This window comes from Myotis myotis, unplaced genomic scaffold (genome assembly GCF_014108235.1).
Source record: "Myotis myotis isolate mMyoMyo1 unplaced genomic scaffold, mMyoMyo1.p scaffold_m19_p_20, whole genome shotgun sequence".
In the NCBI taxonomy this organism is placed as follows: domain Eukaryota; kingdom Metazoa; phylum Chordata; class Mammalia; order Chiroptera; family Vespertilionidae; genus Myotis; species Myotis myotis.
This window is the reverse complement of record NW_023416325.1, coordinates 15117302-15189390: the sequence shown is the minus strand read 5'-3', so window position 1 is coordinate 15189390 and position 72089 is coordinate 15117302. Positions and strand designations below refer to the sequence as shown.

At 39.6% G+C, this 72089-nt stretch overlaps 1 protein-coding gene across 6 annotated transcripts; it reads right to left on the bottom strand.

The window, feature by feature from the left end:
* Positions 1–18898: 18898 nt before the first annotated feature.
* Positions 18899–71455, bottom strand: IFT81 (intraflagellar transport 81). Of its 6 annotated transcripts, none has more exons than XM_036354344.1 (20): positions 71353–71433; positions 70811–70927; positions 68918–69083; positions 68296–68399; positions 67253–67433; positions 65818–65907; positions 64544–64609; positions 64134–64244; positions 63038–63122; positions 56499–56662; positions 55084–55179; positions 53363–53509; positions 43510–43659; positions 41141–41269; positions 39822–39911; positions 31998–32084; positions 30906–30977; positions 30736–30821; positions 22515–22560; positions 18899–19608 (listed from the first exon to the last, which is right to left on the bottom strand). In XM_036354344.1, exons 3-20 carry the CDS (start codon positions 69059–69061, stop codon positions 19426–19428), a joined length of 2031 nt encoding a protein of 676 aa, XP_036210237.1. In that variant the 5' UTR covers positions 69062–69083; positions 70811–70927; positions 71353–71433; the 3' UTR covers positions 18899–19425. The 6 variants fall into 6 exon arrangements, with proteins under 6 accessions (XP_036210237.1, XP_036210238.1, XP_036210236.1 ...); XM_036354345.1 differs by lacking the exon at positions 71353–71433 and adding an exon at positions 71197–71331; XM_036354343.1 differs by lacking the exon at positions 70811–70927 and having other exon boundaries at positions 71353–71455.
* Between the last annotated feature and the right edge of the window lie 634 nt (positions 71456–72089).

Sequence of the window (72089 nt, the reverse complement as noted above, 5' to 3'; positions counted from 1 at the left end):
TTTTCTAGCATCAGTACAAATCTTTTTCTAGCTCCTCTCTCCTTCATCCCTCCTCCTCTCCCTCCCTCCCTCCCCATTCTTCTGAGCAAAACTAACAGAATTCCCAAAACTCCCTGCAAGGGGATGGAGTGCGCTGGTCTCAGCATTGTAACAGTGGAACAGATTCCTAATGGGGTAGCATGTAAAAGCGAATGTGGAAATTAGGCTGATGTTGCTAGGTGCCTTCCCTAAGGGCCCAGAGTGGGCAGAACCACAGCAATGTAGGGCAGAGGGCAGAAAACAGCTGCTGACAAAGGCAAAGTCAATGACTCTCAACATCTGAAAGGAGGAAGGTGATAAAACATCATCACAGGGGTCTGATAAGACAAGATGAAAACTAGGACTGGTGCGACAGGGAACTTGGCAAGCCTGGTCAGCGCTTTTTAACATCTGAGCTACCGGTGGACTCAGGTTTGGGTTTGGTTGACTATCCCTCAGTCTTGTACTAGTCCTAAACTAAAACTAACCCATGACTAGTCCCCTTCCCTTATTGGCAAGGCATGATGGGACAAGTGGGTCTTTCTGGTGAGAAGTGGGAAAAGACTGGGACCCCAGGGTAAAGGAGCAGGTGGCAGAGTGTCTCCGGAACCTCTTTATAAGGTTGATTTCTGAGATGAATCCAAAAATAATAATGACTGTTACTTCAAGGCAGACACACCATGGAAGAGGAATACATGAGGCAACTGTGAATTTCCAGTTACTGGCTAAACTAAGCCCTCGAGGTCTTTTTATACATGACAGCTGGGGGCTCCTCACCATGGATATGTAAAATGGTACAAGGTTGAAAAAGTTTTGCAAATTCCATAAAAAATTAAACAGAGTTGCCATATGACTCAGCGATTTTACTCCAAGGTTTATGCCCAAGAGAGCTGAAAACATATCTACATAGAAACCTGAAGATTAATGTTCATAGTAGCACGATTCAAAATAACCAAAAAATAGAAATAACCCAAATGTCCATCAACTGCTGAGTGGATAAAATGGGAATATCCATATAATGAAATATCAGTCAGTCATAAGAGAGATTGAAGAAGGAAGGATCTCACTCATTCATGGATAATAGAGACCATTATAAACTTTTGAACAATAATAGATACAGAGGCAGAGCTGCCTCAAACAGATTGTCAAACTGCAGCGGGAAGGCCGGGGAGGGTTGGGGGGCAGGAGGTAGGGGGGTAAGAGATCAACTAAAGGACTTGTATGCATGCATATAAGCATAACCAATGGACATAAGACACTGGGGGATAGGGGAGGCTAGGGGACTGTCTAGGGCGGGGGGATAAAATGGACACATATGTAATACCCTTTGTAATACTTTAAGCAATAAATAAAGAAAAATAAAAAAAAAAAGAAGGAAGGAAATGCTGACACGGGCCACAACATGAATGACAAGGTTTTTGAGGATATGACGCTACATGAAACAAAGCAGTCACAAAGGGACAGATGCTGTTATGAGTCCACTGATATGAGATACCTACAGGAGTCCAATTCATGGAGACAAAGTAGGATGATGGATGCCAGAGGCTGAAAGAGGAGAATGGGAAATTGTTGTTTAATGGGAATAGAGTTGAGTTCTACAAGATGGAGAGAGTTCTGGAAATTGGTTGCACAGCAATGGGGATGTAAAATACTGAAATGTACATCTAAAAATGGTAAATTTTGTTATGTATATTTTCCAAAATTAAAAAAGGAATGAAGTAATGATACATACTATGACAGAGATGACCTTGAAAACATTATACCATGGAAGGAAGTCAGACACAAAAAGACCACACAGTGCATAGTTTTATTTATAGAAGGCACATCTATGGAGGTAGAAAGTAGACTAGTGGCTGTCTAAGGCTGGGGGACCTGATGTAAATGAGGAGTGACTGCTAATGGGTGAAGAGCGTCTTTTGAGGGTGGTGAAATGTCCGCAAAGTCAATGTGGTGATAGTGGCACAATTCTGGGAATACACGAAGAACCATTGCATTTTTAAATGGTGAACTGAATTATATGTGAATTATATCTCATTATATAGCTGTTAAAAAGTTAAAGCAGAAAGAATGAAAATGAACTCTGCTTATTTTAAAACATGAGTATTGCCCAGCCAGCATGGCTCAGCGGTTGAGTGTTGACCTATGAACCAGGAGGTCATGTTTCGATTTCTGGTTGGGCACATGTCTGGGTTGTGGGCTCTATCCCCAGTGTGGGTCATGCAAGAGGCAGCCGATAAAGGATTCTCTCTCATCATTGATGCTTCTATCGCTCTCTCCCTGTCCCTTCCTCTCTGAAATCAATAAAAATATATTAAAAAATAAAATAAAAAATGAGTATTGCTAGGTTGTGTGACCACTGCACTCTCTTAATGAACAGTGAGACATGAACAGTGGGACCCCAGCAGGTCCAGGGGTCCCCAAAGGTGTGGACGGAGTCGGCGAAGAAGGAATGACACGGAGACAGCGTTCAGTTGATCAGCAGCCTAGCCAGGATCTCTAGCCAGGATCTCCAGCCAAGTTCTGTTCAGGATCTCCAGCGAAGTTCTGGTTAGGATCTCCAGCCAGGTTCTGTGTCCATGTTCTCTTGCTGGGTTCTCCAGCCAGGTTCCCCAGGTTCCCCAGCGAGGTTCGGTCACCAGGTTCTGTAGCCAGGTTCTTCAGCCAGGTTCTGGCTAGGTTCTCCAACCAAGTTCTGTAGCCAGGTCCTGTCCAGGATCTTTTGCCAGGTTCAGTCACCAGGTTCTAGTCAGGTTCTCTTGCCATGTTCTATCCAGGTTCTGTAGCCAGGTTCTGTCTCTAGGTTCTTCAGCCAGGTTCTGTCTCTAGGTTCTGTGGCCAGTTTCTGTCCAGGATCTTTTGCCATGTTCTGTCTCTAGCGAAGTTCTTCTGTCTCTAGGTTCTGTGTAGGTTCTGTGTCTAGGTTCTGTGTCTAGGTTCTGTGTCCTGTTGTCTTGTTACATCTGTATTTATACCAGTTGATTCCAATCCTATCAATCTCTATTCCAAAAGTTAGGGCATTTCTTATCTCCATTCCAGGGAGTAAAGATTATGTAGCTTAAGCATGATTGTTCGTAGTTAAAGTGATTAATTACCCGCCTGGCACTTAGTTAAGGGGTTTTATTCCCTCCCTAACTTCAGGGGGAAATCCCTACCTGGGGAAACAACCTTTCTCAGAGAGGTGACCTTGGTTAAAACACATAGTGCCAAGAAGGTGAGCAAACATATTAAGAACAGTATGCCATATATGCCAGGTCCCTTGAAACAGCAAGGATGGACCGGCTCCCGGCAATGAGGCTGCTGCTCTGACAGAATAGGGGAAGAATGTTATTCGAAAACAGAAATACAGCGGACTCCATCTGAAGAAGTTAGAAAGACTGCAGGCCTGAAGGAAAAAGGTACCCAGGCAGCAGAGATATATTAGAAAGTTCTTCAAAAAAGTTGTAATGGGTCAAATACATTTCTAGACAAACAACTCAAAACCTTCCATACAAGAGGCTTGCAAAGTCTTTCAGGCCTGACTGCTAATTTAGCATCGAATAGTTTTTCTCATGCTGAGGAAGTCCTACATTGTTTAATGACTTTATCACCTCTTTTGATTTCTTGACAAGAGAATTCGGAAAGTCAAATGTGCATTTCAGCTTGCTTCTCATCATTCTGCATTTGAACACGTTCCTGGGACATTTTAATAGGCAATACCGGCAAGGATGTTTAAGATTAGAATAGATTGTACCATAAAAATGATATTAAAAAAGACTGTTCAGCCATAAAAAAGGAAGGAAATCCTGTCACATGCTACAGCATGGACGAACCTTGAGGACGTTAGGCTAAGTGAAACACACTGATCACAAAAAGATAAATATCGTATGATTCCACTTACACGAGGAACCTGGAGTAGTCAAATTCATACAGACAGAGAGCAGACTGGTTGCCAGGGGCTGAGGGAGGGGGAATGGAAAGTTGTTTAATGGGTAAAGAGTTTCAGTTTTGCAAGATGAAAACGTTCTGGAAATACATTGCACAACAATGTGAATATATTAACACTACTGAACTATGCACTTAAAGATGGTTAAGAAGGTAAATTTTAGATTATAGTTTTCACCACAGTTAAAAATACTGAAAGGGCAGCATTGAATTAAAAGCCTTAATAAAAATTTCATTTTTATTCTATTAAGATATGACTTACATGGGAAGAATTTTCAAATTTGACAAAGAAACTTGCTAGCTGTGTTTAATCCTTATTTTTTTATTCCTGCAGGAGTACTGAAAACAGATCACTTGGTTTAATTGGGTGATTATTTTTACTTCCTGGTTCCTGCCTGATTATGCAATGCTTTTGGTTACAAATAGAAAAAAAAAAAAGCAAGTTTATGTGCTAGTCTATTATTTTTATGGCACTACATTACAAAGGACTAGACTGAGAAATAGTTCTACTTACGTCAAGTTTTTATAAAAACTTACTTCTAAATAAACTGGAGTTTGGGGGACCAGGTCATGAGGTAAGGTATCTTCCCTAAGGTCTAGGAGCTGATACTATATTATATCTCCACGTGTATTCTTATTTTAACTCTTTTATAATATGCACTTGCTTCCTCTTTCAGCAAACTTAAAAGGTCACAGAAACTATTTTGAGTAATACATCAAGTCTTTCATAAATTTTGATTTCATCAGATTCACTCCAAAATGTAACCACTGCTTAAAACGGGCTCTGACAATTAGACGTAATATACCCGCCCCCCCCCCCCCCAAAAAAAAAAACCCACCCAAAACTCACACACACACAAAGCAACAGATGTTCATTATAATCCTGGAAGTCTGAGAATAGCTTCTATTCCATACATATTCCCTGGGCTTTCCTGGGCCATCAGCTCTGTTTTTAAGCAAGTCATACAGATGCATTTGTGTGTTAAAGGCATGATAACACCCATTTTCTATAAACTTTGCCCTAGGCCTGATGGGTGTTCTAGTATTAGATTTATAGGAGATATTCTTGAATACTGAGAATGAGGCTTCAGAATACACTAATTATTCCTCATGATAAAGCTGCATTATATTTACTTTATTCTCTACTTGGTTAACCAAGATGATATTTGGGCAGCTGCTACAGCAGGGCCCCCCCTTGCCTAGAGCCTGGCTCTGTAAAAACCGACCATCAGCTTGGAGAGGGCTCCCGGGCTCACCCACCACCTTTGTACATTACAGCTGTCCCTTGGTGTCCACAGGGGATTGGTCCCAGGACCTTCTTCAGATACCAAAATCTGTGGATGCTCACATACCTTATGTAAAATGGCAGTATTTGCGTAAAACCTATGCACATTTTCCTATGTAATTTAAATGATCTTTAGATTACTTATAATACCAAATACCATGTAAACACTATGCAAATAGTTGTTGTCCTGTATTGCTGAGGGAATATTGACAAGAAATAAAAGTATGTACATGTTCATTACAGATGTAACCATCATAGGCCTAACTACATAGTTACGTCAGCAACTTTTAACATAAAAACATTCAAACCTGTAAAGAATTTTTGTGAGTTTATTTGAGCCAAACTGTTGACAATTGCCAGGAAGCAGACTCCCAATGGATTGGGATAATGCTCCAGAGAATGGCGGTTTTTCATTTATTTTTATACATTGCAATCAAAGGAGGAGATGTAGGTGGGTTACATGGAATCCATTGGTGATAGATTAGGGAGGCTGGAGAAAGCAAAAGAGGCGGGGGACCTCTGGGATTGGATAAAGAGTAAAATGATAGCCCAGCCGGCGTGGCTCAGTGGTTGAGCAGCGACCTAGGAACCAGGAGGTCACGGTTCGATTCCTGGTCAGGGCACATGTCCAGATTGCAGGCTCGATCCCTGGTGTGGGGCATGCAGGAGGCAGCCGATTGATGGTTCCCTCTCATCCCTGATGCTTCTATCTCTCTCTCCCTTCCTCTCTAAAATAAAAAAATATATATATTAAAAAAAGAGTAAACTGATAGACACATACTTCTTTTACTTAAGTGGGTACAGGATAGTTAATAGTCAACAATTAACATGGTAGCAATAACAACGAAGGAATTTGTGGTAATCTGTCCTGGTGCTCAGGGCAGTTGGTTTTGCCCTGAGGGGGTCCAGAAAAAAGGGAAGGTACAAGTTACCTATCTTTCATAGATGCAAAAAGACAGTAAGCTCAGTTAAGGTATAGATTGACCTTGTCAGGGAAGATACTGGCCTAAGAGGTGACTACCCACCATCACTGCTTTTAGTTCAAGTTTAATCTCAGACCATCTTTTGTGGTTACTTTAGATCTTTGAGTTTGCAAGATTGCCACGCAAGCCTCCCCTGAGCTTGTCAGGTTAGCATGTGGCCCCTTCGTCCACACTTTCAATAATGCTTTGAAGCTGTCAGAAAGAAACTGAGGTCCAAAGTGATTCAAGCAATTAAGTGATTTACTCAAGGTCACATTCTTTCACTTTCTCATTCATTCATTCATTCATTCATTCATTCATTCATTCATTCTTCTAGTATTTATGGATCAAAGTTGCCTCTGTGCCTGAGTAGTTAACAGAAACAATCATTCCATGCTTTTAGTCCAAAGTGTGAGTGAGAAAAGGAACCATCTGATTGCCATACAGGACTTGTGTTTTCGAATGGCTGATGGCTGGCCTTCTTTCTATATGAATAACTTGACTGTTCCTAGGTGTCCACCACCATTTCTGCATGTTCCTATCTTGGCTCACTGTTCTGTTCTGTGCATGTGAGAATAATAATTATACATGCGCACACCTACATAAGCATATATAAATATATATGTATATTTAAAGGAAACGTGTTCATTTTTTAAGGCACAGAATTCCTCTGTGTCCATGTGACCAGAAGACCTGCTGACTCCAAGGAAAGCCAGTCCAGTCTGGGCCCTGTGAGTGATGGGACAGTGCCAAGGAAAGAATGCTAATGATTTTTCCACTAGCTGAGCCCATCGAATATTTATATAACACCTTGATCAAAAGAGCTCAGAGCAATATTCTAAGTAGCTGAACTGTAACCTCATTTTGTAAAAAGTATATTTTAAATACAAAAATAAGCTTCTTTACCAGTCTTTATCAATTCTTAAAAATAATCACAGGCTAGATTTCATAGAAAGAAGACTAGAAGTAAAATTGTGAATGGTGATAACCTCTGGGTGCTGGGATTATAGGTAACAAATTATTTCCTGTATTATTTAAAACTTCCACAGTTAACATTATGGACTTTTCCATTAGGAAAAATATCACATAAGACATTTAAAAATAGGCCATAAAACTCAACCTCACTCATAATTTAAAAACTAGAAATTTTAAAAATTCTTTAAACCTATCATATTGACAAGTACCTAGTATAGGCCAGGGAACAGCAAACAAGTCCCTGTCATACATGATGGATGGAATTACAAATTGTCACCAGCTTTTTGGAGGGCAATTTGGCAATATCCATCAAAATTTTAAATGCACACACTTCTGAATCCAATAATTGCACTTCTAAGATTTTTTCTTATACTTGCATAAGGGTGCAAAGATATATGTTGAAGGATGTTCAATAATTAAATTGCACAATTAATTAAATTGTACTATATCCATATAGTGATTCACTTTGTAACTGTTAAGAATTAGCTACCTCTATATATATGATTATAATTTAGTTTAGTGCAAAAATGAGTTGCAGATTGGTGAATATAACCACTTTTGTATATAATTTTAAGAGACTGTAAATACATATATGTGCTTGTGTGTACAATTAACATATCTGAGGGACTAGTCTAAAATCTAACTGTGAAAATATCTCTGAGAAGTTAGAAGACTGAGGTAGGTGAGGATTTTTTATTTTTTGAAACTAATATTCCTTGATTATTATTTGGATTTTGTTACAGTGAGCATGTGTTTTTAGTCTAAACAGCTTTATTCTAACACTAGAGGCCCAGTGCATGAAAATTCATGCACTGGATGGGGGCCCCTCAGCCCGGCCTGCCCCCTCTCACAGTCCGGGAACCCTCAGGGGTGGGAGGCGACCTGGCAATCAGGGGAAGGCGACGCCCCATCACACCTCTGCTGCTGCCACTGCTGGCAGCGCAAGCCTTGGCCAGCCCTTGTTACCTGCACCTCGGGCGGCCCTGGGCAGGCAGCTGGGCAGCTGCCATCCGAAGCTTGCCTGCACCTCGGGCGGTCCTGGTTACCTGAGCCTCGGGCGGCCCTGGGCAGCTGGGGGGCTGAGGGAACAGGGGGACTCCAGAGGCAGGCGTGTGGCCCCAGCGGAGCTGAGGGGACTGGGCGCTGCCATCTTGTGGCTGTGTGCACTGCCATCTTTGAGGGCGTGGCAGTCAATAAGCATATTCCCTCCTTATTGGCTGTGGGTGCCACCATCTTTGAGGGCAGGGCAATTAGCATATTCCCTCCTTATTGGCTGTGGGTGCAGCCATCTTTGTGATGGTGTGTGGGTCAATTAGCATATTCCCTCTTTATTGGATAGGATCACTCTCATACCATAGAATACACCAATTTAAAATGTTTTCCAGTGTATTCACACATTCGGTGTTTTCAGTGTATTCACAGAGTTCCACCACCATCACCACAGCGTGCATTTTTTAAATGGTAACTATTTCTTGAAAGATGCTCCAAGAGTGGCAAGAGAATGTGTATATGCGACATGATCAGAAAAAGTTTGAACAGTAAGAGAATGATCACATAAACAGGGAGGGAAAAAAAAGAAAATGAAAGAAGATGGAGAGGGTCAGAGACAAAAAAAAGAAAGATGTTAAAATGAGTTTTAACAGGGGCATGTTAGATCTGCCTTGCGATGTGGATGAAAGGGGCCACATGCTAACCTGACAAGCTCAGGGAAGGCCTGCATGCAGTCTTGCAAACTCAAAGACCTACAATAACCACAAAGGATGGTCTGAAATGAAAACTTTAACTAAAAGCAGTGATGGTGCGTAAATCATATCCTAGGCCAGTATCTTCCCTGACAAGGTCAATCTATACCTTAACTGAGCCTATCTTTTTGCATCTAAGATAACATACCTATGAAAGAAATGTCAGGGTAACTTGTACCTTCCCTTTTGTCTGGACCCCCTCAGGGCAAAACCAAATGTGCTTGGGCGCCAGGACAGAGACCATAAATTCCTTCACTGTTACTGTTATCATGTTAATTGTTGACTGTTAACTATCCTGTCCCCCCCTAAGTAAAAGAAGAATGTGTCTATCATTTTACTTTTTATCCAATCCCAGAGGTTTCCCCGCCCCCCCCCCCCCCCCCCATCGCTTTGCTTTCTTCGCCTCCCTAATCTGTGGATTTTATGTAACCCATTTACATCTCCTCTTTTGATTGTAATGTATAAAAATAGGTGAAAAACTGCCATTCTCCGGAACATTAACCCAATCTGTTGCGATTCTGCTTCCTGGCAACTGTCAACAGTTTGGCTCAAATAAACACAAAAATTCTTTACAGGTCTGAATGTTTTCACGTTAACAGCTAAATAAGCACATCTGGATTTCATAAAAAATAGATCAAGATACTTGGGCATAATAAGAAAAAAAAAGCAGCTCTTGATTTGATGGTACTGTCAATATTTGGATAAACCACATTCTATGTAAATCTGCAGACAGCTGAATATGAAGTCCATCTCCAGAAGACACAGATAAAAAGAATTTAGAGAAATATATTTACTTTGAAGTTGCTACAAATCTCTCCTGTCTTAGGAAGGTTGATAGAGAGATGCTCATTCTCAAGCAAATATTTCCTGGACATCAACATTTGGTTAAGAATATCTGAGACCACAAGGAGAGCTGGATAGAGAGAAAGGGGCTCCTGAAACATACTGATAAACAAGCACAAACCATGCAGGACTATTTAGACTCTGGCTCGGAATATTGTAGAAGGATGAGAAAACATACATTTGAAAGACAATGTTTCATGAAAATATTCAGCAAAACTCACACTTAATCTGTAAGTAAAGTAAAATTACATTTCCTCTGGGACTTTCCTTTACTAAAATCTTCCTTGAGCAGTATGGATCTTAGTAATGCGTTGTAGAATATCACCTTGTTCCCCTTTACCATCTTTCAAAAGCACAGTTCAGAAGTTGGGCAGCTGGAGGAGTCCCTGGCACCAGGAAATTGATTAGGTTGGGTCCTATGCACTCTTATTTACTTAATTAGGACTGTGTGGTGACTGTGGCAATTGTGCTAGTTCAACATCAATAAAATAATGGAAATGTACACAGGACAGCCACGCCCATGCAAAACCTGTTTTTATATAGGCGTAAATGTCAGATTAAAAATAAAAGTCACCAGTTTTTGAAGTAGAAAACTTTAAAGTAATACTGATACAATGATATGTAACAATTAAAAACTTAAGATCTGTGCTGTTAGGGCAGATTATCTTTAAAAGTATCTTAATTTAATAATAGTTTTAAAATCTGTTGACCACCTGTTCAAAATTGTTCACTTTGTGGCCCAATTCCAAATCAAGGAACAAGGAATCCTCAATAACAAGCGATCCTTTGAAGTATTTTAATATGGTGTGTTTTCTATTTCTCCATGTGCTTGTGTGTGTGTGTGCGCATGTAACACACTATGTAATTGGGAATAAATGTATTGTGCATGCTGGAGACTGTTGCTAACAACATAATTATCTCTATACATTCTCTGATTAACTATAACATCTTAGGAAACAATATGAAAACAAAATATTACTATCCCTGGTAATATGCCATTTAGGACAATGATCAGACTATAATTCTTTGTCATTTATTTGCTTAAAAGTAAAGTCACTTTATCAAAAAGGTTACCTATGTCTTGTCCTGTGACTGTGAAAACAAATTAAAAATGGAGCTGCTTATACCTTCAAAATATGCAAAATGGTAACTGAAAGAATGTCACTGTGATGATAGTTAAAACCATCCATCTCCATGGGCTAAATGTGGACACAACTGGAAGCTAACCTTGGCTTTCAGGCTCGAGGTTAGACTAAGAGGACTTCTATTGTCATCGGGACAGGTGGCAATAACCTTAGATGGGGGTGTCAGAGCCTCCAAAGTCTCCTTTTAGATCTTACATCAAGCTACAATGAACCCTGGCTTAGAAACAAACGATGAATGCCAGAAAGCAAAGGTGAAGGGTTAAGTGCTTGTTATTTTTTATTTCTTAGATGCTAAAATGTTTTAAAAAGCAGGGACAGCTCCATTTAGATTACAAAAAGGCACTCTGATGAAAAGCAAATGTGTTCCTAAATGTATTTTGAAGTAGATGGTTAGAAAGCTAATATAGAGTTTGTGGTCTAAATATATCATTCTTTTAAGCAGCAGAACATATTGCCGAGGGGGGGAAAAACAAAACTTCTACCATAGGACTTATGGCATATAGTAACTAAAATGTTTTTCCATTAGTTGACTTTTCAATGTTGAGGAATATTGTTCAGTAGACCCGAGAGAAGTCCTAAATTGGAAAAGCAGCTGAGTCCAAGGTCATCTCTCTTGTTTCCAAATATATCTTGAAACAAATGCAAGAAGGGCACTTTGCTGAGTGTTATCTGGACATATATAGTTTCAATCAAATTCTTCAAGAAGTGTCAGAATAAAAGTTGAACATTTGTTTGACATTGCCAAGTCCCTAGCAAGTGGGTCTCCTCAACAGCCAGGGCGCGCTAGCCTCGGAGACTTGGCAGTTATTACAACAAAAAGAGGTTCTTTCTCCTACTTTCAAGAAAAAGAAATCAAGAACAGTTAAACACTAGCTGAATCTTTTTCTCACATTTTTTGATATGTAGGAAATCATATAAACTTATAAAAATGTCTCCCGACAAAAATATAAGTTTAAATATTCTGTTTCCCAGCTAAATTCCTTGGAATGATCAGATCTTTTTACTTATCTAAAAATGTTCTATGTAACAAAAAAATTGAGGGTATAGATGACAGAGTTGTAGAACTGAATAAAAGAATTAAATGCTGAGTTTTTGAGTTAGTGTGAAAAACATCCCCCAGCCTGCCCGGCATGGCCCAGTGGTTGAGTATTGACCTATGAACCAGGAGGTCATGGTTCAATTTCCGGTCAGGGCACAGACCCGAGTTGTGGGCTTGATCCCCAGTGTGAGGCGTGCAGGAGGCAGCCAATCAATGATTCTCTCTCATCATTGATGTTTCTCTCTCTCTCTCCCTTCCTCTCTGAAATCAATAAAAAATATATTTTTAAAAAACACATTCCTCTAAATACAATGAAACAACTAACTGGCTGATTGCCTACACTGCTCTCCTCTGTCATAAAAAAAACCAAACCAAACTTAGTCCACGATAGCAGTCTCCTGTGAAGACAACAGTTTGTCATTCTCTGTAATGAAGTGAATCCCTCATTTTGTCAAGAGTCCAAAGGGAAGCAGGAATATTAAGCACAACTGTGATTACTGGATACCAAATAGACAATGATTCATAATCGCACCAACTAAAAACCTTTAGCAATCAAATTTCCCTCCTTTCCCAGCTTCAACTCCTTTATTCCCTCCAGACTGTGGCTCGTACCCCAGGACATTCCCTTCCTCTTCTCCAAGGCACTCTTGCTCCCTCCCTGAGCCAAATGCGACCCCTGCTTCTAGGAGGGTTTCAACTTGTACTGTCCCCTCCTCCGCTGTCCCAGATCCTCCAGCCCAGTGTTGCTGCTGTTTTCCTTTGAATTGTCTCTTAACTCTTGGCCCCATTCCAAAAGGCTGAACTGAAACTCTTAGAGACCCTAAACCTTCAAAAGAATGTAAGGAAGTCTGAGTTCTGATTTTTCCCATGAAAACGTCTTTGATTTTTAATATACCAAATACTTGCATAAAATCTGAGGTGCAGTTGTTTGCCTACTAGGTAATCCAGTGCTCTAAACTGCTTCAACTGTAGGTTACATTTCTCATCCTGATAACTGGACTGAGCTCCCCGGAAGGAGGAGCCATGCCTTTTCTTACTTGTTGCAGGCGAGGCCAGTGAGTGTGTGCTGGTTTCACTCCTGCCGTCTGCCCTCCCATTCACCTATCCACCTCTTCCTCATCTTTCCAGGCCCCATCACTTCTCCCTCTTTGATGAAGATTCCTCTTTAATCCTTTAGTTTTCCCTAGGTCTCTGTCTTGATGGAAATTCAATGGCACCACAACATTTAGCACTTGGCTATTAGGTTTTGATATGTTTACTGTTGTTTAATCCGGTTAAGAAGGACCCTTACACGTTTACTGTACCTTTTCATAGAGTCTAGCACATCCAATTGCTTGGCACACTCCTTTCCCTCCCCTATGCAACTGGGGAACAACTGTGCCACACGAGGCTTCCCGTCACTTCCTGAACATGCATGCCAAGTCCTTAACTACCCTGATGTCTTCCCCTCTCCTAGGCCTATCAAAATCCCACTTCATCCTTATGAATCCAGCTCATAATTCCCTCTACCCTCATCCCTCATGTCAGAATTAACTGCTTCTTTCTCTGAGATCCCTGTTCTTTTCTCTATAACAAGAATTGGAACATTTTTTGCTACATAATATTGGAGTCTTTTAGACAGGGATCTCTTTCAGGGCAAAACCAGGTCGTGTTCATTTTCTGGTTGGCACTTAGCACAGTGTCAGGCACACAGAAGACAATATCTACATATAAGTGAATGAACTTACCATTTCATTCTCAAATTAGTCAGGTAATATCTTACTAATTTCCTTGGTTTACCCTTGGCATTTTCTTTCTTTTAAAAAAAAAAAAATTTTATTGATTTCAGAGAGGAAGGGAGAGGGAGAGAGAAACATCAATGAGAGAGAATCATTGACTGGCTGCCTCCTGCATGCCCCCAACTGGGGATCGAGACTGCAACCTGGGTATGTGCCCTTGACCGGAACTGAACCAGAGACCCTTCAGTCCCCAGGCCGATGCTCTATCCACTGAGCCAAACCGGCTAGAGCTACCTTTGGCATTTTCATAGGGGCAGGCAAGAAATGTCTACAAAACTGTTCAATGGATTCTAGTTTTGACCAAATTAAATTAACTTTGTGGCTTTGCTTAATATTTTATTATATTTCAATCTTTATGTTTTATTGCAGCATTGTCATAATGGAAAAACTAGACTCAATCTAAATGCCTAGCAACAGGAGGCATATATGATTTAAAAACTTTCACAGAGAAAGATTGATTGATTGATTTATTTTTAAATATATTTTATTGATTTATTATAGAGAGGAAGGGAGAGAGATAGAGAGTCAGAAACATTGATGAGAGAGAAACATTGATCAGCTGCCTCCTGCACACCTCCCCCTGGGGATGTGCCCGCAACCAAGGTACATGCCCCTGACCAGAACTGAACCCGGGACCCCTCAGTCCGCAGGCCGATGCTCTATCCATTGAGTCAAACCGGTTACGGCATCACAGAGAAAGATTTAAATGATGACCAATAGAGCTTCCATTTGCTCTGTGTCTAACGCTATTATTCACCCCTCTTATGCATTTACTTGACATTCATTTTCAGTATGATTCCCTCATCTAGTTGGTTGCGTTTATTTTTAATCAGTTAGTATAGTTTGTTCTTTAGGTATAGTGAGTGGACACATTAAAAGAAAAAAATAATTATAAGAAGCATGAAAAATAATTTCACACATATTCTAGTTCATAAATAGACATTGACCTGTCTGCATAGATGCAACCAGATGCACATGGGTCACGCTGCAGTACAGCTTAGCAGGTGGGAGTACAGGTCTTAGACCTCCCGTTCTGCTGATGTCAGCTGTGTAACACTGTGGACGCCTCTCTGTGCGTCAGTCTACTCATTATAAAATGAAGATAATAGTACATACCTCGTAGACTGAGTGCGAGAGTCACATTAGTCTTTATAGGTAAAGCACTCAGGACACTATTTGGCGCATTCTAAGTGCTCAACAATGGGTTGGCTGCTACCATCATCATCATCACGATTGTGATTAGGACTATCATGATTACAGAGCTACTGGAGGTCAAATTTGTTCGATCTCGGTTTGTCTAACTGCTTTCTGAAATTTTTTTCTTCCTCTACGAGTGTGCTGCACTTTCAGGACCAAGAAACGAACCGGACTGGGCTCTTTAACAATGGAACAGGGTCCCTCGTGAGGAGTGAGCCGCACTGCGGTCACAACCGAGGCGGGGAAGAGATCTGCTACAAGCCTTGCAGTGCTGATCCCTGCACCGTGGAGAGGTTGAAAGAGGCCCTTCGAAGTCCCCAATCTAATAAATGATTACGTGAATCATCCAGGGGTTCCTTTCAAGCTCTGGATCCTGTGACTGTTTACCAGGTTTCACGTGCAGTGTTAGCAAGCGGCCATGCCAGGAACCTGCAGTTACACTCTGAACTGGGTGGGAACTAATGCTTTCACTGAAAAACAGGAATCTTTCATTTCCTCCTGTGTTCTGAAGAGTGAATTTCCACAGAAGTAAACCAAGTTTGGTGACTCAAGTCTCTGAGCAATTCGAGAGAGGAAATTGCGAAATTGTTGAGAAAGTACTCACAATTTGCCAAAAGGGGGAGCACGGGAGCAGAAAGCATAGGTGTCCAAGTCTTTTTAAAAAATACTTGTTTGGATTCTGTGTTTCAGTTTTTTATTTCTTTTGCAAGGATGGGATGAAACTAAACGACAGACATGGCCAACTTTCTCTTCGTAAAATTGTATTAAGACAGGAGAGACAAATATTGAAAACATACCGTTAACTTTGAATGACCTTCTCTATCCTCCTCAGGTAAAAACACTCACCTCATGCCCGGCTGCCACACAGCCCATAGCTCTCACTACACTGCTCTCATTAAAAGCGAAAGGAGAAGGAGAAACAGTTACATATTCAACAAAAATGTAACTTTTATTTCTCTCCTGGCTGCCACGGATTGTTTAAAAACAAGACTCGTTGCATATATAATCTAGAGCTCACCTTGGCTACAACAATGGAGAAGTTATTGATATAACTGAGTTGAATAAAAGTTACCCACTCCCTAAGGCTAAACACTCCTTCCTGCCAAGCAAGAGGAATGATGTAAGCGCCTAGAACCCTTTGTAGAAACAAGTCTTTGATTCACACTCATTAGTCACTAACGTTGGGTGAATAAAATGCTTGTCTTATTGGGGTTTCTATAAAACACACATCTCCATACGAACTCATTTTCCAATACATACTTGATCTTTGTAAAGGCAGCTTTGGCAAGCTACCCATTTTGCATAGTTTCAAGTTCAGAAGAAATTGGCAAATTTATATATTTTTAGTTTGAGCAACATATTCAGTCTCTTATTTTACTCCAATTGCCCTTTTATCATGTTAGCTTAAAAAGGTAAGAAACAAACATACTTGGAAAATGCAGAATGGAAAATTTTCCAGAAGTTTTATATATGTTATATAAATGAATTAGGTAGAATAATACATTTAGATTTATTTGACAGGTTACTGAAATGACTTCTTTTATTATTGCTGCCCGCTGAATTAAAGCAAAATGATAGAAAGTATTAATCTAAAGAAGAAAGTTAAGGGCTCTGCAATTTCCTGAGATCTGGTTGGACTTCCATCTGCCTTTTTTTTTTTTTTAATATTTTATTGATTTTTTTTTTACAGAGAGGAAGGGATAGGGATAGAGAGGTAGAAACATGATGAGAGAGCAACATCGATCAGCTGCCTCCTGCACACCCCCTATTGGGGATGTGCCCGCAACCAAGGTACATGCCCTTGACTGGAATCGAACCTGGGACCTTTCAGTCCGCAGGCCGACGCTCTATCCACTGAGCCAAACCGGTCAGGGCATGCCTTTTTTTTTTAAAGTATAATTTTTATTGATTTCAGAAAGGAAGAGAGAGAGAGAGAGAGAGAGAGAGAGAGAGAGAGAGAGAGAGAGAAACATTAATGAAGAGAGAGAATCATTGATTGGCTGCTTCCTGCATGCCCCACACTGGGGATCGAGCTAGCAACCCAGGCATGTGCTCTGACTGGGAATCAAACTGTGACCTTCTGGTTCATAGGTTGATGCTGGCTGGGCTCCACTGGTCCACTGCTAAGACCCTGCTGGTATATTCTCTGGACTTGGAAAATCCATAATCTTGGATTTGGTTGGTAACAGATTTAGAACAGACAAGATACTATCCTATTATAAAATTCTTCTTAAAGGACAATCTTTAAAATTGGATCATTTCCTGAACCGATGCAGAAAGCAAGATAAGCAATGGCCTTTGGAATTTACAGTTTATATAGTGAGTCCCATGCAATGGTTGGCAACACTAAGTCCCAGGACAAGGAAATGTGAACATAGAAACAGGTTTTGCAGGCTACATTTTTCTCCTTTATTTGGGCCATCATGTAGAAGACAGATTATTTTCCAAAACTATTAAGTACTTTCATCAACTAGCCAGCTAGAGCATCCGTCCTGAAGGAAAAATGTAATAGGCTCTTCTTCTGTTAGTGCCAGCTGTCCAAAACAGTTAGAGTTAGTCAACGCTGTTTAATGTTACAATCAAATCTGGACATGAGTGGGAAAGTCACTGTACCAAACCCATTAAGCTGCATTACTAAATGTCCAATGTTACATAAAAACTATAAATAACTTTGTACTGTTAGGGTTTTTTTTCCCAACTTGCTTTTCTTGAAGCAATAATGATGTTCTGCTTCAGTTAAAGTAATTTTGAGGCTGCCTTAGTGTTTAATCCAGATACTCTTTCGGTGTGGAATAAAATGGCAAGCAATAATCAAGTCAGAATTAAAAGCATTCCTTGGAGTATCTGTTGTTAACAATGTTAAAAATGAAGAGAAGAGCACCAAAAGATAGTAAAGGCTAAAAAATTAAACACAAGGCTTAATCATTTTATAAGTGGACTTTCCTTTGGGAAATAAAATGCCGTTTCTGTAAAGGGTATCTAGTCTTTTTTCTAATATATGCAAAGGAATTCATGCTCTCGTTCAAGGAACATCAATCACTTACTACTTAACAATAACAAGCCAGCAGCTAACACTGAACAAACATGTCTACCTCAATGTTCAAAACCTGACCAGTGAATTAAGAAGGGTTTGTTTCCACACACTAAAGCCCAGCCTTGACTCTCATAGAGCGTGGCTGATCTAACAGCTGAGCTAAAGGCACAAAGGAGGGGGCTGGTGGTTGATATCTGCCCAACTAGGAGGCTCCAGTAAGCTGAAGACTGGATCAAACCACTTAGTAACATAGAAATGCTTTGTTTCTTAAAACTTGTTAGAAGTTTCCTTCTACACTTACCTGGTAAATGATTCTTGGGATAGCTTCTATAATTACCAATAATCTCCATGCTAGTAAGTTTCTCTGATTACCAAGAAAGAAACTTTCAAATAAAAATTACAAGTAGGACACATTTGGGAACAAAGATGCAAAGCTATAATCAATGGGTGTATATTCTGAGCAGGAGTAGAAACAATTTTTTTCTTCATTAATCCCTCCTCCCCGCACTCCTTAAGATAGCTAAAAAGAACTAATTAACCTACGATGGACATGCTAACAATTTCATATCTGAGTGTCCAAACCTAAAGGAAAAACATTTTGAAATGTATCTGAAAGTTGAAATGAAACAAATGGTGGCATATAAATTTAATATCTTTCTTTAAGCAAAAATCAAAGGAATCTTCAAATACCTTGTCTAGATGAAGCAGAGACTAGAAGCACTTTGAAGTCTTGAATTTCACTTGGAATCCTGTGCTAACTTTTTAGCACATGATAACATCTGTATTCTGTGACATTTTTTATATTTAAAATAACAGTTCCCAAGACCTAAGTACTATTTTAGATTTTTGATGAAAATAAGTGATAATCCTTAAACTTAATACATACTATAACTGTTACTTAACAAATAAATTTTGACACAACTATATTAATTTTTAAATAAATAGCCATGATATGTACACCAAGTTTTATTGCCTTTAAAGTAATACGAATGTTATTCAAAATATTAAATTTTCTTGAATTTGACAGAAGGAAAAGAAACTGAAGTGAAACTGTAGGAATTGCTGAACTTCAGATAAATGTTTCTTCAAAACAAGAGATATTAGTTCCTAAAAGATTCTTCTAAAGTTAAAAAAAGATTAAGAAAAACATTAAGCCATTGGGTTACTACATTTAAAAAAAACTACATGTTTCTTAATGGACATATGTTTACATTTACATATAGTAAATTTCATCTCCCATCTCATAAAACTCAGAAGACTCCCCTGATGTCTAAACTAAGCAAAAATAAAAGCCTTTTTTTCATATTAAAAACTTTAAAACCTAAATCTGTTATTGTCTTAACATTATTTTCCAAAAAAGCTTAATAGGGAATGGCTAATCCGAAAGCAAAATGTTGCACAAACCACTTTCAAGAAAAGAAATACACCACGGGAGTATGCTTATAGAAGTCGTGTCAGCTAAAACCCCGAATGGCGACACATGAATTCAGAGTATCAGCCGGTCCTCTCCTCCCTCCTGAATTACCTGACCGATGGAAGTTTGGTTTTGTTGTTTCAGAAAGCACTGTTTCTTACATTCCATCAATTGTTCAAAATCACGCCACATTTTCACTTGTTTCATATTTGGACCGTGACTTTCTCGTACAGCTTTTTGTTTCTCCCGAAGTTTCTATTGTAAAAAAAAAAAAAATCAAGAATAATTAAGTCTCAGTTACAGGGATTTACTTCTATTGCCATAATCAGAAGAATATGCTATGCCTTGTACAATTTATAATAATAAAAGCATATTATGCTAACTAGACCAGACGTCCTTCCAGACAACCTTCTGGATGAAGCCAGGGCTGGAGGGAAGCCTGGGTTCCGGGTGCCAGAGGGAAGCTGGTGCCAACAGTTGGGAGAAGAAAGGCCTACTCTTGCACGAATTTCGTGCATTGGGCCTCTAGTTCATGAATAATAGTCAACTGAATCAGGTTCTTCTATGAAGTATGAAAACTAAGGTTATACAAGTTAAATAAAGTTACCATTGACATATGACAACCTGCAGTTAAAGAAACCAACACAAAAACATAAAAGAAAGGGGAGGGGGAATAAAGGGAGTCAGAAAACTGGAACTGAAAGAACGACGCAGATTTGGGAATTGGAAGACTTGAGTTTCAGCCTTGGTTTTGCCATAAGCTCTAAGTAAGGCACTGAATGCCTATAAACTCCCGTTTTCTAAATGGTCAGTTAAGGCCAATAAGAGGGGATACTTATGAAAGTACTAGAGGCTCGGTGCACGAATTCATGCACGGGTTGGGTCCAGCCGGCCTGCTGGCCGGGGGGAGGAACCACGGGTGGTTGGCCAGCTGGCCCTGCCCCCTGGTCAAACTCCTGGTCAAGGGGACAATTTGCATATTAGCCTTTTATTATATAGGATTTACTTTATAAGGTTGTTTTTTCATATGACGTAATAGATATAAAAAATACATGATAAACTATCATGTGTTATGTTATTATTAAATAGTGTATTCTTTCCTGACTCAGTATATGCTCTATGTATGCATATATTTCTAAAGGAGAATGTTTAGTGATTTTTTTTTTAAAAAGTACACTATTAAATTGGCCCAAATCCTAATTAGAATTATCTTTGTTACTAATAACTGATATGGTTCCACCTACTAAAACTTCTACTCACTGACTCTAAAATTATAAACGGGAATAAGAACATTTTTCAGTAAATTGCAAAAATGTACTTCAGGTCTATATTGTGACCAATTGAGGAAGAATGACTGAAAGAAGGGGTAGCACAGAGTCAGAGACGAAGAGAGGCAAGAAAGGAAGGAAGGAGAGCAGAGGAAACAGAGCAGATGACAGCGCACATAAGGGAGCAGTGACAGAAATACACTCACACCGAGCATGGGACATCATTAAGAAAAACAGAAAAGCAAGCAAAGACACAAACAGACTACACAGAGGCATCCCCATCTTTCCCTCTTTTAGGATATAACTGAGCTACTACTGGTTGACCTAAGGACACCAATGAGAACACTGGTAGTTGATATTTGCCCAAATAAGAGGCTAAACTAAGCTGAGGACCAGATTCAAACCACTTACTAAAAACTGCCCTCTCAGCTATGGCTAATGAAAGCAAAGGTAATAGCAATCAGCAATAGGAAACAAAACAGAATTAAGAAAATATAATTTAAATATAGCCAGCAAATTTTTGACATAATACCTGGCATGCAAATACACCTATTTAAGTCTATGTTACAAAGAAAGTATCTTACAAAAAATATTTTTATCCTCATAAACTAAAACAAAGAGTCCGATCAAGAATTTTAAAAGTTCTGAGCATGATTTTAAGATTAAGTTGCTACTTAAACTGTAACTTTTCTTATATTATTGGAATAATTTCCTTGTCAAAATCCTAACAATCTATAAAAGTTATTTAAAGAACCAAAGACAGGATGTGGGTACTGTATCAGAAATATTAAGTTTAATTTGCCTCACACCCACATGTATTTGAAACCTTTAACTTATGAATGCAACTGACTTTCATATATAATTAATTAATTATTTTTTGGTTAATCCTCACCTGAGGATATTTTTTCCATTGATTTCTAGAGAGTGGAAGAGAGGGAGAGTGAGAGGGAGGGAGGAAAGAGGGAGGGAGAGGGAGAGGGAGAGGGAGAGGAAGGTAGGGAGGTAGGGAGAGGGAGAGAGAGAGAGAGAGAGAGAGAGAGAGAGAGAGAGAGAGAGAGAGAGAGAGAGACTGACTGATATGAGAGAGACACATTGATTGGTTGCCTTCCACACATTCCTGACCGGGGATCGAACCCACAACCTGGGTATGTGCCCTGACCAGGAAATGAACCCACAGCCTTTCAGTCTACAGATGATGCTCTAAGCAACTGAGCCACAATAGCCAGGGCTGTGCCTTCACTTTTATAAAACTAAATTCCCAAGAAAGTATCTATGTCTTTAAAAAGGCTTAAGAAGGATCCTATTTCCCTTTGAAAACTGTACTAAAGCCCTGGCTGGTTTGGCTCAGTGGATGGAGCTTCGGCCTGCGGACTGAGGGGTCCCTGGTTCGAGTCCGGTCAAAGGCATGTGGCTCGGTTGTGGGTTGGGTCCTCGGCCTTGACCAGGGCTTGTGCGGGAGACGACCAAATTGATATGTATCTATCACACTGATGTGTCTCTCCCCCTTCTTCCCACTCTCTCTAGAAATCAATGGAAGAATATCCTCCAGTGAGGATGAACAAAAGGAAAACTGTACTAAATCTTTTAAAAATTAATGACAATGTCATAACCATGTATTGAAAACCTGAATTAGACATATTAAAAAAAAATAGCCCAACTGTTTTGGCTCAGTGGATAGAGCATCGACGGACTGAAGGGTCCCGGTTCTATTCCGGTGAAGGGCATATACCCGGGTTACAGGCTCTATCCCCAGTGTAGGGCATGCAACAGGTAGCTGATGAATGATTCTCTCTTATCATTGATGTTTCTATCGCTCTCTCCCCCTTCCTCTCTGAAATCAATAAAAATATATTAAAAGTAAATAAGTAACTAAAATAAATAATAAATTCTTACCTTTCCAAGATTTTCTTGTTCAGCAATATTTTTGGTATACTGTTCCCTAGAGAATCAACATAATAATTTAACTTCAATTGATTTGAACATAAAACATTAACATATCTACCTAAATATATTAAACAATGAAATTTAGAGTACTGGAGTCAGAAGAAAACCCATTATCAAATATTTTCTTTCCTCATCCTTAGTCAGTTTTTAGAAGTACACTAGACTAAACAGTAATTTAAGGGGAAAAAAGACAAAACATTGCAAAAAATTAAGAGAATTAAAATGTTAAGTACTATTTCTTGTTAATCTACCCTTAAAACAATGGCAAGCCATTTGCTTAAATTACTTTGTTTTTGAGGAGGTTTGCAAAAGGGAGAAAGGATATATATTAAAATAAACACTAGATAGCATCTAACCCTGAAATTCCAGTTCTAGGAAGTCATTCTACAGAAAAACTCTCATAAAATAAAGATAAAAACAAAAACCATTTACTTCACCATTGTTTATAACAGTGAATATCTGCAAACAAACTAAAGCTGATAGATGGGGAAATGTTTAAATAAATTATAGTACTCTGTTTAAAGGAATAATAGAGAGCTATAAAAAAGAATGAGGTAGCTCTATAAATACCGAAGTGGAAAGAATTCTAGATAAACTATGAAGAGAAAAACTGTATGTGTAGTTTAATTTTATTTTTGTATACACATAAAAAAATTTCCCATGCACTTGCTAGCATGCCCACACGCGCGCGCGCGCACACACACACACATACACATTAGCAAATGCATGGGAAAAGAATATGGAATAATGTACATCAAAATATTAACATTAGACATTTCTGAGGCATGGCAATGTGGACAACATTCCAATTTTGTGTACTATATTTCATAATGGTTACTTTTTGTATTTCTTTTGTAATCTAACAAAAACTGCAACATTTTAATGTAAAAATACAAATAACTTTGTATTACATTTTTAAAAAAATATATTTTATTGATTTTCTTTTACAGAGAGGAAGGGAGAGGGATAGAGAGTTAGAAACATCGATGGGAGAGAAACATCGATCAGCTGCCTCCTGCACACCCCCTATTGGGGATGTGCCCGCAACCAAGGTACATGCCCTTGACTGGAATCGAACCTGGGACACTTCAGTCCAAAGGCCGACGCTCTATCCACTGAGCGAAACTGGTCAGGGCTGTATTACATTTTTTAGCAAAAGTATAATTATATCTTAATACTACATAAGACAAAAAGTGAGATTTAAACTCTTAAGGACAAAGATTAAAGGATGAAGAGAGACTTTAGACGTCAAATTTGGATGGAAAAAATACTAGGTTTCTGTGTAAACTACACTATAGTAGGTATTTACAAAGAAATTAGACAACACAAAACTGAGAATCTAAGAAATCACAGATCACAAGAGAAACCCTAGCAGTCTAAGTGAAGGAAGATTTGCATTTCTGCAAAAAGGAAGGTGAATGTGATTAGAATAGAAACAATGTCAGTCAAAAGTACCCCATGTGCTTATAGAGCTGAAGTGAAGGTAGAATTTGTGCACAGAAGTGAGGGGATAAACACAATCTTGATGGACCTTCATTTTGCTCTTAGAATTTATGAGACACTACGTCAAACTGTTTGCCTTTCCAGCTCTCCAGTGAAAAAATAGCCAGGAAGATGTAAATGACATACTAGCTTAAGAAGAATACACGGTTATAATCCAAATTGCTTTAAGTATTTCATTTATTACCCTAGGCCTGAGAAATGTCCACATTGTTTTAGAATTTCTATTGATATTTTATCAAGAAATCAACAGGCTCGCCCTCACTGATTTGGCTCAGTGGATAGTGCATTGACCTGTGTGGACTGGGGGTCCCAGGTTTGATTCCGGTCAAGGGCACATGCCCAGGTTGCGGGCTCGATCCCCAGAGGGGAGTGTGCAAGAGGCAGCCGATCAATGATTTTCTCTCATAATTGATGTTTCTATCTCCCTCTCCCTCTTCCTTCCTCTCTGAAATATATAGATATATATATATTTTTTAAAGAAAAGAAATCAACAGGCTCATACTCTTTTCCCATGACATTAATCCATAATTTTAATTTATTTGAGAGATAATTATGCAGCACCTGTTATGTACCAAGCATGCCCTGGGGTTTCAAGAAGCAAACAGGCCAGGTAGGTGTGGCTCAGTGGTTGAGTATCTGTGGGGAATCATAGGACTTGGTTGGAAAGTCTGTAAGGAGGAGTCTCCAAGAGGTCAGGGGGCCTCTTGGTGGACCTTGCCAAAGGTGGCAGCCCCTGCCTTGACTTTTCCAAAGAAGTCTGAGCCCCCAGGTGTTTTATTGGAATCTTTATGTTAAGTCTTTAGAAGTCCTTGCTTAAAGGACACTACAGATGCATGTGTCTTCTCAAGGATGCTTAGCCTACTGATAGTGTCTGATAGTTAGTTTTAGATCAAGCTATTGTTACAATAAAGGCCTAAGGAGGCAGGCGAATGGGGCTGTTTGGTTTCTCAAGCCAAGCAGTCCCTTAGCCCTCTGTTTTATAGAAACATGTGTCAGAGTAATCATTCACCCATCACTCACAGTCTGCTGGTCAGCCCCAGCAACTGTCGACCTATGGACCAGGAGGTCAGGATTCGATTCCTGGTCAGGGCACATACCCAGGTTGCAGGCTCAATCCCCAGTAGGGGGCATGCAGGAGGCAGCTGATCGATGTGTTTTTAACATCAATGTTTCTATCTCTCTCCCTCTCCCTTCTTCTTTCTCTAAAAAAAAATCAATAAAAACATATTTTAAAAAAAGAAGCAAATAGGACAGATAGTGGTCCTTATGCTGCAAGAACTCATACTATGCTATTTCCAAGCACTGCTGCACACACATTCAACTTGATCTTCTGTGGTATACATTGTTTACCTTATCTTACATAATGAGGAAATGATGTGCTCAAGGTAACAAAACTAGGGACTGGGGAAATTAGGTTAGAAACCAATTTTATAGTCCCTCTCTAGTACTTTGAAATAAACCATGTTATCTCTTTAAATAAATTCAAATTCGCAATCTTTCAAAACCAAAAAGTATCACAAAAGTAGAAAATGAAATAATAAAAATATTTTGTCTATAATAGTAATAATATTTTAAACATGTATCAGTGAGTTTAAGAGTATAGTAACTCTATTAAATTAATAATATTCTTATAATGTATGACTCTAGTCAGGGCCTAATATTTTTCTATAGGGAAACTAAGGAATGATAAAGGTTATAATAATTTTTAAAATGATGATGAGGAGGAAAAAACCAAGATGGCAGCATAGGAAAGAACCTGAAATTGCTGCCTCACACAACCACTTCAAAAATACAACTAAAAGACAAAACGGACATCATCCAGAACCACAGGAAGGCTGGCTGAGTGGAATTTCTAGAACTAGAAGGAAAGAGAAAAGCACACTGAGACTCAGAGGAGGTGCGGAAGTAAAGTGCAGAGGTACAGAGGCGCACGCAGAAAGAGCTGGCAACTGAGGACGTGGTTGTCTTTTTCAATCGGGAGGGAGACACAAGCTCCCAACTGCTCTGAACTCCAGTTCCGGGCAAGACTCTGGGGACCCAGACTCATACGGGGAGAAACTGGACTGTCTGGCATCGGGCGGAACTTGAGGGCGGCTTTCTCTCAGAGGTGCTTGCAGAGATTACCACGGGACACTGAAACCCGGGGCCTCCTAGGGCAGGGCTGAGGATCAGCCATAGCTGTTTGCTCCACCCTGTTGATTCCCTGAGACCCCGCCCCATCCAAGCTGTGCACAGAAGCTTTTGCATATGAATGGCCTGGCCCTTTGCAATCTAAAATTACCTTAACAAACTGCAGCTGGGTCAGAGAGACTCAGAACATCCAAAAGAAGGCCCAAAGCCCCTCAGCAGCTTGCATTGCTTCACAGCTGGGCCTCATCTGGGCACCTCCAAACCCCAAACAAAGAAGAGGAATCTGCAGATCTCTCCATAGCTCTTGCTGGGTAGCCTCAGGCAGAGGCTAAATTAGCACCTCCTTAGAGATCCAAGAGCCAGTGTACCCAGTGGTCAGAGTGGGACCATCCAGATTACAACTCCTCAGATCCATAAGGGACACACTCAGGGGGCAGACTCAGTGAGCACCAAAGCTCCACTGAAGCAAGTCTTGCCCCATAAGGGTGTCTCCAGCACAGAAGTTCTCCCACCATAGACACAGCTGATTCTCACAGCCAATTGGCCTGGAGGTCAATTCCTCCCAGTGATACCTACAACAATCAAGGCTTAACTACAACAAGACTGTGCACAAAGCTCACAAAGGGGTACGCCAAGAGTGTCCACCTCAGGTAATTGGGGAGGCTGAGCCACTGGGCCCTATAGGACACCTAGCACAGAAAGCCACTCTATCAACACAAGGAAGCAGCCAAAATGCGGAGACAAAGAAACAGTTCACAAATGACAGAAGTGGAGGAAAGCAAACTACTGGTTATAGAGTTCAAAACCACAGTTATAAGGTTTTTCAAGAATTTTCTAGAAACTGCCGATAAATTTAGTAAGACCCTCGATAAATCTAGTGAGGAGACCCTTGAGGTTATGAAAAAGGACCAACTAGAAATTAAGCATACAATGACTGAAATAAAGAATATTATACAGAGATCCAAAAGCAGACTAGAGGATTGCAAGAATCAAGTCAAAGATTTGAAATACGAAGAAGCAAAAAACACCCAACCAGAAAAGCAAAAAGAAAAAAGAATCCAAAAATATGAAGATAGTGTAAGAAGCCTCTGGGACAACTTCAAATGAACCAACATCCGAATTATGGGGGTGCCAGAAGAAGAGAGATAGCAAGATATTGAAAGCCTATTTGAAGAAATAATGACAGGAAACTTCCCCCACCTGGTGAAAGAAATAGACTTACAAGTCCAGGAAGCGCAGAGAACCCCAAATAAAAGGAATCCAAAGAGGACCACACCAAGACACATCATAATTAAAATGCCAAGAGCAAAAGACCAAAAGAGAATCTTAAAAGTAGCAAGAGAAAAACAGTTAGTTACCTACAAGGGAGTACCCGTAAGATTGTCAGCTGATTTCTCAATAGAAACTATGCAGGCCAGAAGGGAGTAGCAAGAAATATTCAAAGTGATGAATAGCAAGAACCTACAATCAAGATTACTTTACCCAGCAGAGCTATCATTCATGATTGAAGGTCAGATAAAGAGCTTCACAGATAAGAAAAAGCTAAAGGAATTCATCACCACCACACCAGTATTATATGAAATGCTGAAAGGTATTCTTTAAGAAGAGGAAGAAGAAAAAGGTAAAGATAAAAATTATGAACAACAAATACACATCTATCAACAAGTGAATCTAAAAATCAAGTGAATAGACAGAACCTGGCTGAAGAACCTAGCTAGAGAACATGGCAAGAGAACCTGGCTGGAGATCCTGGATAGAACCAGGCGAGAGAACCCAACCATGCTGGTCAACTGAACGCTGTCTCCGTGTAATTCCTTCTTCGCCGACTCCGTCCACACCTTTGGGAACCCTTGGACCTGTTGGGGTTCCCAACAACATTTACTGGGTTCCTACCCTTTATTCAATAGTCATCAAAGATTTGTTGTGTGCCTACTGTGTGGCAGGCCCTTTTGTAGGCTCAGGGATGATACCAGAGAACAGAAGGGAAGGGGAGGGGAAGAGAGGAGAGGGAAGGAAAGGAAAGGAGAGGAAAGAAAAGAAAATTTCTGCCATTATGAAGCTTATATTTCCCTAGATGTTGAAATTAAAACAATAAACAACTCAGACATGAAAAAAAAAAATCAAGTGAATAAATAATCTGATGAATAGAATAAACTGGGGAATATAATAGAATCAGGGGCATAGAAAGGGAGTGGACTGACAATTCTCAGGAGGAAAAGGATGTGGGGGGTGCGGGAAGAGACTGGACAAAAATCGTACACCTATGGATGAGGACAGTGTGGGGGGGTAAGGGCAGAGGGTGGGGTGGGAACCGGGTGGAGGGGAGCTATGGGGGGAAAAAAGAGGAACAACTGGAATAATCTGAACAATAAACATTTAATTAAAAAAATGATGATGAGGACTATCTGGTTAGAAAACTGATCAGGAAACCAATAGTTCAGTAGCAATATTTCCTTCTGTATTACTTCTATTGGTAATTTTGAAAGAAATAGAACTTAATTTCTAACATTTTATTTTTCAAGAACAAAATTAAGTTCTCACATTTTTGAAATATTAGCATTGACCACATAGATTTATTTGAGCTAAGTTTATATTCAATGAAAGAATCTGAATAAGTACATTTAATGTGTTTAGTATGTTACAGTATTAGAAAAACATTCTATTTATAGGATATCTTCAGTCTGGCTTGCATTCCAGTGCATTATATATAAAAAAATTTAGACTCTGCCAAGACGTTCCTGGTTTTAGAATCCTTCCTGTAACATTAGTGTACATGCCACTAGAAATCTCAACTGCAATCTAGAATAAATATGAATCCTACATTTTGAGTTCTTACTGGATGATAAAAACAAAACATCTGAAGTGTGCTAGGGGGAAAGAAAGTGTATCTTGTTCAATTACTGTATTCTATCCCAGCTAGCAATTCAACTCTAAATGTATTTGTAAGGCAGCATTTGATTTATTACATTTTGCTGCAAGCTATGATGACCAAAAGAATCACCATATAAGGGCTAGTGGTATTGGCACCGCTTCCTTATTCTGAAGGCAGGCACACTGCAGTCACATAGTTTCTAGCTGAAATGCAGTCACTCACACTGTACAATTAGCAGGCAGATGACTAAAGTCTAAGCCACAGGGGACTTTAAAAACAGACAAACCTTAATGCTTACTAAAAAAAAAAAAAAAAAAACCCCAAAACTATCAAATTATATGTATTCCTCACAAGGGAGAATTTTTAATGGGGAATTATTAATGATTACAAGAGTTTCTGTCTATGGTGATAGAAGTTTTGGTAATATATAGTTGTGATGGTTGCACAACAATATGAATGTAATCAATGCACTGAATTGTACACCTAAAATGGTTACAATGGCAAATTTTATCGTATATATCTTTTGTGACAAAAAAAAGTAAGCAAGCAAGAAAGGAAATTATACATATTCTTATTTACTTAACAGGGCTAGACTATACAAAAGATGTTTAACAAGAAATAAACCTTAATAATATCTTAGTATCTACTTATTTAAGCACTCCAAATTTCATAACTTCATTTTACAGTCAAACCTCATTTCTCGAATGTCTCCCATCATGAACAATTCAGTTCTCAACCAAGTTGTTCACAGGAAAAAAATGTCTCAGTTGTGGACTAAAACTTCAGCTTTTGACCTGACAACCTTTTCATGCTATACCTCAGCATGACAAAAAGCTGAGGTATAGCATGAAGGCAATAAACATAGGATAGAATGCTTTTTATTTTATTTATTTATTTATTTATTTATTTATTTATTTATTTATTTATTTATTTATTTATTAAATATATTTTATTGATTTTTCACAGAGAGGAAGGGAAGGGATAGAGAGTTAGAAACATCGATCAGCTGCCTCCTGCACACTCCCCACTGGGTATGTGCCCGCAACCAAGGTACATGCCCCTGACCGGAATCGAACCTGGGACCCTTGAGTCTGCAGGCTGACATTCTATCCATTGAGCCAAACCAGTTAGGGCAGGATAGAATGCTTTTGTTGCTGGCAGAAATCCACGATTAGCACAATTTTAAAATATAAAGCGGCTGTCAAGAGTGCTAACGTTGCTAAGGGTGTGAAAGTGCTCACAAAATAACAATCACAGGAAATGAATAGGTAGAAAACCTGTTGTTAATTGGATCAAGGAAAAGCAGTTAGCAGGTGACAGACAGCATTTGGGAGGCAGTGATACATGAAAAATTCTTTTAAGGCTAGTAGGGGCTGGTTTCATAAATTTAAGAAGAGAAGTGTTTATTTATAGATTAAATAGTACATTAGACAGGTACTGTATAAAGGAAAAGTTAAAACAGGGAATAATTTGGGGGTCTGGAATGGATGAATTCAATTTACATTATTTCTAATGGGGGGAAATGATTTGGCTTTCAAACAAATCGTTTCTTGAACAGCCTTCCAGAACAAATTAAGTTCAAGAACCGAGGTTCCACTATATTTATAAAACTTCTATAGATGAAACATTAAGTAACTCAATATAAAAAACAACAAAATTACTTGCCTAATTGCCTTTCTTTTTTCTTGTTGGTCAGAAGAGACATATGCCTTCATCTCATCAATAGCGCGATGAAGTTGTACTTCCAGGTTCTAAGTGGAAAGACTAAGTTTTAGGTTAAGTTCTTGATACAGAAAAATCTCAGGAAAGTTTGTGATTCCCTTTCTTTGTCTCACCTTAATCATACAATTTGTATAATGGTATTTACTTTCTTCTTGAAGACATTCTTCACGGAGTCCTCTGACTTCCTACAACAAACACATCATTTTAAACGGGCACCATAGAGAAAGCATAGTCGGATGCAGAGAGGATGACTGAATGCACAACCAAAGAAATGCCATCAGTCATTTCCTCTTCTGCAACTGTAACTCTGTTTACTGTAACAGACAAGGCTGCAATCTTTTCTAGAGACGACTCATAGGACCCTAACACTGCACGTTCAGTTATTCATTTATTACATACCTACTGTGTGCCCAGCTCTGTGTCAGATGCTGGGACACAGCAGTGAACAGATAAATAAGTCCCTGCTCTCATTGAAGAAGAGGAAACAGACGTAACAAGGAGACACATAATGAAGGTCATTTTTGATGGGGATGAATACAATGAAGAAAATTCAGCAGAATGTGACAGGGTGGCTGAGCAGGCAAAATTAGATAGGGTGATCAGGGGAGATCTCTAGGAGGAGGTGATATTTAGGTGAGACTGGGATGATGAAAAAGAGATCAAAGCAGAGAGATGGGGGTGGAGGGACCCAGAGAGAGAAGAGTGCACGCAGAAGCCGGGCGTGAAAACAAGGTTGGCCTGTTTGCAGAACAAGTAGACTGCCGGTGTGGCTGGATCCCCTCGGAGGAGGAGCAGAGCACAAGGATGTGGAATTCCCGAGGCAGGTGGGGCTTGGGAGACCTAAGTTTGAAAGTTGGGTTTTAAGTGCAACAGGAAGACATTGGAGGGTGGCCTGTTTTACTCTGGTTTCTTTGGCTGCTCTCTGGAGAACAAACCATAGGAAGGCAGGAGTGGAAGTGGGAGAGCAGGCGCTCGGTTACTGGGGCATCTAGGAAGACAGGATGGGGGCCTGGATGTGGTGGTAGAGGTGCAGATGGAGAGTTCAGGGTGCACATACTGAGTCTGAAGAAATAAAGATCTCTGGAACCAGGAGAGAGACTCAGGGGATGAGGGAAAAGATACAGGAATCTTTTGACACTGGTATAGTGAAAATATGCACACAGACAGTGTTTGCTAGATTCTTCAACTAAGAACTGTCTTCTTACCTGTTCCAATTTGGACCGATTGCTTTCGAGGCCTGCTGCACAGCTATCATACTGGGATTTCTTTTCATCACACTCTTGGGTTAGTTCCTAATGTAAAAAGGGTAAATGACTGAGCAAGTGAAAATCAAAGGCCTGAAATGTGGCTCTGACACAATGCATGCCCTTGTTAGTCTCGTAACTGAACTCTAAGCTTCTTGGCATACTTAAGGGTTATTTATACAACAATTAGACATTTGAGAATTATGACAGATGGAGGTGCTGATAAACACAATAGCTACCATGTACTGAGCTGAGTGCCAGGCTTTGTTAGGAGCTAGGGACACAACAGTGAACAAAATAGCCAAAAAACCTTCCCCTCAAGTAACGTTTCGACAAGTAAAAAGGCTGTTGAGTGCTATGATGGGCAAATGCAAGATGTCATAGGTGACCTGGGACTCTCAGTAGATCTAATCCAGGCTTGGGAATCAGTGGGGACAACTTCCTAGAGAAATTGATATCTAAATTGAGGTATGAAGGATTAGTAAGGGAGAGTGGACAGGGGAGGAGAAGATTCAGAAAAAAGGAACACTGTCTAAAGGCTTAGAAGCTAGAGAGGGGAATAATTTAGGATGCACACGTAATTTATTATAATGGAGTGTGTCTGGGAAGTGTGAGAACAGGCTGAAGTCTTTGGCAGGGCTCTGTTCAGAACTTTGTAAACCATATTAAGGTGCCTGAGCTTTAACCCTGATAATAACGCAATCTCACAACAAGTCCTTAAGGTATTAATCTCCCTATGTCATGCCTGGAGAATGTTCAGAGGGGCTAAGTACCTGGCCAAAGATTATATTGCTGGGGAGGTGTCAGAATTTGAACTCAGGCTGTTTGAGTAGCTTCAAATTTCTTCTAATGCAGTATTTTGAATTAGACAATATGAAAATATACTACAAACACCTAGAAATGTTAAAAGTATTTATAAATGCTTGATAAGGTAGAGTAAACATCCTTTCAAATCCAGAGCTGAACGGAACTCTCAAGGAAGTAAGAGGAATTACCAGGGCCAGTAACAGAAGATGACACCTGGTGGCTACCCTTGGTGAAGGGAGATGGGAACAGTCAATCGTGGTAACAAAAGTGATTATAATGTCCAGGCAGGGCAGCGGACAAAGTCCTAGGCCTGTGCAGAGTGGGGAGTTAGAGCTGAGAATTCCATAGTAAATCCAAATTTTTGTTTCATATATATATATATATAGATGAGGAAGGGAGGATAGCGAGAAACATCAATGATGAGAGAGAATCACTGATCGGCTGCCTCCTGCACACCCCCTACTGGGGATCAAGCTCACAACCCAGGTATGAGCCCTTGGACGGAGGCTGACGTTCTATCTACTGTGCCAAACCGGCTAGGACTCCACATTGTTTTTCAACCCGCAGACCCATGAGAAAAAGGTTAATCCCAGGCTTGGACTGATGTGGGCCAGCCTCAGAATGACCTTGGTTTCACACTGCACAGTTTCCTTGGGAACGGGTGAGTTAACAGAAATGATAAGTGAGGAAATGGTAAGTGATCATTTCTGTTGTGTGTGCTTCCTTTGTTGGGTGGGACTGCATCTAGTTTAGGGTGACTAACAAAGTATAAAGGATTGGTGGGAAAAGGAGCTGTGGCTTTTATGTATCTAAGTGACCTACAGACGCCAAAGGCTCTCATGGGTCACAGTCATACCCACTCTCACCGGAGAAGGGGCAACAGAGGCTGTGTACTTAGGCAGCTGCTGTAGCCTCCCGATGAGATGAAGATACTTTAGTAAATGAAAGCCTTTGTTTTGTCTGTGACTGCTGATCAGTAAATGCGGCTGTGCTGCTGCAGAAGTGGATGGGAAAAGGCCAGGCAGGTGTGGGGTTTGAATTGACCCTACCTGCATGGTCTAAGACAGTGATGGTGAACCTATGACACGCGTGTCAGAGGTGACACACAAACTCATTTTTTTGGTTGATTTTTCTTTGTTAAATGGCATTTAAATATATAACATAAATATCAAAAATATAAGTCTTTGTTTTACTATGGTTGCAAATATCAAAAAATTTCTATATGTGACACGGCACCAGAGTTAAGTTAGGCTTTTTCAAAATGCTGACACGCCGAGCTCAAAAGGTTCGCCATCACTGGTCTAAGAACTCGCATGCTGAGACATTAACTCGAAATTAACTCCCAGTCTGTGATCCTCCTAAAACACCTGGCAGAACAACCGCAAAACCAGTCTGAGGGACACACCCTTCATCCCAGCTGCCAGGATTCAAGAGACAAAACATCGAGGAGGAAACAAGATGGTGGCCTAGGTAAATGCCTGCACTTGCTGCCTCCCACAACCACATCAAAATTACAACTAAAATACAGAACAACTATTATCCAGAACCATGGGAAAGCTGGCTGAGTGGAAGTACTACAACTAGAGAGGTAAAGAAGAAAGCACATTGAGACTGGCAGGCGTGCGGAAGTGCAGAGGGGTGTGCCACTTTTTTGATCGGGAGGGAGATCGCCTCTGAGGAGGCTGCCCAGAGGAGCGAGGGGTCTCAGCCTCACATCAGGCCCAAGCCCAGGGTTCCAGAGCTAGGGAAAGAAGTTCAAACCAGTGTGGATTGGGACTGAGTGACACAGAGGCTGCTGGAGACCCAGCTGCTCCTCTTAAAAGGCCGGCACTGTGAACTGAATTTACAAGCTCCCACTTCCTCTGAGCTCCAGTGCTGGGCGAGGCTCTGGGGGACCCAGACACATATGGGGAGAAACTGGACTGTCTGGCATTGGGGCAGGAATTTGAGGGCGACTTTCTTCCAGACGGAGGTGCTCACAGCGGTCATTGGTCCCTTGCTGGGACCTCCCTGGTACAGGGCTGACTAGCAGCCATTTCTGTTTGCTCCGCCCTGGTAATTCCCTGAGGCCCCACCCCACCCAATTTACAACCCCACCTAAGCTGTATGCAGCGGCTTTTGCATATGAATGGCCTAAAACCTGTCAAACTAGCTGCAGTTCGGTCAGGGAGCCCCAAAGCTATCAATAAAAGGCCCAAGGCCCGCACCAGCCTGCCTTGCTTCACAGCTGGGCCTTGCATGGACACTTCTAAACCCGATACAAAGAAGAGGAATCTGTAACTCTCTCTGTAGCTCCTGCTGGGTGGTCCTAGGCAGTGGCTGACTTTGCACCTCCCTGGAGACCCAAGAGCCAGTGTACCCAGTGGTCAGTGTGAGATCATACCAGATTACAACTCTTCACATCCATAAATGACACATTCAAGGGGCAGACTCAGTGAGCACCAAAGCCTCACTGAAGCAAGTCCTGCTCCATAAGGTTGTCTCTTGCACAGCAGTTCTCTCACTGTAGTTGCTGCTGGTCCCCACAGCCAATTGGCCTGGAGGTCAATTCCTCCCAGTGACACCAACAGCAATCAAGGCTCAACTACAAGAAGACTGTGCACACAGGCCACAAAGGGGTGCACCAAGAATGTCCACCTCAGGTGACTGCAGAGGCTGAACCACTGGGCCCTATAGACAACTATTACACAAGGCCATTCTATCAACTCAAGGAGACTTAGCAGCTACCCAATACATAGAAACAAACACAGGGAAGAAGCCAAAAATCTGATGAACAGAATAAACTGGTGAATGGAATAGAATCAGGGGCATGGAAATGTAACAGACTGACGATTCTCAGAGGGAAGGGGGTGTGGGCGGGTGCAGGAAGAGATTAATTAGACAAAGATCTTATATGCATGTATGCATTACCTATGGACACAGACAATAGGGTGGCGAGGGCCTGGGGTGGGTGGGAACTGGGTGGAGGGGAGCTATGGGGGGAAGAAAGAAGGACATCTGTAATAATCTCAACAATAAAGATAAAAAATAAAGAGAGAGACAAAACCTTAAGAGAAGCTCACAATCCCAAAGTATAAACATACAGGGAAACAATCAATCCATTATGTGTGAGAATCAGAAGATATACAAAACAGCAGGGCTACACCTCCAAAAACTCAGAATACCAGAAATATGCCTACTTAGTAAGTATGTTTAAAATAAATAAAAGAGGAACTGAAAACAAAAGATTAAAAAGGGACAGTGAACAAAAATAAGACAAAAATGAACATAACTGTCACTGACATGAAAAACTAAGTAGTGGCATAAACATAAGATTAGACCCAGCTCAGGAAATAAAAGACTGAACTCGTAAATAGCGCTGAAGAAATTATCCAAAATTCATCATAGACAAAAAGATAAAAATATGAAAGTGGGGTTAAGCAATAGAGCACAGCATGTGTCTAACATTCATCTAGTACAGTGGTCGTCAAACTGCGGCTCTCGAGCCACATGCGGCTTTTTGGCCCCTTGAGTGTGGCTCTTCCTAAGCCTTAGGCAGTGGTCAGCAAACTCATTAGTCAACAGAGCCAAATATCAACAGTCCAACGATTGAAATTTCTTTTGAGAGCCAAATTTTTTAAACTTAAACTATATAGGTAGGTACATTGTTATTAACTTAATTAGGGTACTCCTATGGCTTAGGAAGAGCCACACTCAAGGGGCCAAAGAGCCGCAGTTTGATGACCATGGGTAGGATTACCCTAATTAAGTTAATAACAATGTACCTACCTATATAGTTTAAGTTTAAAAAATTTGGCTCTCAAAAGAAATTTCAATTGTTGGACTGTTGATATTTGGCTCTGTTGACTAATGAGTTTGCTGACCACGGATCTAGTATAGTGGTTCTCAACCTTGGCTGCACATTAGAATCACCTGGGAATCTTTTTAAAATCCTGATTTCTGGGCCTCACCCTCCGGAAATTCTGTTTCTTTGTTATGGGGTGGGGCCACAACATTAGTAACAAAGAAACAGAATTTCCAGAGGATGAGGCCCGGAAATCAGGATTTTAAAAAGATTCCCAGGTGATTCTAATGTGCAGCCAAGGTTGAGAACCACTGATCTAGTATGAATTGCTGGAGAAGGCAAGACCGACCAGGTAAAGAATGTTTGAAGATAGTATTATCTATGTAGAATTTTTCCAGAGTTAATGGAAAACAAAAAGCACAAATTCAATCAGAGCAAACAGAACTAAATCTATACAAATGGGACTTTACGTAACTCATATAAATGAAAAAATACAGCCCTAGCCGGTTTGGTTTAGTGGATAGAGAGTCGGCCTGTGGAATGAAGGGTCCTGGGTTCGATTCTGGTCAAGGGCACATGCTTGAGTTGCAGGTTTGATCCCCAGTGGAGGGCATGTAGGAGGCAACCAATCAATGATTCTCTCTCATCATTGATGTTTCTATCTCTGTCTCCCTCTCCCTTCCTCTCTGAAATCAGTAAAAATATATTAAAAAAAAAGAAAAAATACAGTATTTGTCTTTTTAACATGGCAAAAGACAGAGATAAAAATGCTCAGATGACTTAGACACCTCTTTGACTTGACAAATATGGAGGGATGTATTATTCAGGGATGGTGGTGAGATAGCTACATTTCTTTGTAATAGGAGAGGCAGGCAGTCCTTTACATACAGAGAAATTTAGTTAAATCATATGAAAATGAATTTCAGGTTTTGGTTACCTTATCCTATATAATAAAACCCTAATATACAAATCAACTGAATGGTGGATCGACCAGTCGCTATGACACTCACTGACCACCAGGGAACAGACGCTCAACACAGGAGCTGCTCCTGGTTGGGGGCAGCTCCTGCGTTGTGCATCTGCCCCCCAAGAGGGAGGCGACCTGCAGCAGCCATTGGTGGGGGGCACCAGTCAGCAGGTGGTGCCAGGCCGCCAGCCAAGGTGGGTGCCAGTGGGGGCTCCCCGATTGCCCCGCCTGCCAGTCACCCAACAGATGACTCTGATCGTCGGCCAGGCCTAGGGACCCTACCCTATATATTGGGAACAGTCTCTTACATTTAGAAATTAAAACCTAGCAAGGCTACTCTAACACTGAAAAAACAGGATGATGCAGCAATGACATGCATGGACTCTGGCTTGCACATCTTGTGGTCAGCCCTGATTCTGACACATATAACTGTGTGACAAAGCCAATTATTTAACTTCTCTCTGCTTCAGTTTTTCCACCCATAAGATGGGGAAAATGGCACTACTGCCTCAGCAGGATCATGTTATGTACTACTTTTCATAACAGGGCAAAAAATGTAGCTGCCCATACAACAGCAAGATGCCTTTCACCTGTATGAAAAGTATGGTCACTGGTGCATGCAGCGTCCCAGATTGCGAGAGGGATGTCCGACTGCCGATTTAGGCCCGACATCCCCTGAGGGGTCCCAGATTGCAAGAGAACACAGGCTGGGCTGAGGGACCACCCCCCTCCCCGCACCCTCTGCCCGCCCCCTCCCCCCTGTGCACGAATTTCATGCACCAGGCTTCTAGTATAAAATAATAAAGGACTTTATAGCATTTAAGATCTAGTATATGGTTTTACTTAGAAAACAATTAGGTTGAAAAGGAATAATATTCCATCTTTTTAAACTATTTTTAATAATTATAATGATAGTTTTTTTTTAAGTTCTTATGGATTCGTCATTGTTGCAAACTGCCTTATATGTACTATTTTGTTTAATCAGTTAAATATATGATCTGATTAAGTGTTTTATATTATTATCAAATTAGATGGTATTTGTCCCATCTTACCTATTAGAGCATCAACTCCAGAGAACAGAGACCTGTCGCTTCCATTCCTTTTGTTATGGCAGCAGTGTGTAATAGAACAAGCAAGGGTTTTGAAATAAGATGATGTAGATGCCAGAGTCAAGCCCCAACTCTCCCACTTCCTCCTTCTCTAGTTGGATAAGTCACTAAACCTGTCTCAGGCTCTCTAGTAGTTTCATAAAGAGGAAATGATGTCTATCTGACTTCCAAATCTGTGTGATTTTTTCTTTTCTTTTTTTAAAATGTATTTCTTTATTAATTTCAGAGAGGAAGGGAGAAGGAGAGAGATAGATGCATCAATGATGAGAGAGAATCACTGATCAGCTGCCTCCTGCACGCCCCTTACTGGGGGTTGAGCCCGCAACCCGGCCATGTGCTCTTGGCCCGAGTCGAACCCAGGATCCTTCAGTCTGCAGGCCGACGCTCTATCGACTGAGCTGAATTGGCTAGGGCCAAATCGGCTAGGGCCAAATCTGTGTGATTTTTTATTCTGCTTCTCTGACTCTGATGGCACTCGCTAAGAGTTTTATGGTTCCAATTTAGGCACATGCAATACAGGCCCACATTCAAACCTAAAATTACTGCATGGAGGGTGTTAACTGCCGCTCATGTCGAATGGTGGAGGCCACCGGACCTGGCTTTGTGAAGGGCATTTACCTCCTAATAGTTTATTTTTAAAGCAGTGGTTAGAATTAGCTTCCAAGTAATGGCATTTCCTCACTTATCATACACTATCAGAGTTTGCCCCCCAGCAAAGTAAGTTCATTGATTTAAGTTAACTTGTCACCACTTGTCAGCAGACTTTCAGCTTCTACCTGGCCACAGAAGAATTTGACTTCATATTTATAGCTCTCATAAGATTTAAAGCAAAAAGCTCATCTGGCTGCACTTGTGGTTTTAGCTTAAACTCCTCCTTCTCCTTCTCTCCTCCCCCCAATAATTTATGACAAACCAAGTAGCATAAATTAAAGAGAAACCTTTTCAGGTCACATTCTTCTTCTCTTTTGCAGAATCCTATCAATATAATAATAATAATAATAATAGTAATAATAATAATGTGTTTCCTATAAATGACCCAAGTAAAATATTCAGGATTCTAATTACTATATCTCAACCAGATAAAATAGTAACAGTATCACAATATCAAATTCACCTACTTGACATTTTTGACGCAGTTGTCGTAGCTCTTTTATAACTGGGGCTAGAGCTGACTTCTTTTCAGATACCAGTGAATTCAGTTTTCTTACCTGTCATTTAAAAAAAATACATGACATCTAAAAAAAGAATTCAAAAGAACAAAAATACTACATGCATAAAGATATTTACTGAAGTGTTATATATGAGTAAAAAAACTATAAATTACTTCAATGCCAAGCAATAGGAAAGTGATTTAGTAAATCTTGATTCCTCGGTAAGATGGAATACCACGGAACTATTCAAAATGTCAATTATTAACACTGCAAACCAATATGGCAAAACATTTATAATCTAACAAGTAATGACTAAAATAAACTACAAGTTGCCTATATACAACTATAATCATGTTGTTATGTAAAACAATATGTAATTATGTAGATTATATAAAATATACATAAACATAAATGAAGTGATATTCAAAATACTTAATAACCCAAATGGCATAAGTAATAATCAATCACAATGGACACCAGCTATAGAGATGAAGGCAGTCTTGCAGGCCTCTACAGGTGCTCAATGTTAATCTTTTTTTGTTGTTAATCCTCACTCGAGGATATTTTTTTTAAATCGATTTTTAGAGAGTGGAAGGGAGAAAAAGAGACAGAGAGAGAAACATCGATATGAGAAGGACACATCAATTGGTTGCCTCTTACACGTACCTCGACCGGGGCCAGGGATTAGGCCTGCAACTGAGGTATGTGCCCTTTACTGGAATCAAACCCGGGACCCTTCAGTCCACAGGCCGACATTCTATCCTCTGAGCCAAACCGGTGAGGACAATGTTAATCTTTTTTATGAGTCAGATTGTGGTGAGATGCTGGGGTTCTGGGCGAGTAGCCAATGTGGATAAGACAGGTTGAGAGTTTGGGGCAGCAGCTATTTACCAATAAGTAAGGAAAGAGTTAAACGTTCTAATGCCTCACGAGGCTATATCAGTACATTCTGGCTAAACGACAGCCCTAAATATGGAAAGATACTAAGGACACACCCAAAAATGAAATAATTTTATTAGTTAGGGTGGTATGTTGGGAAAACTTTTTTTTAAATCTTAAATATTTCCTTAATGTTGTATAACTTTCATACACTTCAAAAACCCTAAAACGCATGAACTGTTGTAAGTTGAACAACCTTACTAGAATGCAAAAATTCAAGAGACTGATACAGATAAAAATATAAACAATATGCAGAAAGGAAAATGTGAATGTTTCACTGAAAACTGGACAAACAAAAATATCTGCCTTCTATACCCCGTAAAAAACCACTAAAAATGTGTAATCACCATTTCAGACATGTCATCCAGGGTCCGTCCTTTCATTTCGTCAACCTCACTCTTCAGTGCAGACACTCTCTCCAGCTCTTCCTGGGTGTAACTATATCCAGATATACCCTTTTTCTCCTCAATGGTTTGCTAAAAGTAAAGAATAAATAGAGGTCAACCTATGAACCAGGAGGTTCGATATGCCAGGGTTGGGGGCTCAATCCCCAATTGTGCAGGAGGCAGCCATCAATCATTCTCCGTCATTATTGATGTTTCTATCTCTCTCTCCCTCTCCCTTTCTTTCTGAAATCAATAAAGATATATTTTTTAAAAATGCGGCCAAAAATTTGGTGTCAAAACCTCAATGACTCCACAAGAAGTATACATATTCAATCTATAATATTAAAGTTGTAAATGAAATAAATTAGCTTAGAATCCTAAAGGACAATCTTTATTGACTTCAACAATAATAACATCTCTTTATATGTTATAAACTCACACTAAATTTTACTATCTTCAGGTACATAGAAAGCAGTTCTAATTTTAGACTTTAAAATAGTGCTATGTACTCTGCATAGAATATAAAACAGGACACATTCAATAAATATTTGGAGAATGAGTGAATTCTCAAGTGATCCAATTGTATTTACATTTGCTTACTCATCCAATATTTGTTATATGCCTAAATGTGCCAAGCACAGTTCTCGGCAGTGACCAAAACGGGGAAAAATCCCCTTGCTCACAGAGCTTACTTCTAGTGAGAGTAAACAAGTAAAACACAGTGTGAGGTGAGAGTTGGGTTGAAATCTTAAGTAAAAGGTGGTTATAGGTCTTCCTGAGATGACATCTGAGAACGCCCTGAAGAAAGTGGGGGAGCAAGCCATGTAGACACCTGGGAGACCAGCAAGTGCACAAGACATGAGGCAGGAACATGCCTGGTTTGTTCACGAAATAGCTGGGAGACTGGTGCAGATGAAAGTAGAGTGAGAATGCAGTGGGGCAGGGAGGGAATCATAGAGGACTCAGCTGGTTTGCTGGGACAGTCTCAGTCTATGTCTTTTGTCCTTTGCATTCTCAAAAGTGTCCTAGTTTAGATGATAAATTATATTGTTACCTTATTTTTAGGACAATGAAAGAACTTGGACTTATTTTAAATGACATGGGAGGCTTGTTGGAGGGTTCAGATAAAGTAATTAAAAAAAAATTAATCTTAGAGAGAGGAAGGAAGGGAGAGAGTGAGCGAGAGAAACACGAGTTGTTTTCCATACTCACCCTGACCAGGAATTGAACCCGCCACCTTCCAGTGTCAGCCAGCCTCTGTCAATGACCACTCAGTGCTTGGATAATGGCCTCATGAACAGAATGGCTATGTTGGCAAATATGGAGGCTACGCATGGGCAAAATAGCATGGGCTCTCTCTGACTAATGCCCATCTAGCCATTGCCACTGCCACTGCCACTGCCACACATCTGACCTGGCAGCAACAGAGATCAACTGGTTTCCTCAAGGGTATGGAATCATCTCTTGAGGAAACCAATCATCTACTTAGTGGCAATATGATAACATCAGATCCTTCCTGCTCTGAAAAGACATTTCATTCTGACTGGCACTGACCCATATTCTGGGTAAGGGTTTGCTTTCTTGCCAACAATGTTCCAGCCCACACCACTATCCAAGGGCTCAGAGTATCTGGTCTACTGATGTAGACAGATTCCCACATATATCACCTCAGACCAAGAGACCTACTTTATGGTAAAGGAGGTGTGGTGGTGGGCACATGACCTTGGGATTCAGTCACTGTACCACACATCACCCCACCCAGAGAGCAAATGACCTGACAGAACAGAGGAAGGACCTCGTGAAGGGACAGCTAAGTGGCCAGATTGGAACTGGTGGCTTGTGAGGATGAGTTCTAGTCTTATACATGGGTCTCGAAAGTATGCGGGTTATCACTCTCTGGGCTTCCCACTCATCCACTTAAGGAATTAACTTTCCTGCTCCGGTTTCCAGAGCTGGTTGTGCTTCCACCAGAAGGCACATGAAGGGACCCTCCACACTTAATGCTCTGGCTACCATGTTGTCACTTGGGGTCCTCATGCCGGTGGACCAACAGGCAAAGAAAAGGGTTATTATATTGTAGGACATCATAAGGCTATTAATTACCCCGAAGTCAGCAAGCATAAGAGTGCTTCCTGGGGGGAGGGGTAAAAAAAAAAAAGAAAGACTGCTTCCTGCTACATTAAACATAAATGATCAGCTTATATAACATCTCTGTAATTAATCAGAAAAAAACAATAGTTGTATGATTTGTCTATTAAAAACCCCAGAGCTATAACCCATAAACCTCCTGACATTTGTAATTTTAGCACCCCAAGATAATACTGTATTACCAGCTGATGCTGAATATTTTCAAGACGTTGTTTAAGGAGTTCTTCCGTCCTCTGCAAGAGACCGAACTCAGCTTTAAATTCAGCTATTATCTGATGCTTCTTTTTGAAAACAGTACTCTTGCTTCTAAGTTTACTGACATATCGCTTGAACTGTAAGAGAATACAATATTAGTTTAATGAGTAGAAAAGTAGTTGCTAAACATTACATATACTCTCAATGTTTAAGAAACATTTTATTTTCTACTGTCTAACACATGTCCCAAGTATATAATAATAACTTAGTTTTATTAGAAAACTTAAAAAGACTAACTGCCTGATTCAGCATACTTTGTGTATGTTTTAATTTTTTGGATCCATCTAAATGGTGTAAATCCTTATGTAAAACTCTGTTACTGTCAGTATTTTTCCTTTTAAGTTATACAGCTAAATCTAAGGTCAGTAATTCTAAATTTGTAAGGTAGTAAAATAGGAAGTATAACATTTCTCAAATTTAGGTACTTTTTTCCCCCTTAAAGACTTGATTCGTTCCTGTGTATTTAAAAAATTCCCTTAAAAATAGTAAGATTAAAAATTCTTCACATAAAAATAACTTTTAATCCCTAGTTTAGACATCATTCTAAAGTTGATTTAAACTTTAAAAGAAATATAGAACATATTGTGTTTTAGAGGAAGGAAGTTCAAAATAATTTTCTATCCATGATTAAGTTGGTTTTAATATTAAGGAATTCAGCCCACACAGCAAATTATCAATGGCTGGATTATAGTAATGGTTTTAAAATTTTAAGTCATACCAATATACCTAGAGTCTATTAACTTGCAATTTTTCCTTTTAAAGAATAAATGTGTAAGCCTGACATAACCACAGACTCAGAATCCCTAGAGTAACTATAATATGTTCTATTAAAAGTGTCCTGGGCAAAGTGCCCAAAATGAAATCAACCCTATTCATCTGCTATCCTCTGTATTATCTAGGCCAATTTCCCCTTCTCTATCTTGCTGTGCTCCAGAACTATTTTTAAAAGCTATAAATGTTTTTGGTGAAAGAACAAACCCACCAATTACTCAATGTGCTCTCTGCTGATTGGTTGTTACTTGACGTTCATTGGACAAACTACTTAAGGGAAGGGAGTTGGGGTCAGATTAATCATGGGTCCATTCAATTAAGCAACAGGTGGCCATCAAAGCACTCTGAGGGCTCTACTTCCCCAAGGAACTAGGGGAAAGAAACGCATTATCAATGTTTCTTCCATTGCAAGTTTATTCTGTTAAAAAAGAGAAAACAGCCCGGCCGGTGTGGTTCAGTGGTTGACCTATGAACCAGGAGCTCAAGGTTTGATTCCCGGTCAGGGCACACATCCGGGTTGTAAGGCTCGATCCCCAGTAGAGGACGTGCAGAAGGCAGCCGATCAATGATTCTCTTTCGTTACTGATGCTTCTACCTCTCTCTCCCTCTCCCTTCCTCTCTGAAATCAATTAAAAAAATTTTTTTTAAAAAAGAGAGAAAACACAAGTCACTTAAGTCCCACTGTCACCAAACCAAGACTTAATACCTAAATTAATTACAGTTGCGGCCTCTCCCAGGAATGGAATCTTAAACCAGTCCACCAGGAATTACCTGGTTACCACTAATAAGGTAGTCTGCCTGACAGGCCCCTGCTGTCCCCTAAAGGAAGGTGACCGTGCCACAACCAATCCCCTTTTTGCCTGGCCAGCTCCCTTCTGTCTATAGAAGTCTTCCATCTTGTACAGCTCCTTAGAGCTCCTCTCTGACTAAATGGGATGCTGCCTGATTCATTAAGAGATGAATAAAGCCAGTAAGATTTTTAAAATGTACTCAGTTCAATTTTGTTTTTTAGTACTTCTATCATTTGGATTTCAGATTATTTCTGAATTCCCAAATTATAAAAATAAAATCATGACGAACATATTGAATATAAATCTTTAGACACATTTAAAATATCTTTTTTTATTGATTTCAGAAAGGAAAGGAGAGTAAGAAAGAGAGAGAAACAATGATGAGAGAGAATCATTGACTGGCTGCCTCCTGCACACCTTCCTCTGGGGATAGAGCCTGAAACCTGGGCATTTGCCCTGACTGGGAATTGAACCATGACCTCCTGTTCATAGGTCAATACTCAACCACTGAGCCATGCCAGCCGGGATAGACAAATTCTTAATATCTACAGGATATTTCCAGAAATGGTCAAAAGGAAATAGGGTTTTGACACATTCTGCCCTTCAAAGTCTATTTATGGTACTTTTTATAATTGTCAATTTTATATGTAAAAGATAATCTTACTTTTAATTTCCATTTATTAGGGGATTTCACTTTTTTCTCATGTTCATTGTACATCTATAAGGATTTACAATGACTCCTTGGGATATTTAGGAAAAGGCTTTCTATAGTGCACTATAGCAGTAGCAGGTCAATCAGACAAATTTGTCATTTAACTGAACTATAAAGCTTGTCACTGAGCAGGAAGGCCCATTATAGCAGCTATTACTAATCATTTGGACCAATATACATTTGTAATCTAAATTTGTCATTTAAGAAAGAGCAGCCATCATTTTAGATGCTGAAATCAATAAGATTAATGCCTTATAGTGCTAGCTTCTGGCTTTGGGACCAATTTTACAGACTCAGCTCCTTTGTGATCAAAACGAAATCTGACAGATGTTCTTCCTCCTCTTATCCATTTAATATACTTTAGAACCTTTCATAGTAATGATCAAAATCTGGGCTAGCTTTTTAAATGGGCAAGGCAGCCTATTTCCCTAAGTATGTAACCATTTAGATGCCTTTAAAACTTATCTGGAGCGCAAAAGTATTATTGGATCCAGACATCATTCTGGATATTTATATAGAAACGGGAATATCTATTCCTGCTGCAAACTTTCCACCTCAATATCTTACAGGACAACTATTTCCACAGTAATTAGCTGCGAGGACTTTACAAGACAACCAAATAATAAGTACTTTATATGGTCAAGAACCCGAGGCCCAAGAAAGTTAGGTGTGTAATGAAATAACGGCAACTGCCCTAACGGGTTTGGCTCAGTGGATAGAGCGTCGGCCTGCGGACTCAAGGGTCCCAGGTTCGATTCCGGTCAAGGGCATGTACCTTGGTTGCGGGCACATCCCCAGTAGGGGTGTGTAGGAGGCAGCTGATTGATGATTCTCTCTCATCGATGTTTCTGACTCTCTATCCCTCTCCCTTCCTCTCTGTAAAAAATCAATAAAATATATTTAAAAAGAAAGAAAACGGCAACTGTTCAAGAATAGCATGACTATACCCAACGGCCACAATTTTTTTACCCATTTGTCAGTGTCTTGTATTCTGTCTAAATTCAGACTTGCAGAAAACCTGCGAAGACTATCTTTTCATGTCAACTTCATGTCATAAATCATTTGGATTTCCTGAAGTCTGGTCTCAGAGCTGCTACTTGCTTTAAGGCAAAAAAATGTTTCACAGCAACCTTTGTTTTCTGCTAAAATGACAGTCTTTCCAAATCACCCATCATAACTAGTGCCATATATCTAAACACACATACAAATACTATGTTAACCTTTACCAACCTGTTAGTATGACGTTTTAAACTTTGGTAGGGGGGTAAGAGATCAACTAAAGGACTTGTATGCATGCATATAAGCATAACCAGTGGACATAAGACATTGGGGGATAGGGGAGGCTAGGGGACTGTCTAGGGCGGGGGGATAAAATGGACACATATGTAATACCCTTTGTAATACTTTAAGCAATAAAAAAATAAATAAATAAATAAATAAATAAATAAATAAATTAGAAAGATCTCACCACGCCAAGCATAAACAATATAATTGCCTCCATATGGTAGTGGATAATTAACTTCTAATTCTTGAGAGAGTCTATAATAAGCAATATGATACATTCCGGTAGGAAATTGTTTAATAGAAACTTGTGGCACAGGAACATCTGTGAAACACAGTCAACCATACCACCCAAGGTCTCTATGCTTCTATTATAAATCAAGTCACCATCACACAGCTGCTACCATATCTCGAATGGGGTTTTCAACTGCTGTCTAAGCAGTTAAATCTCACAAACTGATTTCTATGAAAAGTTTTCAAATTTGGGGTTAAAATTGTGGAATTACCTAGATTGCATATGTAATATGTTACTTCTATTACAGTGCACGGAGCCTAATTTATTTGATTCTGTTTTGTTCCAACTCTTAGAAAATTTTAGGGGACTCAGGTCCTGCTATGAACTCTGAAGAGCACAATGTGATTTGAAAGGTTCTAAAAATATCACAGGTTTGCCTTGGCTCACTTGGAAGGGCGATGATTCAATTACAAGTGTCAAAATTTGATTCCTGATTTTTCAGGATCTGACAGCTGAAGTAAATCTTGCCAGGATTCCCTTATCCTCATTGTGCTTCTCTCTGAAGTATTTAAAGATTTCATAATCTTTGCAATTTAGCTCTAGGATTTTAGGATTGCAGTTGGTAGCTGTAGAATGAATTGGTTGGGCCTTTTAAAAATATATATATATTTTTTATTGATTTCAGAGGAGAAGGAAGAGGTAGAGAGAGACAGAAACATCAATGATGAGAGGGAATCATTGATCGGCTGCCTCTGCACACCCCACACTGGAGATCGAGCCCGCAACTCAGGCATATGCCCTGACCGGGAATCAAACCATGACCTCCTGGTTCATAGGTTGACACACAACCACTGAGCCATGCCAGCTGGGCTTGACTGGGCCTTTTTAAAGCTGCTTATAAATATTACTTGAATAAGCACATTTTTTAAAGTAGGTATTGACAGCAAAACAGCTAAGCTCTTGAAACGGTTAGGGGAGAAAACACAATGGACTCTATACCCATGCACCACAAACCAGGAAAGACCTTTCAATGCATGAAGCGCCAATAGAACCTTAACCAGAGGTTCATTTGTTGCTGTAAAAAAGTTCAGACCCAAAAGGCATGCATTTATCATTTGAATGACAGCTCTGGGAAGGGGGCACTGCATCACTGGGGCTGATTTTTGTTTGCTTTGCTAATAGAGAGATCAGGGTGATTACAACGGTAGCCATGTCGCACTACTACAAGAAGCACAAGTACTATTTTTTTGCTCTCCAGTAAGTGAAACAAGTCATCAAGCTCAGATTGCCTATGAAAGCAGAAATCTCATCACTTACCAAAAGAACTGACTGGAGGCTATCATATTAAATGGCAAATATAGGTTTATGGCCAGGCATTTATTTATTTACTAGAGGCCTGGAGCACGAAATTCATGCACAGGTAGGGTCCCTAGGCCTGGCCTGCAATCAGGGCTGATCTGTGGGGCAACTGGCAGGGTGATTGAGGGGCCCCCCCCACTCACACCTGCCTTGGCCGGCCTGCCACCTGCCACTCGCCGACACCGCCCCCTAACCCCAACACCACTGTCACCAGTGGCCTCCCTCTGTGGGGCGACCAGGGGGCAATGGGAGGAGGGGGGGGGGGGCTGCTGGCACCCGCCTTGACTGGCCTGTGGCCTGCGGATGCTCCAGTGTTGAGCGTCTGCCCCCTGGTGGTCAGTGCACATCATAGCGACTGGTCATTCCACTGGTCGTTCTGCCATTTGGTTGATTTGCATATTAGGCTTTTATTATATAGGACTTATAAAAATCCTCACCCAAGGACATGCTTTCTTTTTTAATATATATTTTATTGATTTTTTACAGAGAGGAAGGGAGATGGATAGAGAGATAGAAACATCAATGAGAGAGAAACATCGATCAGCAGCCTCCTGCACACCCCCTACTGGGGATGTGCTCACAACCAAGGTACATGCCCTTGACTGGAATCAAACCTGGGACCCTTCAGTTCGCAGGCCGACACTCTATCCACTGAGCCAAACCGGCTAGGGCAGGACATGCTTTTTTATTGATTTGAGAGAGAGAGGAAGAGAGAGAGAGAGAGAGCGAGAGGGGGGGAGAGAGAAACATTGATGTGAGAGTGAAACATTGATCCCCCATAGAGGACGGATCCTGCAACCCAGGTATGTGCCCTGACTCAGAATTGAACCCAGAACCTTTCCACACACAAAGGATGATGCTCAACCAACTGAACCCCATCATCCAGGGCTATGGGCAGGTATTTAAAAATTACTTTGTCTATACAATGAAATAAACAATTATGGTTAGGATTATTTTCATCTTTCTATGAAAGAATATGTCTATATTAGATTATATTAGTTATACATTTTTGTCTGGGTTTTCTATACATTTACCAAGTGCCTATTATAGGCAGCTATTAAGTAAATGGTAGTGAGCACGAGATATGCCCCAGTCATCATGGAGCTGACTGGTTTCTTAGGGGAGGCAGAAACTGAGCAAGTGATCTTAACTGTTCTCTGTGTTACCACACACGTGAATACATATGAGGGTTGTGAGGTGTGAGCTGGGAAAATAATTACAGGCTATGCTTCCTGGAAGAGAGGTTACTTAAGCTTTCTGTTATCTTAAAAAAATCATACTGATCACAGCAACCTTTGATTGACAACTCAGAGTCATAATCATGACCATTAACTATTATGCTTGCTACCATACTGTCTTTATATCTCCTCTCACACTGAATCTGCATAAAGTAAGACATTTCTATGTAAAGATTTTTAAAACATTCCAGATTATGGAAAACTGAAGTCACTTAATATTAAAATCATGTCCCAATATTTGAAGTTATCATAACTTGAAATAACAGCAACAATTTGTACTTTAAGTATGTGCAGTTTATTGTATGCTAAGTATATCTCAATAAAGCTGTTTGGGGAGGAAGAAGAAACCCTCTGTGTGACAAAAGACTCTGTATAGAAAGAGACAGCTGCCGTAACCGGTTTGGCTCAGTGGATAGAGCGTCGGCCTGCGGACTGAAGGGTCCCGGGTTCGATTCCGGTCAGGGGCATGTGCCTTGGTTGCGGGCGCATCCCCAGTGGGAGATGTGCAGGAGGCAGCTGATCAGTGTTTCTCTCTCATCGATGTTTCTGGCTCTCTATCTCTCTCCCTTCCTCTCTGTAAAAAAGCAATAAAAGTATATTTAAAAAAAAAAAAAAAAGAAAGAGACAGCTAACAGACTAGAAGAAAACAACTATCCCGATTATGATCCAGAATATAGGTAAAAATATGATAAACAGATAGGGAAACACAATCCATTAGAAAAAAAATGGAGAAATAAAATAAACAGAAAAATGACAGGAGAAATCTAAATGACCAAATATGTATGTGGCTAGATACTCAATCTAATTCCTAATCAAGAAAAATGAAAATTAAAGCAAAATATTGTCAGAATGCCAAAAATTAAAAGATTGAGGATCAAATGTGGTGGAGAGTTTTAAGTAAGAGAGGAAACATATACTCTTATACACTTTTGGTGCCACAACCAGACCAGTGATCAAACCTGAGAATCTTTGGTGCAAGGGCGGATGCTCTAACCACTTAGCATATCGTCCAGGACACTACTACTTCTTATACTCTCTCACCTAGTGTGTATACAGATGAGTGGCAAAGAACATAATTTTTTTTTTTTGGTGGTTACCATGTGGTATCAAATGAAACCCCAGTAAAGTCCATCTATCCTATATAATAAAAGACTAATATGCAAATCGACCGAATGGCAGAATGACTCGTCACTATAACGTGCACTGACCACCGGGGGCAGATGCTCAACGCAGGAGCTGCCTCCGGTGGTCAGTGTGCTCCTTCAGGGGGAGTGCTGCTCAGCCAGAAGCCCGGAGCCAAGCTCACTGCTTGAGCACAGCAGCGGTGGCGGGAGCCTCTCCTGCCTCTGTGGCAGCGCTAGGAATGTCCAACTGCCAGCTTAGGTCCTCTCCCTGCAGGAAGTAGACCTAAGCCATCAGTCGGACATCCCCCAAGGCTCCCAGACTGTGAGAGGGTGCAGGCTGGGATGAGGGACACCTCCCCCGCACACCTCCCAAGTGCATGAATTTCATGCACCAGGCCTCTAGTATTATATAATTGTAAGTATAACAAACTTTTTCCCTTTTGTTCATATGGCTTATCACTTTATCAAAGTAGAAAATAAAATTTCTCTACCAAGATTTGTTACTTATAAGATTATGCTGAATGTTCCCCAATACCCTCTGTTCTTTTAGGTAACTGCCAAGTAAGTGGTTTACTTGATTTGTCCTAGTTTCTGGCCATTCCTTAAAAATTAACTTGACTACCCTTAAAAAAAAAAGAATGCTTTTTCTGTCATTGGATACTTCTCCTATACAATATATTTAGTCAAAAATAAAGGCTAATAGCTAGCTGGTGTGACTCAGTGGTTGAGCATCAACCTGTGAACCAGGAGGTTGTGGTTCCATTCCCAGTCAGGGCACATGCACAGGTTTTAGGCTCAGTCCTCAGTACGGAGCGTGCAGGAGGCAGCCAATCAATGATTCTTTCTCATCATTGATGTTTCTCTCTCCCTCTCCTTTCCTCTCTGACATTAATAAAATATATATATTTTTTAAAACTTAAAAATAAATAAATAAAGGCTAATAGCTTGGCACTAGGTTCTTGTGCCTCTACTTGCATACAGGGAATAGCTAATGATGGATTATAAGCACCACTCATGCCAAATGTGGCCATATCAATTACTATTTCCTGTCAATTGGGCAGCATTTTCTTAAGAAAAGATAAAAATGCTAGGAGCTAACATGTTCTCTTATAAAGCAGAATTGCTGCATAATTAATCTTTTTTTTTTTTCTTGGCTAGCAAGGATGTCACGAAGCACATGCTGTTGGCTTCCAAGTATCATTTAAAATACTCCCATGTCTCAAAGCAATCTGGAAGTAGATGTTAAAAGCCAAAGGAATGTTTCAATCAAGTGTTGACTTTTGAAAACCTACCACTTCCCCAATAAGCTAAAAGGCATACTGGGAGGTTACAATCAGAAAGAAGCATCGCAGAAAAAAAGTGTTTGGCACAGTGAAGGTTCACTGCAAATTTGTAACAGTATGAATTCAACAACTTTTCAAAGCCAAAATGAGGTCTGGACAGAGCAGCTTTTCAAAGTAGCCTTTGCTGAGGCCTCTTAGCTAATGTAAAATAACAAAGCTGTAAGAGGTGGTAAAGTACAAGCAATGTTTAAGATTAAAATGTGAAAGAAAAAAAAAAAGATTAAAATGTGATCTACCACTTGATTTGCTAAAAAAAAAAAAGCACTGAGCTAAAGATAAGATATTTTCCTTCCTTCATTCTTTTTTGAGCTAACTTTATAAAAAGGAGATGGGGAATTATATTTTTGGTGCTTAAGTTTAATCACCAAAAAGGACAATTATTACTTGTCCTACTACTAATCTCATGAGCCTGACAAAATGATAAATAACAGCTGTTAAAGCACTGTTCAAAATTTAAAATGTATATAGCAATGCAAGATATAACTGTATTTTTAAGCTTTGTAAACATCCACAATGAAGTAATTTTAAAGGTGTCAGTGCAACTGGTCAAACACACATTACTGACAAAGTTACTTAGTGGTGATTGTTCTCAGCCCTCTATGAAATTGCATTTATCAACAATTATGAATTTTTTTCTTATCTGTTCCTACTCATTTGATTTCACTTTTATAAAATAAACCCAGTTTAAACCCACTTAATTAAAGAGTGGAAATTTAGAATATTAGCTCATAAAATCATTAAGATCTGTCATTGTACATCAAGAATATCTTAATATTACTACACAGAGTTTTCAGTTATACAGAAAGAGGTTTCATAAAATAATATTAACTTCCCATTATTGACATTAAAAAAAAAAGGCAAAAGTATTCATGGTTTCAAACAAGAACAATACTCATATCCTTGTCCCATGAGAGACTTCAACTTACCTCATCTCCCTTCAGAACTTCAGTGCCATCAAACTCCCGGGCCTGGTTTGTCTTCACAGACACCTCCCGCTCTAGGCTGGCTAACTTCTCCTTTGTTTCCTGCAGTTCCTCAGCTTTTGCTTCTTTTTTACGTGAAATTATGGATGCCTAATTGAGCATTAAATGCCAACGTAAAATAAAACATATCCAATCAACATTCTGTTAAATTGTGAAATTCTCTGTTTTAGAGTTTACCAAGCTAAAATTTCAATGTAAGCATATCCACCAGGATGGCTACAATAAAAAGACAGATAATAACAAGTATTGGCAAGAATGTGGAGAAATCAGAACTTTCATACACTGTTGGTAGGAATGTAAAATGGTATAGCTCATAGGAAAGCAGTTTGGCATTTCCTCGGTGTTAAATAAATTATCATATGAACCTGCAACTCCTAGAAAGATAGTCAATGGAGAGAAAACCATATTTCCACACAAAAACTTGTATTAAAATGTCCATAGCTGCATAATTCCTAATAGCCAGAAAGTAGAAACAACCCAAATGCCCATCAACTGATGAATGAGTGAACAAAATGTGAAAGTATCCATACAATGGAATGTTATCCAGTAATAATAAGGAATGAGGTATTGAAACATGCTACAACACGGGTGAACTTTAAAAACAGTAGTTTATGTGATATGCTGTTGGAATTAAAATTTTAAAACCTTATTTTAAATATTCTGAAATATTTATAGATGAAATGATATTAAATCTAAGGTTTGCTTCAAAATAATCCAGTTGGGCTGGCGGTTCTGACACCAGAAGGCCATGATTGCTATAACTTAGGGAAACAGGAAGGTGAACTACCTTCCCTACCTTGGTATATGGTTGAAATTTTCTATTGTAAAACGGTTTTTAAAAATTCTAACATCCTTGAATAGTGCTTTGTTACGTAGCTCAGTATTGCCTGAGGTTACAGAATGCTCTTCACACTAAACTCCTGTCTGGGTTCTTTTCAGAGAATTCATGGCTTTCATCTGACTCTTTGGTCTAGAAATACATTACAACATATATAATCTCATGATCTAATAGTTGTGGAAAAAATGATAAATGCCTTAACAGCGGTTCTCAACCTGTCGGTCGTGACCCCTTTGGCAGTCGAACGACCCTTTCACAGGAGTCGCCTAAGACCATCCTGCATATCAGATATTTACATTACAATTCATAACAGTAGCAACATTACAGTTATGAAGTAGCAACGAAAATAATTTTATGGTTGGGTCACAACATGAGGAACTGTATTTAAAGGGCCAGAAGGTTGAGAACCACTGCCTTAGCACTAAAATTTAATTCATTCTATTCTTGCAAACTAACTTTAATCTTGAAACGATATATTGCCTTTAATTCACTAAAGATTACAAATATTTTATTTTTATTTATATCACTTAAGGTAACCTTTCATTTAAATAATCAAATTCCACATTCACAGATATAAACACAAACAGCCCTATCACCACAGTTGGCAGAGGCAAAGGAAACTAAGCATTATCAGGTGTATTGCATTTCAAACTTGAACACGCGTCTTTTGTAGCTTTTTCCTAAGTTCCTTGTTATAATCTGGAGATTAGCAATGACAGAAGGACACTGAGTGCTTTCTTCCTTCTCACTTTAACACTACAAATAACACAGCCTGTGGTGTTTATGAAGATGCTCAGAGCTAAGTGGACCAAAAGAATGGGCTTACCTGTTGCCTATATAGTGAGAGTTTGCCTTCAATTGGCTCATTTCTCAACATTTTCTTTTCAATCAGCTGATTGATCTGTGTATTTATTTCATTTATCTAAAACAGTATGAAAATAAAAAAGGTTAAGCCTCTCCCTATGATTATACAAAGTAAGGGACAATTGGCCCAGCCAAGCTTTGAATTTATAGTTCTTATCATCAGTGATTAGATGGTTCCATTAATGTTATGAGTGGGTTGTTACGATTACTTTTAGAAATAATGAACACTTCGTGGTTCATGATAAATATTTACACAGTATTATTACTTACATGGATTTAACCATCCATGCCTAAATTAGCCTAAAGTATTCAGCATGAAATATTTATACATTCTTATAAAAAAGAATTTTTTAAAATCTGAAGTTATCCCCTCTTCTAGCTTGTGACTTTCAAGTCACTGCAAGTGATAAAATCCAGACTAACATTCCATAGGGATTTTATAAGGAATTCATGAACCCAGCTGAGAGCTGACATGGATGACATCTAAAAACCTTCCTGTTCAAATGATCTGTGGTTCTCCCATAGCAGTCATTTATTCCACTCATTAATCCAAACCTTTCCCAATGTAATAAAACTGACTAAGCCCACAGAAGCATATAGTCCCTTAACAAATTTAAAAAATTACATGATTTTCAGTATATCTGTCTATCCTCTGAAAAAAACTAGAGTTCCCTTGTTAATTCTATGACATTGAATTTGAGCCAAATCTGACTTGGCCATCTAATTTCTATAAGAAAATTAAAAGAATAAAATGATCAAAATTATGTATTTAGTTGTAGTGGCTGTTGAGCACATTAAAGGGTCAGCAAATCAAAAACGGTTCAATTTTCATGATATTTGGTATTTTTAAAAAAATACACATCTGATTAGTGTTTTGTTTCTAGGGAGCAAAAGTGTTATAATATGATAGCAGGTTTCAATGAGAATTACAAAAAAAATTTAGTAATTCCAAAGCTGGCATAAAAGGCTAATAAAATATATTAGGCTTTAAATATAAAATTGCTACAATATTATTCTTGGAAACAAAAATTACTGATATTTAAAAGTTGTCATCTTGTTATTATGAATACATTATATTAGCCAATTATATATTATGAATACATAAACCTATGAGTCTATCATATGCATTAATTTATATATCCAAGTTACTTAGTTTCCTAATCAATTGACTAGGTTTTCATAAATCATGTATTATAAGTAACAGCATTACATGCTGTAACTTCTCATAAAGAGCAACTCCTCATAAGAGCTATCAGCTCTTAGGGCAGGCTAACTTAAGAGCCAAGAGTTGGACACTATAGAAAGCAGTTCACATACTTTTCATAGGACTAAGGATGAGATAAAATTGGAAACTATGAAAAGATAATTGTCACTTACTTTAGATTCAAGTTCAAGAAGATCAGAATGGCCCATAGCAGGCTCTGACACCACTTTTTGTAAAAAATGCAATTCTTTTTTCTTGTTCTCTAATTCTTTAGGAAATTTTTCAGTTACCATATATGAATTAAACTTTATCTCCTCCTCTAGTCTCTTCATTAAACCTTTGAAAAGAAAATAAATGAATGTTCAGCCCAAGAGAATAGGTACAGTGACATTCTGTATACTTTAAAATATAAGACCTGGCCCTAGCTGGTTTGGCTCAATGGATAGAGCATTGGCCTGCATACTGAAGAGTCTCAGGTTTGATTCTAATCAAGGGCACATGCCTGGGTTGTGGGCTCAATCCCCAATAAAGGGCATACAAGAAGCAACCAATCAATGATTCTCTCTCATCACTGATGTTTCTATCTCTCTCTTCCTTTCTTAAATCAATAAAAATATATATTTTTTAAAAAGATCTGTATAGTAGGGCATATCTGTCAAAATACCTAGTATATCTACCTGTATAATATCGTATCTGTGTATATAATTTAGTACCATAATAGATTGGCCATTGAAGTCTTTTGCTAATCTACACTAATAAAAAAGAAAGATGGAAATTGACTGTACCTTTGCGATGCCCACCAGCCAGTCAGGAGTGAGTATGCAAATTAACCCAACAAAGATGGTGGGTTAATTTGCATACACAAGCATTGAGTGGCCTTGGCGACAACGCAGGCGTTCCACACCACCCCAGCCGTTCCAGGCCTCTGGGCAGCATGGGAAGGCGGAAAGGCGGCTCCAGCCAGAGTGAAGGCGGTGCCGGCAGGCAGGGGAAGGAAGGCCCATTCTTGCACGAATCTTTGTGCATCGGGCCTCTAGTTAGAATAATAAAAAAACAATTTACAAGGAAGAAATGTTTAAATAATTACAGGAAAAGTAATATTATGATCTTTCCAAATTACCACCTAAGCCCTGGCTAGTAGCTCAGTTGGTTAGAGCATTATCCCAATATGCCAAGCTTACGGGTTCAGTCCCTAGTCAGTGCACATACGAGAATCTACCAGAACATAAACTGATGAACAAAAATAGGTCCAGAGACAAACAAGCATCGAACAGACAGTCAAACTTCAGAGGGATGTCAGGGGAGGGGAGGGGGGGGGGGGGGTAAGAGATCAACCAAAGGACTTGTATGCATGCATATAAGCATAACTAATGGACACAGACACTAAAGGGAGTGAGGGCATGTGCTGGGTGGTGGTGATGGCTGGGGAGAAGTCAATGGGGGAAAAAATAACTGGAACAACAAATCAATGTTTCTCTCTCTCCTTTCCTCTCTCTTTAAAAATCAATTAAAAACAAATTACCACCTAATTATTTTATACTCCTTAAATTAATGCAAAAATAATATTTGCAAAACAAGCCAGATATAGCGTGGGAAATATAGTCAATAATATTGAGATAACTGTGTATGAGGCCAAAGTGGGTGTTTGGGGCAGCAGGGGGACCACTCTGCAGAGTGGTTGGTTTTCTGGCCACTTTGCTGTAATCTGAAGCTGGTGCGGAATGGTACTGAATGTAAATTGTGATTGAAAAGGAAAGAAAAAAAGAAAGAAAAGAAAAGCCAGATATTTTGTTGGGTCACATTTTGCATTTAAGTAAGAAATCCAAGAACCAAATGAAATCCAGCTTCTTTCTTCTGTATGTGGTCCTTTACTCTTTTTCTTTTGCAATACTTCTGAGGCAATTTATAGTTCTATTCTATTACCTCATAAGTGGTAATACATTATAATTTGTCAGCTTCAAAGCACACATTCAAATCCAAAAAAGAAATTATCTACATTCATACATTTTTTCAGTTTTCCATGTTGGGAGTTTTGATTTTGTAAAGTTTATAGTTAAATGGCAAGTTATATTTTTAAGATTTAATAGTTTTCTTATTTTGACAGAGTGCCCAAACATACACACACAGATTTTCAGTGAATAATGGTTTTGTTATAAATTCCCAGCCTAGAGAGCTTTTAAAAGTTTATTTCAGATCTTTCCATTACACGTTTACAAATTCTGGCTTAAGTTTTTAAAACATTGGATTTCCGGTTTAAGTAATCTACGTACGTAGATTACATAATAAACCTGGCCTAAAACCGTAAAAGTATTTTTAGTTCTGTTGTGCTAACCATATATTAACATGTAAAAATTTATTAAAGACAAATTCACGAGTTTTCCATTCATCCCTACAATTTCCCCCCCTTTTTAGGGGCTGGGGAAAGAGAGAGAAGAGAAAGTGTTTAATGAATCACACGATAATGATGTGGTTTCAGATTAAATCTACTTCCTGGCTTCTCTGACTATTAGATGACTAGTTTCTCCATCGTCAGATGACTAGTTTCACCAAAGTTCTTAAATATACCATATGTAACCAGAGATGTAAGGAATCAAAGTCTGAAATGTTTTAAAAGATTTAAAATTCTTAATTTTTATATACCTTACTTTAAAAAAGTTTCTAATTCTAGAAAACACAAACTAATATGTTAATTACGGTAAGCAGATCAATGGTTGCCTGGGGACAGGCAGAGAGGCAGAGAAGGGAGGAGTGAGACATTATGAAGAGGCACAAGGAAATGTTTGGGACGATGGATATACTTGTTATTTTGATGGTTTCAAAACGTATCGATTGTACACTTTAAATAGATACAGTTTATTATTTGTCCATTTTACTCAATAAAGCTGCTTAAAAAAATATAAAAAACAGAATTTCTATCACATTTTAAGTTCTTCTCTTAAAAATTTTAATGTAGACTTTGAAAAGTAGTCATATGTTCCTATGCAGTTTTTTAGAAATTATCTTTTGAAATCCTGGCCTCTAAGATCTCAGTAAACTTTTTAATTAAAAACCCTCTGAAAACATCTTACTGATCCTACTATCATTGAATGAGTAGGTTTTTTTATGTAATCTCACAAATGTGTAGAGTATAAAAATATAGAATGTTTTATAATACGGTTGTTACTCTGAAAAAATACAAATTAGCCCTAACCGGTTTGGCTCAGTGGATAGAGCGTCGGCCTGCAGACTGAAAGGTCCCAGGTTCGATTCCGGTCAAGGGCATGTACCTTGGTTGCGGGCACATCCCCAGTAGGGGGTGTGCAGGAGGCAGCTGATCGATGTTTCTCTCTCATCGATGTTTCTAACTCTCTATCCCTCTCCCTTCCTCTCTGTAAAAAATCAATAAAATATATTTTAAAAAAATACAAATTACATTGGTACACTAAAAATAATTCGCTTGGCCCAGCCAACGTGGCTTAGTGGTTGAGCATCGACCTATGAACCAGGAGCTCATGGCTGGATTCCCAGTCAGGGCACATGTCCCGGTTGCAGGCCCAATCCCCAGTCTGGGGCTTGCAGGAGGCAGCCAATCATTGATTCTCTCAGATCATTGATGCTTCTATATCTTTCTCCCTCTTCCATCCTCTCTGAAATGAATACATATTTAAAAATAATGTGTATGTTATTTAAGTGAATAGAAACTTTTTATAAATCTTTTTTGTTAGTGAAGAATTTAGATGGACCTTATTCAACTAAACACCTGGATTACTAGTAATTAACATCTGCTTAATCTACTCTTTTCCTAAACTGCTGAATACAACCCTTAAACTGTTTCCCAAAAAGTTCAGCAGAGCAAGAACTCTTTAATTTCCTATTCCCTACTCCCTGCCCACCCACAAAAAAACATATATTACATATGTAATACCTTATTTTTATATTTCAACCATTTTTTTCTTATTTGATTCCCCTCCTCTGTGTGGAAAAGATCACTGTTTTCCTATCCAAAGTCAAGGTCTTTACTCTCACCTCCCAACTCCTTAACAGACTTTACTGAGTGCCTGTATGTGTAATCTAGTGTGCAAGGGCCTGGAAATAGAAAGACCAATTATGACTTGGTGACTCGCCTGGAGTTTAGCTGAGTCAGAATTAGATATGCCAACCATTAACACACTGTGGTATTGTTATAGAAGATTCAATGCAAACAGGGTATGGGGGTACAATTGGGAAACGCAGGGAAGGCTGTTATCAATTTTTACCATTTCCTCCTAAATCTTCAATTTGTCTCTTTCCTTCAGCACGTAAACACCACTTTACTACTACCCTCCTGCAATCTAGGCACAGTGCTATCTCATTCATTCGCCCACTCCCTCTCCTGTCCTCTTTTCGAACACAGGAGAGGCTTACCCTTCATCTATCTTCATCCATCATTATTTGCTCAGCCCACTCTCTTTATGTCACTGCACCTTGGTTGGAATGTCTTCCACTCCTTCACCTTTCCAGCTTTAACTTAACTCAGTGGCCACGTCCAGGAAGCCATTTGTCTCTGTGTTAGTGTGTGGTGCTCTGCCTCTTTGTTTGTTCTCATCAAACACTATGCTGAGCTTCATCAGCAAATTCATCGTATTGCACATTGCTGGTCATTCCTCCATTACACTGTGAGCACTTTATAGAAATAATAGGGGCCCGTTGAACGAATTTGTGCACCAGTGGGGTCCCTCGGCCTGTCCTGCAGGATCGGGCTAAAACCAGCTCTCCAACATCCCCCGAGGGGTCCTGGATTACGAGAGGGTGCAGGCCAGGCTGAGGGAAGCCACAGGTGCACAGTCAGGGTTGCGGGAGGTTGGCCAGCTGGGGAGGGACTGCAGGAGGGCTCCAGGGCGTGTCCAGCCTATCTTGCTCAGTCCCAATCGGCCGGACCCCAGCAGCAAGCTAACCTACCGGTCAGAGCATCTACCCCCTGGTGGTCAGTGCACATCATAGTGACTGATCGACCAGTCAACTGTCTGCCTCCTGGTGCACATCTTAGCAAGTGGTTGAGCGGCTTTAGCATACCACTAGCATATTACGCTTTGGTTGGTTGAATGAACAACCGACGACCAGACACTTAGCATATTAGGCTTTTATTATATAGGATTTCTGTTTTCTATTCCTAACATTTAGCACAGTGCCTGACATTCAATAGATGATCAAGAAATACTGAATTAATGGACTGCTGGTTTGAGCCTATTATTTTTATTACTACTTAACAATTTAGCAGCATGTACTAACATATTACATCAATATTTTAAACCAACACCACAAGAGATGCCCTAAACAGAACTGTGTCCATTTTATCCTATATAATAAAAGGCTAATATGCAAATTGACCAAATGGCAGAATGACTGGTCGCTATGATGCACACTGACCACCAGGGGGCATACGCTCAACCCAGGAGCTGCCCCCTGGTGGTCAGTGCACTCCCATAGGGGGAGCGCCGCTCAGCCAGAAGCCACACGGGGAGTGGGCCTAAGCCGGCAGTCGGACATCCCCCGAGGGCTCTCTGACTGCGAGAGGGTGCAGGCTGGGCTGAGAGAACCGCCCCCCTTCCCCAGTGCACAAATTTTGTGCACCGGGCCTCGAGTTATTAAATAAACAATTATGTATTTCCTGGCCCAAATGACTTCTATTTAGACTAGAAAGCCAAAGCAAAATAAAAACTATCAACTCAAATTTAAAAAATGAAATATTACTAATACTGTAAATATCTTTGGATATTCTGTTTAGTTGCCAGAATTAAAACATAACAGTAAGAAATATTTAACCTAATAAAATTAAGGATAACAGATATTACAGAAACACATGTTTAGGCTAACATCTGAAATTGTATTAAACTGTACTGATCAGTCAATTATTTTTCTGCATACCAAATCTTTCAATTCTTATATACATCGCCTTCATTTTCAAAAATTCACTATTAATGATAAGCTCTAATAATTTCTTAATAAGAGTAGGCCTATACAAATTGCTTATTGATATTATTTTTTTAAAGATATTTTTATTGATTTCAGAGAGGAAGAAAGAGGGAGAGAGAGATAGAAACATCGATGAGAAAGAATCATTGATTGGTTGCCTCCTGTCCGCCCCACACTGGGGATCGAGCCACAACCTGGGCATATGCCCTGACTAGGAATTGAACCGGGACCTGCTGGTTCCTAGTTCAACACTCAACCACTGAGCCACGCTGGCCAGGCAGTATATGTTCTTTGGATTTGATGTAGATTCCTTCACATCTTTACCATCAAAAATTAAGATGAATCCAGCCAGTAAGGGGCTCATCTAATCTAAAATTAGAGACCCATGTCATTAGCATAATTGCCCAAATAGGGAAAACACTCGGTGTTATTCTTTGTCTTTATAGCCCTGGCTTTATGATTCACATTTCTTCCATCCATCTTTTTCATAACATCCATCCTAAGTACTTCATATACTCACAGATTAGAGAGCCTCTCTCCACAATGGTTTTCATTATCTTTACCCTCTGACAAAACACTGACTGAACAGGAATTACACCCCAGGTGAAGACTTAAAGATGCCTGTATCAGGACTCCCCTTCATTAGATAGGAAATGACACTCTGAATGCTGAGATATCACTTGATGATAGTTCTCATTAGTTAATTGCTAATCGGTAGTGAGACTACTGATTTAAACTAATATTCTGTGATCGACTACATCATCTAATAATTTCCACTTACTTTCAGGCTTTGCATCTGCTGCCGCATGGCGCATACTTTTCAGCTGGTTTTGTACTCTTTGCAGTCTCTGCACTGCATGAAATAGCTTTAAAATAGAATTAGATCTATTACTTGCTCAGTCTATTGAAACCTACCACTCATACAAACAATGAAAAAATACAAGTTCCACATAACTCCTGTGATATAAAGGAACAAATAATAAGAACCAAGAAAATTGCTATGTTAAATCCCAAATATAAATGGTTCCCTCAATACCCTTTCATGTAAAACTTAAAAAAAAAAGAGCTTTCTGAAATTAAAAAAAAAAAAGTATTTGCTGAATTTGTTGGTCAAAGAAAAATACTTGCTAAAGAATACAGTTACCAGGCTTTTCTTGTTATAACATGGTTTTCTCAACTTTAAGGACTGCAAGCATTCTCACATATGATGTCACAGAATCAAAATTTGATGCCAAGTAACCTCAGGGCCAGGCAGTGTAGTTGCTGCTGCAGTAGAACAACTGTGATGCCAAACAAGTTCTGAGAAAGCCAAACCCCTCAACTGCCCACTTAGAAGGAAATGGAGCTGATCTGAACTGTACTTTTAATGTATAAGTCTACTCAGTTTTAAGAACGACTTTTAACAAAATAAAAGTGATATTTTCCTGGCCAAATTATTTTTTCGTTAAGGCAAAATCCAAAAATGTGGATGGTGGGTGTTTTGGAGCCTTTTCATGATTTGCTTTACCGCTGGAGTAAAATGTAGAGGATACTGTGATCAGTGCAATAGAAGGATGTTATCATAGCACCAGAATCTCAACACCCCTTGAGAGATTCTACAAGTTTCATCAACAGTTTCATTCATGAAACAATGAATATTTGGTAGTGTTGTAACAACATGAGCTCAGCATAGGCCAAAAGGGAGTGTACAGATATATTCTGAGTATAGAGTCCCAAAGGTCCTTGATTCTGTTGGCACCACAAAATACTCTTAGAAGAATATTCTATCATGCTCACAAAGGGAAACATGAACTTCTAAAATTCTTCTTTCTTTACATTTGAATTGTCATAAAGAACTATTTCTTTCATCATGAGAATATAAATTTTCATATGGATACCTGATTCTTTTGTTCCTGTTTCTGTTGTGCAAGAAATTCTTCCCTCTCTTTTTCAACTCGAAGTTGTCTTGCTATTTTAAGCATCCGTTGATGATTCTGAACTGTCTCCACCTACATTAAAGGAATAAGTAGTTCATGTTACTGTCAGGTTAAGGCATGTCACGTGACTCTGACACCCACTTATCATTTCCTTTTGGTAAACTACTCCCTGGAGATGACAGTCAAGCTCTAGATTCCAGGTCCTTGAAGGTTTTGGGCTAGTGCCTAGGGAGATTCCCTTTCAGTCAGGGTTATTTGAGTCCCTCCTCAGATTGAATCCATGCCCTGCTTAATCTTTATTTGCATTCCTAAGTCTCTGCAAGTGCTTAACACTTGGGGCCAAAGTCTTACAGTGCTAATTCTTGCCTTACCCTTTTCTTCAAACGTTCAACTCTCTTAATGAGCTGATCCTTTTCTTCCTCCATTGCACTGATATCCTAAAAAGCAGTCAAGAAGACATTATCAGAAAAAGTATTCTTTGTAGAATGCAGCTAAGGGTTTTATATGATTATGTATCTATCATAATAACCAGAGCATTAGGAATAAAGAACCTCCTTGGGATGAAGGACATTTCTATTCCCCCCATCCCCAATAATTTATTTGGCAGCTTGGTGTTCATCTAGAAAAGCAACTAAAACAGAAATTTATCCTAGGGAAACAATCATAGATATGCAAAAATGCTTAAATTATCTATACTATAGGATATTATTTAATCATTAAAATCATATTGTAGAAAGATAACAATGGGAATATACTAATGATAAAATGATTTAAAAAGCAAAATACACCTAGCTAATTTGGCTCAGTGGATAGAGCATTGGCCTGCGGACTGAAGGGTCCTGGGTTTGATTCTGCTCAAGGGCATGTACTGGAGGCAACCAATCGATGTGTCTCTCTCATCACTGATGTTTCTCTCTCTCTCTCTCTCCCTCTCCCTTCCTCTCTGAAATCAATAAAAATATACTTAAAAAATAAAATAAAATTATAAAAAGCAAGATACCACCCTAGCTGGTTTGGCTCAGTGGATAGAGCCTGTGGACTAAAGGGTTTCGGGTTCAGTTCGGTCAGGGCACATGCCGGGGTTGCGGGCTCGATCCCCAGTAGGGAGTGTGCAGGAGGCAGCCGATCAATGATTCTCTCTCATCATTGATGTTTCTCTCTCTCATCATTGATGTTTCTCTCTCTCATCCCTCTCCCTTCCTCTCTGAAATCAATAAAAAATAAAAATAAATAAAATACACATTTTTTTAAAAAAAGCAAGATACAAATAATTATGGATCGTGTGATCACAAACACAAACACATGCACACACATACACACACACACACACAGCCTGAAAGGATATACAAACAATTAGAAAATTTTTATTTTTTGTTATTTTCTACATCAGATATCTATATTAGTAGATATAGATATATACATATATATGTATATTAGATAGAGACTCAAAATGTAACCTTTTAAAATCATTTACCCTGGCCTCATTAATTTATTCAGCAAAGAACTAGCAAGGTCTTACAAAAGAAAATCTGCCTTTTGCTATCACCAGTTTCGATATAGTTTTAAGACTCATACTGAATTAACTAAAAACAAAAATACTAAACCTAACATTATTCAAATAAAAAATAGATTTTCTTTTCTTTACCCTTCTTATTTCTGCTGTGGAAAATCCAGATGTCTTAAGCTGCTCACATTCTTTATGCAAAGTTTTAAAGGCTTCCATCAACTCTTCATACTAAAAGAACAAGTTAAAAAATGATAAACTAATTACTAGACCCAGTAGGCTTTTCTTAATCAGGTTATCTATAAACTTATAGTGATTACTTAAATCAGTGATTTTCAACCGTTTTCATCTCAAAGCACACATAAATGACTAAAATTCTACCACACACCAAAAGACATTTTTTGCTGATCTGACAAAAAAATAGGTATAATTTTGATTCCTTCACATAGGGTGGCTATTACTGTGTTGGCTATTGTCATTTTTTTGACAGTCTAAGGGAAAAGAGGTCAGTGCCCTTGACGAAATAGTCAGGTATTGCATGTTATAAAAATTCTTGTGGCACACTGGTTGAAAATCGCTGACTTAAATAATTATGAACACAGCATTTGAAAAAATACATCTTTAAACATTTATATAGGACATAAAAAAGCAGGTCTGTAAAATCTGGTCAGTAATCCTTCTCCTGCTTCTTCTCTGGTTACTTTCCTACCTCACACTCTATATTCTCGCTATGCTGATTTTCTTTCAGCCTCTGGAACATCCCCTGCTCTCACTTCCAGTTCACAAACCTTGTTCCCTTTGAGAATATCGTATGAGTCCCCTCATCCCTAACCTGGATAAATCCTATTCCTCCTTCAGGTCTCAGCACAGATACCATTACCCACACAGAAGACTTCTACAGCCCTGTATCAGAATGCCATGACATCAGAGTAGATATCATATGAAATTACAGTTGTCTAGTTACTCATCTGTCTCCCTCCCTTAATATCTTAAGGCCAAAACCCAGTATTACCTCAAAATTCTGGTGAGGAAAATGCACTGAAATTCCAAATTCCTGGCCCTCTGTTTACTTTCAGCCTGACTAAAAAGTCCTCTGAGGTTGCAAGCCCAGCATCTTTGCCTATACAGAGTCTTTGCTGGGGCCCACATATCCCAGTTTTCCTGGGAGAGTGTCAATTTATACCTCGGTCCTGGTATAATTATTGATAGTCCCTTGCTCTCTGATTTGGATGACAAACTATATTGTCACCTTACTGATCAGCAAAGTGCCCTGCAGTCCCAAGCCCAGGATCCAACCTACCCACAATGCTTAAGTAATAAGTTATGCTAAAATCATTAACTTCAGGGTGTGTTCTTTTCTATCCACATGCACCTATCACTGAATTGGTATTTGTGTGCAAATGTCAATATTTTAATACATGGTTGCAGTTGAATGTTAGCTGATAACTGTTTTCCCTTTTGGTGCCACCTGAAAATACAGAGACAGCAAATAAACTAGAGAGAGGTTAACATGTATTTGAACATGTTCTTGAAATCCATTACAGACAGTTTTAAAATACTATTATGTATTGAATACCTGTTTATTGGTATCAGCCACAGTTTCATCCTGAAGAAACTCACTTGGTACCTCCAGTTTTATTAAGAAACGAGCTAAATATGCTCTTTTCTTCAGCTCATTAGTCCTCTGAAGAAGCCAGTGGAGCACAGGGTAAATTACAGGTTTACTTCCAATCACCAGACCCTGACGAAAGGTACTCCTATAAAAAACAAACAAACAAACAAAAAACAAAAATGCATGCACACACATGTGGGCTTATAAGTGAACCTTGAAAAGAGATAATATTTACTCAAAATCTGATTTACAGTGTCCAGATTGCTTTCCATGACAATTTAAAAAGGATAAAAGCAATGCTATTCAATAGTCAGTGTGCACATTAACAATAAAAGTAAAAGTAGGCCTTTAATATATCACTGGAATACGTGGAAAGGTTGTGTTGGAACCATTACCTAGTACAGTCAGCCTTAATACTTCACTTCATTGACTAGGCAGCTTAAGTTATGATTTTCATCTAGGATGGCAGCTAGATGATAAAATGGAATAGTGCATTTGCCTAACTTTTTTGATTAGGAGAAAGAACTGACCCACTTACAACTTCTGCATGACAAAATAACATTAAAAGTTCAAGATTATTGAGCTAGCTGGTTTGGCTCAGTGTATAGAGTGTCAGCCTGTAGACTTGAGGGTCCCGGGTTCGGTTGCGGTCAAGGGCACATGCCTGGATTGTGGGGGGCGTGCAGGAGGGAGCCAATCAATAATTCCTTCTCATCATTGATGTTTCTCTCTCTCTCTTCCTCTCCCTTCCTTTCTGAAATCAATAAAAATATATTTTTTTAAAAAAAGCTCAAGATTATTTTGAAACTCAGTGATGTTCTGAGGCCATAGACTTAGGGAAACCAGGTAGTGCCTAGGAATACTGACAACAGCCTATGAAGGTTTGGCTATTAAAGCATAGTTTAAGGAAAGCAACACATTATACTATTAAATAAATTTTTAAAAATAAATAAAACTTCTCCAAATTAAAGAGAAAAAAAGAAGGCAACATGCAATCAGATTCTTACATGTCTGTGGCATTTCCTGGAGGTTTGTATTTAAGGATACCAAGGAGGCTTAACATCCGTTTGGCTGTTTGCTCTGGCATCTCCTCTCTGATATCAACAACTTGCTAACAATTAAAGAAATTTTAAAAAATGTTATTGTTGTAAATCTAACAAAGAACAACATTTAAACTCACTTACAATCTACTAGAGCATAACAGGCACAATGTTCCTTAATAAAATGGGTAAAGTATGGAGGTCTTCAGATTCCAAGTGAGGGTGTATACAAGTCAGATCAGGATTCTATTAAGAATGTCAAGTGTAAAAACTCTCCAGTGCAGAGACATGAGCTAACTTGCAATACAATAAAACCTTTTGTAAAAGCATTTTTATTCCTGTACTAAATCCATTTATATTTGGAAGTGGGGAAATATTTTCTAAATAAGGTACAAGTTGATAATTTTTGAGCTAATAGAAAAAACTTTAAGATCATTTCCTATTACTTTACAAACATAAGGCCTGTAAAATAAGGCCTCATGAAAATAAAGTCCAGAGAACGCAAATAATTTGCCCAAGACAGATATTGAGAGGCAGAAACTGGCTTTCCTGCCACCGTTTTCATCACAGAGAAAGACAACACTCTTACCTTTGGATCAATCTCAGCCAGGACATCATTGAGAACTTGTAATAGTTGCATTGGCTCCAGGGAATCAAATGTGATTAAATTATAGCTCTTCTTAAAAGGCTCCTTATTGAGATTGTCCACAATGAATTTGATTTGATCACTCATAATCAAGGTCTTATAATTTAAACTAACGAGTAAAAATAGAGAAAAAAATTCCTCAATACTGATAACAAAAGTTCTGGGGGAAACCAGTATTAAGATCATAGGAAGCAGGCATAGAAAGTATAATTCTACATGGAAAAGTTATTTTATTAAAATAAATCAGAGTGGGACAACTTCATTATGAATGCTTCAACATATACTATTAATTTGTAACGCCAAGTGTTTTTGTATATGCATCTTGTGTGACAGCAATCATCTGCATTAACAGGGGCAAATGAATAAATCCCACCTACATTAACATCTCTTCCGTTCTGCTCCACAACATCTATCCAGGGGTAAAGACTTGTTATAGGCTGCAGACATATTTCTAATTTTTAAAACTTAGCCCAGCTGGCATGGCTCAGTCGTTGAGCATAGACTTATGAACCAGAAGGTCACAGTTAGATTCCTGGTCAAGGCATATGCCTGGGTTGTGGGCTTAATGCCCAGTGTAGGGCATGCAGGAAGGAGCCAATCGACGATTCTCTCTCATCATTGATCACTGATGTATGTTTCTCTCTCTCTCTCTCTCTCCCCCCCCCCCTTCCTCTCTGAAATCAATAAAAATATATTAAAAAATTAGCAGCCCAGGTTTAAAAATTAGGAGATATTGTTGCATTAATATCCAGATTTCCAGTCTCTCTTGAAAATCAGATCAGGCAACCCTGGGCCCACATTTTTGCATGACCACACCCAACTCAAGCTGAGTAGAGGCTGCAAGCTTTAGCCTGGGTATGCTTTCTTGGATTTGTTTTGGTTTCCTCCACCAAGCGATCTTCACCCACTAATGTTATGTTTGGCCCTATAGGCTTTGACTCTGCCACCCTTGAGTATTTCAGGACCTCATTTCCTTTGCCTCCAATAAGGTACCAGTCTCCACCTCCCATTCCAAATCACCTATAGGCTTCTCATTGCCCACAAGATAAAGTCCAAACTTCTTGGCTTTTGAGACACTTTAAAATCTAGCTCAAATGAGCTTTCCCCAACTGTATTGCCAAATTGTTACTCTTCACCCTTCAAACCTCCGAAGATGGAAATGGTCACTGCTTCCTAGTTGATCCACCTCTGCCTTCAGTTAATGCTGTTTTCTCCACCTAGAAGGACTGTTCTCCCTTTCCCCCCTCTCCAGAGGTGCAAATCCTAACGGTTTCCTCACCCTACCCTTCAAGGTAAGTTCCTCCAGGAAATGGTTCTTATGCTACACACCAGGTTCTGCATCGGAATAACAGGGCCCGCCTTCCACGTTGACCACATGTAGTGACTCATGTAATACATTTTCTCTTCTCTGCGAAAGCGTAAATTCCATGAGGATATATCCGTCATTCCATCCTCGAACACCCTCTACATCTAAAACAGTGACTACTTCCACTAGACTGAATGAGTAAAAACTGAGTATCTGATTATTTACGTGCTGAACCAGCATTACCAAGGTTTCTTGTGTCGCCTGCATGCAGACATCACTATGGGAAGAAGAAGTAGAATTTTGCAGGCAGGTAATTTTTTTAACTAGCAATGTTTAAAAATGAACTAAAAAAAGAATTTCAAAGTGTGTATACCTTTTTGGGGGGAACACCTGTATATACTTACTTTTCAATAATTTAGAAATTATATATATTATTTATAGCAGAATATATATATATATATATATATATATATATATATAATTTCCCCACCCGCCCCTTTCAAAAATACAAAACCCTTGTAAGACGTTACCAGAAGAAAAGAAACTAGTTGGGCTCCCCGCTGGCCCCCCAGCTTTCTGAGGGTCACGCGCTGAGGACAGAGACGTGCTGCGCAGGTAGGCTGTCTGTGCCCCGTGGGCTCCGCGCTCTAAAATTAGCAAAAGCAATTACTCTCCCTCTTCCAGAGGAAAGATGCCACACTAATTCACAAGCGCCTACCCTCAGAAGAACATAAAAACCCGAGGGGGGGGGGGGAGGGGACGGGCAAGAATTAAAACCAGGACGAGCGCTTATCTGGCACAGAGCGGGACAGAAACCACGCGCTCTGGACAGCAACTCGCAGGAGTCCGCAAAATAGTGTCCCCCCGACCCCAGGGCTCGGGAAAGGGGACCGGACCCCACGTCACACCCGGGCACCTCGGGGCTTCCCGACGACTCATTCCGCCGGGGAACGGCCTTGGACCCGGTCACCGCTGCGACCCCTCCGCTTGCCGCACTGGGAAGGGGATGGGAGGCACTTTTCTCCTATCTCGGGGTTCGGGGAAGTTTCCGAGCACGGGTCGGCGAGGTTACCTCAAATTTTCTTCAGGAAACCACTGTCCCCCACCCCCAGGACGTCCCCGGGCTCTAGCGGGTTCCTAGAGACGAGCTCCTTGGCAACGGTTGCTAGACAGTGGGACACGTCACTTCCGGTGGGGCGCCGCGTTTCCGGGGGACCCAGGCGCGGGCGCTGCGGCCCCGGCGCGGGAGGGGGAAGGGAGGATGGGTGGGTGCCGGGCCCACGTGCGAAATGGGGTTCCGCGTCCGGAGCCACTGTGGGCAGCCTAGAGAATTTGGGGTTGTTACCCCGGCGGTAAACTTCCCCGAACGTTCTGCAGTTTGCAGTTTCCAAAATATTCAGTTCGTTCACCCGACATCAGAGATGACTTCTTTGTTTGAGGCAAGACCAGGGCGATTTGAGCTGAGGAAGCCTTTGGCCTGAGCTTCGAATTCAGGTTTTTGACCTAAGTCTCTCCAAATTAGGTTAGACATAGGAACAACTGTACAGTCCCTGGCCGAATTGAAAGAAGGCACATTCATCATAGAGATTTCAGCTTCTTTGTCACATTATTTGGGCCATGTAGCCTGTACTGGGAATTAAAAAATTTTTAATCAAGTATTTTTTTAATATGCTGAGAGCCTGAAAAGAAAAAAAAAAAAAAAGTAAAGTACATAGCCTAAGGCTCCTTTTGGCTTCTAAGAGCCTGTTTTTAGGCACCTGCATAAATGAACGTTCTCTTCCAGTCTTCATGGCGTTCATATACTATGAA

Coding starts and splice junctions, on each gene's coding strand:
- IFT81 (XM_036354343.1), bottom strand. CDS start 69,061: ATGAGTGATCAAATCAAATTCATTGTGGACAATCTCAATAAGGAGCCT. Junction 64,610..65,817: donor CCACAGCAGAAATAAGAAGG/GTAAAGAAAAGA, acceptor ACTGCTTTTTAG/GATATCAGTGCAATGGAGGA. Junction 41,270..43,509: donor AAAATATTCAGCATCAGCTG/GTAATACAGTAT, acceptor CTTTACTTTTAG/CAAACCATTGAGGAGAAAAA.